Source organism: Stegodyphus dumicola, chromosome 6 (assembly GCF_044657685.1).
Source record: "Stegodyphus dumicola isolate Sdum_Otavi_A_Nest chromosome 6, ASM4465768v1".
Classification (NCBI taxonomy): Eukaryota; Metazoa; Arthropoda; class Arachnida; order Araneae; family Eresidae; genus Stegodyphus; species Stegodyphus dumicola.
The window spans coordinates 142,607,446-142,679,534 of record NC_140773.1 but is presented as its reverse complement, the minus strand read 5'-3'; positions in this window follow the sequence as shown (position 1 = coordinate 142,679,534).

The following is a 72,089-nucleotide window of genomic DNA, read 5'->3' as shown; positions in this document are numbered from 1 at the left end:
TGATTAATAAATGCTAGTTAACTTGTATGAGTACTTTACAATTTCCTTGCCGGATTTTCATTTAGGATCCTGGATCTCCGAGGTTTGCCTCTTTAAACACAGGGGTTCCGCAGAACACATTTTGAAGACCACTATCATGTGTTAATTTACGTATTTTTCCTTAATTTACTAGCGTTGGTTTCTTAAAAACCTAAATATTTTATATCTTTTCACGACGGGAAAGTTTATTTTATTTTCAAAATAAAAATTAGAAAATCGATTTGTTTTAATCGTTATTTATTTGCTATATGCATATTGTAAAAATATATTTTTTATTTCAGCATTACAAAGTAATTTGTCTTGTAGAATAACTAAAGTTGAATATGCCATGCTATAAAGAAATTAAAGCTGAATGTCGTTGTGATAATTAATGCATTTTATTAAATAAATGTAAAATGAGAAACATATATAAATATGCATGAAAAAATTCCTTAATACGTGTAAGATGGAATATTTTTTAAAACCACTTCAAAAATGTTTCAAATTTCTTCTGAAACTACCTCAGGAACCTACGGAGGAAATATCGCTTAAAGTTATGGCTTTCCATTTTTCCTCCCCAAACGAGAAAACATTACAGGAAGAGAACATCTTCACTGCCATTAAATAGATAGCCTTCAAGCCTACGAGTACAGGAAAGCTGCAATATTTCATCTCTTAAGCTAAGTTGTCACTCTAAACTTTCGATTTAGTAAAGGGCCGTAAAAGAAGCATAGCTTCAAGCATTTCACTTTCTGAGTTTCTCCACTTTCTGTGGTCTGTGGTATCTTTTATGCTAATTCTAGTGTCTGCTAACATGGCACGTTAAGGAAGTTAAGTATCACATAATGCAGTCAAATTTTATTTTATAATGAATCAATCTTATTTTTTCATATATAAGAACATGTGATTCCGTTCAAGCGATATTGGCCCGTAGATTTTTATTTTTGTTATTACGATTAAAAAGATTAAATCTTATAAATTAGAATAAATCTCAAATTTTTAAAAGTTACTTAAGCCTTTACTTAATGTGTAGAATCCTTAGGTTATATCTGTGCAGGAACGTGAAAAATGTGCAATGCCGCGCTGGATTCGAACTCCGGACTTTCCGAATACGAGTCAAACGTGCTTCCAATTACACTACGAAGACTTGAGGAAAGGAGGGAGAAACACCTTACAAAAGGCCACGTTTAAAGGGAGAAAGTACCTTATAAAGGGAGACTGGAGATTAGGAGACGCAGTCGTCAAGTACTGGTGGTGTCTAATTATCGTCCACCACTTTTTAGCTTGGGCGCCACTTGTAGAGCCTTATAGAATTTTTCGATGTCAGGAAACTAAAGATATCACAATATCTGTGCCAAGAATTCTGCACCTCCCGATTACGCGTCGGATATTCTTGCATTTACAACACTAAAGCATGCGGAAACGAGGGAGAATAACCTTAGAAATGTGTAAGGTATTTATTTTAAGTAAACCAGTTATTTTATGTTCCGAAACTTTATTCTCACTTATTCGTTTCCTCTTTTCTGTCAGAATGCAAATTTTAGCTCGCGTGTATTTGAGTGAGGGTTTGGGATTGCTTCAGTCAGAACGTGCTCCGACTTTTGAAGGCCACGTTACTGGTTAATATACTAAGATAGCATTCCTATCTACGACGTTGCTTAAATCTGGCAAATAGTGCTCTCGTGACGGTGTAGGTTAGATCCAAACTGCGCATTATCTATTTCTCTGAAGTCTTTGGATAATTTAAGATTTAGTTTAATTTGAATTTCTTACTTTGATTAGTGCCTTCTGGTCAACTTATTTTAGTTCTTAGCAAAAGAGATCTTTTGCACCATCTTACGATTCTTTGTTTATCTAGACATAGCAGTAAGTCACTTAGTTCTACTTAGAGTCATAATTCACAGCACTGACTTAGTGTATTACTTTATTTTTCTGATAGTTATTTTTTATTTTGGAACAAGCCTTTCCTTTACGTTTTCGTTTCCCAACTAGGTTTCCTTGTCACAATGAGGTTTCAGGATTTCGATTTATGTAAATGAGGCAGAAATGAGTTTTTAAGCTGAAGTCTGAGTCGTTTCAGATAAAAGAGCGTAAGAGAGCGTGTTCTGCTTTCCGGGTATGTCGATGCTAAAAATCTAATCTTACTTCTATTCTGTCGTATTGTTACGTACCTGCTAGTATCCACAGGTGATCTTAAATAAGGGCCAACCCTGTTAGTTAATTCTGTGCAGCTTCGGCTGGTTTTACTTAGTATTAGAATATATTCTTATTTTCTATCTGGAGTTAAAGCCTAAGTAGAGGCTAATTGTAGGCCCGGGAAGGAGCTATCTATTCAGTTACCTTGAGTTGGAATAGAGAGTAATTTAACTCTTTCTTTAGACTTATAGGAACTCAGCGATAGTCTCTACACAATTCTTTAATACTCTATCTCTCAAGGAAATCAAGTTTAGATAGGATATTGCAGTATTTTACCAGAAAGAGACTCTACAAAAGTATTAACCTTTTTTTTTTCATAATAACACGTTGCAAATTTCAAAAGTTTTATTTGAAGCATTTAAAATGCTATCGTTTTTCTTTCCTGAAGCTAGAACTTCTGAACCTCCAGTTCTATGAAATTCTTAATCCTTAGTTACCATGCTATTGTAATGAGTTTAATATTAGTTCTCTAAAACTTGTTTCTAAAACATGCAGTTTCACCTGGATTTATAAAAGATGCGCTAAAAGAAATATGAATTTTAAATTGAAATCTCAACACCATGAAATATAACTCAAATATTCAAATATATTTTACAAAATTAGAAGCTACAAAATATTACTATTACAATAGTGCCATTCATCTCTACAAATCTTTTTTCCCTCATCGCACACCTGTAATGACGATTCAACATTTCACAGCAAGATAATTAAGAAATCAATTGAATCCTTCTCGAAATTCCAAACATAGAGCTTTCAACGGTTAACTGAAAATTGCTAATCATTTAATCCACTCACAGCACACATGAGAAAAACGCATTTTCTTTCCATTTTCGTCATTTAAATTATGACCTGGGAGAAGAACAAGAGCCAGTCGACCATTTCCTAAATTTTAGTTCTTGCTGCATTATAGAGATCACGTGAGAAATTACTTGTGCCCTCTCCTGACGTTCGAATCTCGGATTTTCCAATTGCTGGTTTGGCGTGCAGTCATTAATATCACGATCACGCACGGAGCAATGCAAAATTCCATACATTCTTCCTGTTTAAAATGGTGTCTAGGAAGAAGAACAAGAACCAGATTAAGAAGCATCGTTCACCAGGTTATAATTCTGGAACCATTACAGAAATTACGAGATATATCGGAGCTTAAAATATGAAAAAGCAATTATCCTTTCACCAGAATTCAAACCGTGGATTTCTCGTTTGCCACTTAGACTTGTTAATCAATTATACCGAGATAGAAATAGAGGGAAATGCGATAATTCCATATACATCTTATAAATGTTCTCCGGCTTTCAAAAGGCAGTTGCGCTAATAGGCTATGGCGGTTAGCGATGCTGGCCGCCATATCGTGGGCCTTTGGTTAGAATCCCGGAGAAGAGATGAGTGTTTGTGCCACATGGAGGCACTTAAAATACTAGCAAGACGAAAGTTTTCTCTAGTTAGTTTATAGATGGGAGACCCTCGGATACGTCTTCCATTAAACTTAGGACGCTATTGCGCAATTCATGTGGTGGAACTATATTTTTGAGACCATCTGGTAAGTTCTGGTGTCCCGCTCACTTCATTCTTGCTCTGTTCTGTCATTGCGATGGTTCCTTGTGTCACGCTGACTGACACAGCTGCAAATCACCACATGTTACAGTAAAGCCCTGGAAATCATTGCAGGGAAATGACATGGCAGGCATGCATTTTTCAGGTTTTTAAAGTTTAAAAGGCATGTTTTCGGAATGGTTTTGTGCGAAGAAGAAAAAAAGAATATTTTTGTTTTTATATTTCTTATTTTTGAATTAACTAAAAAAATATTTGCTTAAGAAAGCAAGAAGGAAATTTATACATTCAAAAACGTAAAATGAGTAAAAGATTAATGATATTAATAGCAGTTAATAGAATGTTATGCTTACATCCTTAACTAATAAAGGTCATTAATTAATTATGAAGTTTCACTGTTAAATGTTCATGATAAATATAGTCTAAAAATTACATAAAAGAAGATAAGTAACTGCACTAGGTTAACTTTATTAAAATTCTTTGATTCCTTAACAAATTTTTAAATTATTTTCCTTCACCTTAGTTAATATGGTATTATTTTAGTGAAAGTTATACGTTGTTTTGTTACACTTCATCCGTCTTCTTTTTAGCATGAAAACATTAAAGTGTCATTAATGTTTTCATTTACAGCGTGAAGTTAAATTCTATTAGTTAATTCAAAAAGAGGAAATATAAAAATAAAAATTTTAGTCATTTCTTCTTGCGACTCCAAATCATTATTCAAATATGGATTTACAGCTTTTAAGGCCTGAAAAGCGCATGCCTACGATGTTATCGTCATGCAATTATTAGTAGATGCTTTTTTTTACCAACATATTTTCGATGACGATGATTTTATTTTGAATCGCTTTATTTTCAACGATAAAGTTTTTATATCACGATGTTTTAAGAGCTGCGATATTTTCTCCTTTCTATCTTTTGCCTTACAACGTTTTGCACGATGACGTTTTCGCTTTCCGTTGTTTTCTGCGCACACCGTTTCAAGTTTGGTAAGCATGAGAAAACATGACATGCTAAAAAACATGTTTGTGGAGATGAAGCCGTGTCTTCAAAATGTGCTTATGAAAGGTTTAGGACGCTTTCGAGTTGAAAAAGATCCTATTCAAACTGTGTGCAGAAATGATAGCCCTACGGTTTACTGTATTAATACAGAAAAAGTATCAAGTATTACAGTATTACAGGAAAAAAGAACATAATGTTAGGCAGCAAAAACAACAACGAATGTTAACATTTACAAGAATGTGTTGGCAAAGTTGTTGCATAGAATCCTTTACGTACATCTATGATACGAAAAGAATACCTCTTATTTTCTTGTCCGCGATAATTCTCAGCTCTCATTGTGACACACTTTATGGCTTGTACAGGAGTCATAATCACTTTATCATGCTTTAACTGAATTCTTTCTCTTTCAGTGCTCAAAACCAGCTCTAAAAGAAGAAATGTTTGACTCTCCAGTCATTCAAAGCCACATGAAAATTTCTCCAGATAATATCGAAACTGAACTTTCTTGCAATTTTCAGGATCTTGTCAAGTTTCATTGCAAACGACGGACATTATTTCGAAAGAATATAAAACATATTTTTATGATTTGGGTCAGAATATATTTTGTTTACCAAATTGTAGAGACATTAGGTTATTTCGAAGCAGAAGACATGAAAAATGTGCAATGCCCTAGCCGTGACTCGAACCACGGACCTCTCGAATGCGTGTCGAGCATGCTTACCACTACAATACTATACTAATAGGCGTGCTAATAAGGTGGAAGGAGAACCTTATAAACTTCCCCTTTTTAAAGGGCGACTGGGGATTAGGGGACCCAATCGCCAAATCCTGGTGGTGGAGAATCATCGTGGACTACCTTTTTTAATTCGGGCGCCACTGTAGAGACATTAGGTTATTTCGAAGCAGGAGATATGCAATGCCCTCGCCGGGACTCGAACCACGGATCTCTAGAATATGCGCTGACCACTACACACCACGAAAGCATGCTAAGAAGGCGGGGAAAATACCGTATAAACTCATTCATCGAATTCTAACATCATACCATGCATAATGGAAAGATTTCACTAATAAATCATTTTCTGAAAACCATCACAACCATTGTGAGATGTCGGTAATAAAAGACGCTTAAGCTTTTCACAAGCACTATTTCACCAAATGCGACCGGAAAAATAAATTGAGCATCTACCACTGAAGTCGGGGTTCCCACACAATGAAGAATATCTGAAGAATATTCTAGAAAACTCAACCATCAGATACGAAATAGTTCAATTTTTCTTTTTCGCATACAGAATTCATTCGAAAATTTTTATATTACCATGCAAATGTTTCATGTTGTAGACTTATTATTTGATACTAAAAAGTTATTAGAATTTAGATCTTCACCAGAATTTCTTCTTTCCGTTTTCTCACTAGAATGTTAACTGCGATAGAGAGTATTGTTGCGTGCGTACGGGTTCGTTATGAAATGAATGCACAAGTCCGATGAAAAATGAACAAAAATTTATTATTATCACAACAAAAATGCTTAAATTTTCTCAAATTATCATGCAGTATTACAATATCTCACAGTAGTTATCTTTTAACTACTCAAATGTCCAATAGAACGTAATTCAAAACAGCTAAAGAACGCTAATCCGCGAATTCGCTACAATCAACAAGAGCAGTTTTCTAAACAACAACAAACTAAGCAACTACTACAAACTGAGATGTTTTCCTCCTTTTATAAGATTTTAAAATCACGCGCTAGAATTTTCCAGTACTTTCTCGAAATCAAAAAGAGATATTTATTTATTTAACGCACGCGCTCTTGTATTTTTAATTTTTCCGGCTTAGCTTTCTTTTAATATTCGTCACGCGCTGCACTGCGCGAGAAATAAAACCATTTAATTTATAATTGAACTAACATTAGCTTTTTAAATACCAAATTCGTAATAGTATTTAAGTTGAGGTTTTGGGATTTCAAAACAGAGCGTGTTTCTGTCTCTTCAGGCCATCTTACTTTAGCTTTCTCACCTCTGATATGTTTATAATTATTTTGCTTTGCGCTATTTGAGGCCCACTTTTATATTGGTATGTCGGTTAGAGTTTTCTAAACTAGCTTAGATTTAAATATAATTGTGTTTCCTTTGTCTGCTAGTCCACGTTTCAAATTTGAATTTGACTCTTACTTTAGCTACAACAGCACAAGGTGGTGATTGATTTTGTTAGCACATCACATGCTTTTACGTTTAAGTTCGGGTTTAATAAAAAAGTTGTTTGTAAGCTTTTTCAAAGATTTCTTTTTTAAGAGATACGAAAGAGTACACCATAAGTGCTCCACTTTTCAGGCTGAATTGCTAAGCTTAAAACCTTGCTGCAAAATGGATTCAAAATTTTTGTAGTGGTTTGAGATCAATGCGTAGTTTAATGTGCTATGATCCTCTTTCTTTGTTAAAATTATACCTGAAAATTAGTGTTTCAGAGAAACGTCTTAGTAAAGATCCTTTCCTTATTTCAATATAATGAATATTGAATCTTGTAGGAAGAATAAAGCTAATTTTTCAGAATAAACAAAATACTTTTACTTAAATTTTAAAACAGAACCAAAAAAAAATAAATAAATAAATAAATACTGCAGCTCTAAACTATCAAAATTTTAAACTCTTAACTACTGTAGTTAAAACTCTTACAACTATTAAAAAACTCAAAATCCTGAACTCTCTAAAAAAAATAATAAAAATCTTTCGAATCCTCTTCTTGTTGCCACACCGTAAAATGCAAGTTCTTGTCCTATTATTTATATTTCACGTTCTCTTTAAGTCACGATCTTCACAAGTCATGATCTTTACAAGTCACGATCTTTACAAGTCCCCCCACAAGAAGCACATTCGTCACCGTAGAGACAATGTTGCTCAGAGTTCATTGAGAGAGAAAGAGTTAACAGCTAACCTTGACAAAGCATCAGCATTCCCATGTGAACTCCCTTTGCGGTATGTCACAGTCATGTTATACCGTTGTAACGCTAAGGCCCAACGAGACAGTTTAGCACCATGAGGGGCGCTTTGGGTCAAGTAGGTGAGGGGATTATGATCAGACACAATCTGCACTTTGGCACCGAAAATCCATGTGTCAAATTTTTTCAAGGCTTCGATGACACAAAATGCTTCTCGTTCGATGGTTGATCATCATTGTTGACGGGGCGTTAGTTTCTTACTGAAAAATGCTATGGGCATTTCTTTTGTAAATGGCTTATGTTTATTATCATTCTCACCTATGGTAGGCAATCCTAGTAGCTGTTATTCCTTATCATCTTTCCTCTCTTCTATCTTTCCAATGGCTTTGTCAAGTAGCTCATACCATTTATCAATTGTTTCAGCTTTATCAATTTCTTCAAATATGGGATTTCTGTGCTTGGAGAAAGTCCTATAAACTAAAAAAAATCTCAGCAATTTTTTTCTTCTGCTTTTTCTAATAATTCTTCATCAACATGATGTAGATCGTCTACCTCGGACTCGGGCTCTTCTATTAATTCAGCAATTCCTTCCGTTTCTTTCTCGTCTTCCAGTTCTTCGCTGTCATCCAAATAACTTTCTGTTCAATCTTCCATGTTTTCATCCTTGAACTTGAAAGGTTTCTGTGGTTTTCAGTTTCATTGTGGATGACATTTTCCTTTTCAGTTTCAACTTTTGTTGTATAATCCACACTTTCGTTTTCATCTCCCAGTTCAACAGTATCTATGCTGTCCTTATTGTACTTTTTGTTTCTGTTATCATCCAGAATTTCTTTTTCAGTAAATTGTAATAGTTCACTGTTATCTTCAAGTTTATTTTCAGTTTCAAGATCTGCAGCTTCTGTGTGATTTACATTTTCATTTTCAGTTACTAAGTCAGCTTTCACACTTTCCTTATGGATTAAGCCATTCTTTTTATCATCTACTTTTTCCTTCTCGTTTCCAATTTCAGCAATATATTCTTTCTCTTCTATGTTCTCATAATCAAGATTTACTTGAGTTTTATTGTCATCTGCAATTATTTCTTTTTCAGCTGCAGTTTCAGCATCATCTGTATTTTCTGTTTTGGTTACTGGCTTCACTTGAGTTTCACTTTCATTGACAGTTTCTTTTTCAACTGGGATTTCAGTCTCACCCATAAATTCGTTTTTACTTTCAGGTGGAATAATTTCTACATCTGTTATTTCGCTGTCAATTAACTTTTCCTCTTTGAGTTCATCTTCTGTTTCTACCCTCTTAGTTTCTTCAGTTATAATTTCTTCCTTCTGTGCTTCCTGTTCAACAATTTTATCTTCTATCATTTCTGTTTTCTCTATTTCTGTAAAGGGCAGTTCTTTACAACTTTCACAGAATTTTTTAACATCTTGCTTAATAGTAGGCCAAAAGAACGAGTACTTGATTCGTTGAATCGTCTTTTTCTCACCGAGGTGGCCGGCAAGAGGGATTTCATGTGCCATTCTTAGGACTTGCCTTCTTTTTTCTAAAGGTAACACAACTTGCTTAATGTTTTCACCACAGTAATATTCGGAATGAAGTAATATGCCATCATCGAAAGTATATGAATTTTGATTTTTATTTGCCCATTCAAAGCATTTTTTCAGAGTTTCGTCTTGTTCTTGATGTGTCTTGAATTCTAGTCTTACTCTATTCGTTGTTTTCCCAGACTCTATGTTTTCTTGGGAAAGCTGATTAACAACAGCCAAATTTGTAGTATTTTCTTCAACTGGTAACGGTTTATCATCTGTCTCTTTGTACTCTAAGGGGGATGCATCCCAATAACGATCACAGTTAAACAGTTCGATATTCCCACAGAGTGTTTCATAAGCTGAAGAACTCGATAGCAAATCGGTAACTAGCTTTTTTGAAACAGCACACGTAATGGACACTCTACCGTGAAAATCATCGTCAATTTTCATCTGGAAAATCTTTAGTGGAGTAATTTCGTTTTCACCAAAAGCCGAAGATATCTCTATTTTACTTTCTCCTTCGCAAGGTATGTTGTCAACCAATTCCTCACGGACTACTGAGATTTGTGCTCCCGTGTCTACGATTCCATTTAAAATAATATCTCCACATTTAACTTTGACAAGTTTTAATTCATCTATGTTTCTAGACACGTCCACTGATTTTGAGACAGGAATAGAGATCTTGGCAGTTAGCACTTCTGGTTTTTCTTTTTCTGTAAGGGGTGCTTGTGTTTGTATTAAGTTGTTTTGTGCTGTTGCAGAAGCACTTCTTGGTATCCGATTTTTGGTACATAACTTAGATGTATGACCTTATTTTCCACAATTATAGCAAGTTAGTTTGAAACTAGGCTTTTGTGGTTCGTCACTCTTACGGGATGGGTACACTCTTGGCGTGTTTTCAGCGGACAGCGATTTATTTCTGAAAGCTCTTTCTGGAAGTGGAGAATGAGGTTGCCATTTTTTATTAGTTCTGTCTGCTGATGGATTACCACCAGTCCGTTTTGAGATATTACGAACACTGTCATATTCGTCAAGTTTATCAGCTAATTTGGTTGGAGAAACGAACTTCGCCTAGTCGTCAAGAAGATGGTCTCTTACTTCATAGGGTACTCTTTTCTTAATTTGTTCAGTAATAATCAAGTCTTTTAACGCGTCAAAATTTGTGATTTCAATACCATTGATCCATTCTTCAAAATAACTTGTAATTTCGTAGCAAAAATCTCTCCATGATTTTTCAGCGCTCTTTTGGTGCATCACAAATTTTTTTCTAAAGCTTTCAGGATTTAATTTAAATCTCTTCAATAAAATGGCCTTAATGTACTCATAATCTTCAAAATTTTCTTCAGATTCCCTACCAATTAATTGAATGATTTCAGATGGCATTAAAGTCAATAAACATGAAACCCAATCTTTAGGATCAATCTTTGTCCTTTTAGCTTGTCTTTCAAATAAGGATAAATAAATCACAATATCATCGTGTCTTAAATTGAATTTGGGAATAAGCTTAATTAAATCAAAATTATGATGTCCATTTTCATTTGTTGGTGGAGTTTGTGTTAGTCGAACACGAGATTCAATTTCGAGTTTCCTCAATTCAAACTCCATTTGCTCTCTTTTCTGCTGTGCTTCTAATTCTTCTTTCCTTCGTTGTTCCTCAATCTCTTCTTTCCTTCGCCTTTCCTCAAGCTCTTCTTTCTCCTTTCTTCGCTGTTCCTCAATCTCTTCTTTCCTTCGCCTTTCTTCAAGCTCTTCTTTCTCCTTTCTTCGCTGTTCCTCAATCTCTTCTTTCCTTCGCCTTTCCTCAAGCTCTTCTTTCTCCTTTCTTCGCTGTTCCTCTTCTTTTCTTTTCCTCTCTTCAATAATCGTTAAAAACACTTCTTTAGCAAATGCTTCATCATATGTATCACTTTGAATTATTTCATTTTTTATCGCCACGATTTTCATACTTGGATCTACTTGAATTTCTAATTCAGCAGCTAAAGCCAGCAAATCCTCTTTTTTCCCACGTCCCATAAAAGCCATGTCTCGATTTTATTCAGCCAATAGACTCTTAGTTTTTTTAAATAAATAAATAAAAAAAAAAATAAAAATAAATAAATAAATAAATAAATAAAAAATTTCTCTTTTCTTTTTCTATTTAAAATATAATTCACAATGAATTTAATTTTATTCGGCACGAAAATCAATCAGTGGAATCAATACTTAATGTGTTGTTCACTTACTCTGGCGAGTCAAACGAAATTACATTTGAACACTGGCGTATTCATTACTTTGACAAGTAAATAAACTAAGATTCCATGACGGAAACAATAATTAACTTTTCATAATCTTAATTAATTATTTTACGTTTACAAGGTAAATTGAGCTCTCACCTGAGTTATTTTGGTTCGGAATTATATGCGGGTAAATCCCGATCCTGTCGACTGCGCCAGTAAAGATCCTTTCCTTATTTCAATATAATGAATATTGAATCTTGTAGGAAGAATAAAGCTAATTTTTCAGAATAAACAAAATACCTTTATTTAAATTTTAAAACAGAACCAAAAAAATAAATACTGCAGTTCTAAACTATCAAAATTTTAAACTCTTAACTACTGCAGTTAAAACTCTTACAGCTATTAAAAAACTCAAAATCCTGAACTCTCTAAAAAAAAATAATAAAAATCTTTCGAATCCTCTTCTTGTTACCACACCGTAAAATGCAAGTTCTTGTCCTATTATTTATATTTCACGTTCTCTTTAAGTCACGATCTTTACAGTCTTGTTGAAATTCAGGTTAATATGAAGACCTTGCCAGATCTTGTCATGGACACTGCGGAAATATCGGAAACGAGAAGCAGATGCTCTAGCAAAGTAACCCCGAAACTTCAGATTGATTTAAATCTCAGTGTTCCTGTTTTTCACAGGAAGCGCTTTTATGGAAATGATGCTATCTATATTTGGAATAGACAATACCTCTCCTCACCAAAAGCACAATAGACCAAAATTTTTCCCCTACAATTTTACACAGAAAAAAGATTTTTCAATTAAGCAACTCAATTTTTGATTGCGTATGGCAATTTAAAGCGATTTAGATTTGCTTGAAGTGCTTTGTGCAACTGCGGCAGCAGCGATGAAGATGTAAAGGATCTTCGTCTTGTGTGCATTTATAATGTCCAGAGGACGAAGATGTTTCAGGCAACTTTGATATGCCTGTCTGTACCTTGGAAAGCAATATTTTCTGAAAATTTTCCAATTAAGGAAACAGTTTCTGCTTTTCGGTGTTTCATTCTCAATTTAGATTATTGAGATCCCTTTATTTTATTTTTTTTACTTACTTTCGATTAATTTGTTATTATTTTTTTTAAATTATTTTTATTCCTTTTGCATTGATATTGTATTTTTATTTCATTTATTAGTGCTACAATTTACAAACTTGTCAGGGTATGATTTGTGGAACACCAGCAGCTGAAATTAGAGTCAACAATAAGTAAATAAAGATTTTATATTACTCTCAAACGAACGATTTGTTTCATTTACAGACACATACACGTTTCAAGAGCATTTGGGATAACCCCACTTTGGGCTAAAAATATTTGAAAACAGCATACCTTTAAAATTTCCGATATACAGTCTCGCGTGTTGGAGATAAAAATGGTTCATTTTCTACAGAGCTGCCACTGCTCGCTTTGAAACTGTTGAGTTTTTTAGTTAAAAAATCGGGAAAATTTTACAGAATATGAAATAGACAACAAAAAAAAAAAAAAAAAAAAAAAAAATTCGAAACTCCAAATATGGGCTTTCAGGTGCCCATGTTCGTGTAGAGGACTGCGTTATTCAAAATTCGATGGCTCTAGGTGTCATTGTTTTTTCACAGTGCCAGAAATTCTTATATTCCAGAATTCTTATATTCTTATATGCCAGAATACTTATATTCATGCAAATTATTTAATATTTAGTTTCTTTAAATATAACACATGACGATAAAATTCGGTGGCAATAATTTGAAAAGTGATACATTGCATTTAAGTGATTCAAAAGAAAACTCCGTTTCGAGACTAATTGCCCTTCTGGGCTAACGCCACTTCGAGCTAAAAGAAAACCCTTTTTCAATTCTCTATAGTTACTTCGTACACAGCAATAATTCTCTCTATGCAGTTAAGAATTTGGAAATATTTTATATTCCCAAGGGAAGTGAAACTCTATAAGGCATTTGGTCGATAAATGCCCAAAGATATCCTTGTAAAAGGCAAAATGTCAGTAGGTGTAATATGTATTTTTTGAAATCTTAGGTACTAATGCACTTTAAGTTTTCATGCTCACGTTTTCTAACTGCATTTTGAAGAAATTATACTTTATGATTAGTTTAGAAAGGAAAACTTATCATAAATTCAATATTTTCCCAAATGCAAAACGAAAGATTCGTCATTAATATTAAAAAACGCATTTTGAATAATATTGTTCTTATATGTAAGTAAAATAAGTCTTCAGAATCTTTCTACACTGTCACATCTAAGGAAAACGAATATATATTTTTTCGTTTGTTTATGTCCTTGATGTTTGGCAGAAGGAATATATTCCTTTTTAAGTATGGTTTATTTATTCTGCTCATGTTTTCTAATTTCGAAGAATAATTATATGTAGTACATTTGAAAACATTACTTATACAGAATTTCTAAAGTTTTTTTTTTTCCTATATTTCATTACACTTTTCGGGTAAGTTCCACGAGAAAAAGTCATGTTTGCTGCATTTCATCCCAGTCAAAGAGAAAAGTTTTTGTAAATAACGAAAAATACGGGTATTGATTTTAAAAATGAAATTTCTTTGGCACGTGTCGCGCATTTGCGAAATCTGCTGGAATCGGCACAAGTTTGAGTTTCCGAAAATGCAGATTTATTTTGCTGAAGTTCTTTACAATATACTATTAAAAAGAAACTTAGAATAAATTTACTTTAATAAGCAACTTACTGATTTTTTATCCAAAATAATTCGAATTTTAATTTTCAGTAACTGAAAAATGGTGATTTTGAAAGATTTTAACTAGCTCTACCAAAGTATATATTATTTAGTGATAAATGGATATACAATAGACGCCGCTTAATGTAACCGCGGCTAACGGTACCATCCGGATATTACTGTCGAATTTCGAAGCCCCGATATATGGTCAAAATATTACTCTAAAGAATTTTAAGCCTGACATAGAGTCGCTAGATGTTCAAAAGGGACTATAAAAATTGAGCAAAAAAATTAATTTGACTTTATTAAAAATTAAAATTAATAAAAAATTTACTTAATAACTCTATCAATTTTGAGGGTACATAAACACAGGTCTCTCTTCATCAATAAAAATGTTTCTGTCGAACTATTATTATAATTATTATTGACTTCTGAAAAAAGGTTACATGATAACAGTTACTTCAATCTAAAGTTACGTTTTGGTCAATTTAAAATTTTACGCTGGCATGTTCTGTTTTAGAGGGATATTCTCTTACAGTATTAAGATTAGAGGTACACTCTCAGTCAAATAATTTTCAGAAAAGTTAAGAACATGTCATAAATGGATTATTGCATTAAAGATATTATGAAGAGTTCATAAGTGAACTTTTGCATTTTTCTAATTAAAATGCTGTCAAAGTATGGATTTAGAGTCGGTTTATACTGAATTTGTTCTGTCCCATTGCCATTTTAAAGGATATTTTCCCTCATTGTTTAATGTTTTCAAATTTGCCATAGATAAATGTGATCACATAAAGCGGCGTCTACTGTAAAAAAGAATAGTATAATTACAAACACCAATTTTGCGCTCAGACACAATCTTTCTCTTCTTCAGGAGTCAAAAGGTTTCTGCAGATTTTTTTTTCTGGGAAAGGGTTTCCTGGAAAAATTTGCGACAAGCTAAGTTTATTTTTTTGCTTAATTTAAAATTTTACTTTGGAATGTTCCATTCATGGATGCTTTCTTAAATTAAGATTAGGGTTCAAATATTTTCGAGAAGTATTATGAAAGTTCATAAATGAATTTTTGCATTTTTCTAATTAGAATGCTGTGAAAGTACCCACTTATATGTTTCTAGTTATATTAAGTTAGTTAAATTTCATTACTAAGTTGAAGAACATCTTTTTTCATCTTTTGTGTTATCAAAATAGCCATGGATAAATATTATCACATTAGACAGCTCCTATCGTAACAAGAATGGTTCAATTGTAAAAACTAAGAATTGTTCTTGAATGTTTTCCGTCATGTTTTTTTTTAAACACTCATAAAAATGCATAAAAACGTGCGCATTATAGTGTTTTTATGTGTGCTTTCTTAGAAAGCACACATAAAAACCCATAAAATATATATCTTTATAAACATATCTTTCTAAAGCAGATATCAAAATGCATAAACACAAGTAAAAATGCTTACTAACAATATAAATAATATAACTATCACAGTATAAAATAAATACAACAGTATAAATTAACTAAACAGTATAAAATAAATATAACTGTATTTATATATATGCATAAATATAACTAAACATTTATTTTGCATTTAGCTCAAAGTACAGAAATAATAAAACTAACAGAATTAACTTCGAATTCTCCAAATACTGACAAATAATAGTGATTCAAAGTACTTGGAAATAACAGTTAAAATTTGAAGTTTAATCACCTGGATCTGCACTTCCAACAGTCTTAATAAAATTTACGAAGCAATAGTGCTAATTTCAGGCGTAGAGGAGTGTTACTACAACAGGCTGAAGTTTCCAAACGTCTGTCAAATTTAGATTCTTGTTTTTATTTAAAAATTCGCTCATATGCATATTCTGCTGCAGTACATGAAACAGTAGAAATATAGGACAGATTTTTCTCACAAGAAATAACATTTTAAAGGGAATAAGCCTTACTCGATTAAACATAATTGGTTTTCTAATTGCAACTACTTATCTTCGATATTTTAAAGATTTATCGGTTCGCAGCTAAAAATAATTAAAGTAACAGAATAACAATGATTAGAGCATTCAAACAAAAGCAGTCAGCGTTAGTTTTTAGAAATTTGTAATACTGGTTTCATAGGTTTGAGTGCGAAAACGTTTTCTTTAGTTCTAGGAGTGGGAATAGTAAAAGATGAGCTTTTGCTGACACAGCACCAGTGAAAACAATAGACTAGAAAATTCCAATTCCAAGAAATTACATCACAAAATGATGACATGGTTACTAGAGTCATCTAATGATGAGAAAGGGAAACAACTATGAAATAAATTCATTAAAAGCTGATAACAAATTCCGTTTGGGATATGTGTCATTAATTAGGTGTGAAAGGTTTTCATGACTATGAAACTCATCTAGAAAAATCTAGTTGACCAACGGAAGATATTTTTTAAAAACGCTTTTCTGCAGAAAAATCGAAAATGTGATTTTCTGACCAGCAGCGCTGCGAAACAGCGGATTTGTGTGTTTATTTTTTTCCTAACATTAAAATTAGATTATAAAATTATTTAGCCATAGGCTAAATAATTTTATAATCTAATTTATATTATTAAAAATTATTTAGCCATAGGCTAAATAATTTTTATAATCTTTTAAAATGGGAGAATGCTGCTTTTCGATATGTAGCAAAACTTAATTAAAATACCATATAGACTATTCCGTCCCTAGTTTAAAACCTAAACAAACAATAGCCAATTCTACTTCAGGGCTTTCGATAATTCAAATATTTAAATCAATACAACACACAGTGTAACACGTAACTACTAATTTTGCCTAGCAGTGGAGAGTAACATCAGCTAATAGTAAAATTCATTCATCAAACCCCATATTGGCAGTTTGCAAGCTTTTTTTTCTTGGCTAAAAAGTTTTACAAAGTGTTGTCACAGCACTCTTTCCAAATCGCCACTTCGCTTATCATTTAAACTCAAATTAATTTGCCTTCTGGTGAAGGCTGACGGGAGAACTAGGAAAAAACGGGGGGGGGGGGAACAAAACAATTAACACAAAATGTGTTACCGAAAATAAACCTCATAAAATAACTATAAAAGATTTTCTAGCAGATAGCAATGTTTTAAAGTATGTAAAAGTAATCAATTTTTTATTTTTATCTTTTATCACGCGAAATGACTTATTTAAAATATAAGTTCTCAGAAAGCAAAATAAAAGTCTCCTTTTTGTGGTGTCATTGATCTTTTACAATGCTCTTTCTTGCAAATGTTTACGTCAGCAATTTTCAATATACGTGTGTCGTAGCAATGCCATCTAAGGCTTTCAATGAGTTGCCCAATTTGCCCAGGAAAACGTAGATGTTATCATTAAAAATTTTTCAGTTTTTTTTCACTGTAACCATAACCGTAAGAACTCTATTATTTTAAATCCTAACAATCTTGAGTGCATACCTTCAAATAACAATCTGAAATTTCATTTTGATTGGTTGAGCAGATAGGCCGGTAAGGACTCATATATCGGAGAGTTTTTTGTACGTAAATTGTATTGCAAAACAGATATAAAAAACATGGGGTGATATTAAATTGTGGGAAAAATATAGGATAGTAATGATCCCCTCCCCCACTTATGCAAGATTTTGGATGATGTTTCTTTCTGTTTTCCTTTTTGAATGACCGTTCATATTCATTTAACTGGTGATATACAACGGTTACAAAAAAGCGCAAATGTCCCGTTTGCAAAGAAATTTCAAATTTTCTCCAGAAATTATTAGCAATTTTCCCAACAAAATTTTTAATCGCTCTTGTTTGGATTAAATATTAGTACAATATTTTCTTCGCGTATTTTTCCTCCTAGCGTTATTCGCCAGGTTCAGAAAATTTAAAAAGTATTCGTGTAACTTTCTCCTTATACAGTGCATTTAAAAAACAAGCTTCCCTTAATAATATTAAAATGTATTCGCTAACGTAACAATTGTTTTCTTCTTACTGACCCTCGCAAAGTACCTGAAAAGTCACGCCCTACATTACGCTTCTAACTCTTCAACTTTATGCCAGCCTAATGAAAGAACTGACCATCTCAACGAAGCAAACAAGAACTGACATTCAGTATACGATTCCGCTGAGAGAGCTGTTCAATAATATTCTCTAACTATTTATGGCCTATTTGAGGCCTATGGAGTAGTAGAGAAAACAATGAGAACGAGCAAAATTCAAGTGACAGTGAAATAGAAACGAAGATATTGTTGTAATCCACGAATTCCAAATGTCGATGATTCTCCTTTCGGAGAGTTTTCGATTTCGAAATCCAGTTCAAATTCAAATCACAATTTAAAATAAGTCTCAATGGCTATTTATTTACCCACATCTGCTATATTACACTATTTACATGATTCAAGATCAATTTTAAGTCAAAAGATGGAAATAATTCCCCATTCGAATCAAATTCTATCAAGAGAAGCCGAGTAAACGACTGCTCTCTTCCTAGTTTGTTTTTCGGCTCCCCGTTGCCACTGGCAGAAGCGAAACTTTTCTCATTTCTAGACAATAGTAAACAAATAATAATCTCATTTCGAGAACATAGAAAGAATATCCGAGTTGTAACAGGTATCTTAATAGAAAGTGTAACGTAATGTTCTCTGCATTCTTATTGGAATACGGTATCATATTTGCTTATGTACTTTACCTCTTTTTTTCCTAATTTTATCGCAGAAAATCGAGAGGGAAAAATTATGCTAATAATTTAATTTTCAAAGGATGCGGTTACAGTAACAATATCTATAGGTAACTGTCACATATTATTTCTTAAGCAAAGTCGTAGTTAAGTATTAAAAAAATCGAGCCATTTTTGGATGATCTTTTTAAAATAAAACTTATAACACACATACCAGAGTTAAACATTAAAATATATGATTTTAAAACGTCATAAGGAATTACGGTTGGCACACTACATTTCAAATGTAATAACGTCCGCCCTGCAAGAAATTGCGGAGCGGTCGAATTACGAGAAAATGAGCATGGCACTTTCCGAAATATAATTCAATTAAGCATTATACTTCTGCTCTAAAGAAAATGAGAATAAATGTAAACTAAATTAATTATGGAGAAATGAAAAGGGAAAAGGTTTTTAAGATAAATTTCAAAGGATAAATAAAACTTCCGGTTGGAGGTTTTTTTTTCAAAAGAATATTCAACTCGTATTATATGACTTGAAAACAGTTTTTAGTTTAGTTTCATTTTCGAAAAATATAAAATTATCTTACTGATTGCCAGAAAATTTTGAATCGCAATCTTTTTTACCGATTTTTCTTATTCCTTTACTTAAATACAATAGAATAAGAAAAATTTCTTACGAAATGTGTCACATATAATATTATTTTAATTGAAGCTAAGACTTTATTCTTTTCTTCTCATTTTCTTTTAGCGCTAGAGGTGCTATTAATCTTGAAACTCACTTTTAGTACAAATCATTTTTAAAAATGCTGCCACTAAATGACATACCGATGTGTTATTTTTTTTAAAAAATAAATAATGAACAATCTGCATGTATCTTCCTCGCACTGTGAAAAAACGAAACCTCCTAGAGCCACGAATTTACACACATCTTCAATGCACATAATAATTCACATGCAATATACATAATCTTCCACCTGAATATGAACACTTCAAAGTCTGAATTTTTAAATACGAATTTGTTAGCCCAAAGGGGCAATTTTCCCAGATGGTCTAATTTCGTTTGGCATTTTGCGTTGATTCACTATAAACATCGAATCACGGGCAACAGTGTGCGAAGTGGCAACAGTGTGAGAATTAAACTCTTTCTATCTCCAACCGGCTGGACTGAAGCCATTTGGTGAAATGTTAGATATTTGTGTTTCAGTTTTAATTTACAGCTTCGGCTATTTGAAAGCAAGGCATTTCCGCTGCCTGAAATAGAATACTTATTATCTCCACGCACTAGCGAATTGCCATTCAGTAAAGCATATTTTATGCATTTTAATCGGATTAATTTTTTTAAAAATGTATCTAAATCGTGAGATATTTAATTAAAAATATTCAATATTTTTATTAAATGACATTAGCTGGACTCATTAAAATCATTACATATTTTTTCCTTTTTTTATGATAACTGTTTGAGGTGGCTACTGCTGGAGCGGCTAGTTTCAAATACTTAATACAGCGAATATTAAAAATAGTATGGCGTTCCTTAATACCCTATCCAGAATTCTAAAGATATGCAGTTTTTGAATATTTCGTTATTCTATTCTTGAATTTTATGTTCTGTAGTTGCGAAGAAAGCGGTACTTAACAATAAACTTGGCCCACCAGCGGTCGAGCGGTAAAGTGCTTGAACTCTGGTAGTTCGGTCCGAGGTTCGAATTCCGCAATCGGGCTGGTTGCGTCGGCGTTTTCGTGGTTTTCCCCTTGTAAAAAGTGTTAATATGAGCCCGTTTTCCTTAGAACGTCCTCCACTAAGGCATCCCTTCCTTCCGTGTAGTGCCTTTAGGGTGGAACAAGTAAATAATAATAATAACAACACACTTGAATGCAAAAATTAGGTTACTCATAAAAAATGTAACAAATCCTCTGCCTCGACATTAAAATCTGAATCCTTTAAGATTTTCTTTTTTCTAAACCGCAAAAAAATTAATACGAAATAAATATAGAAAGTATTAAATATTGTTGTAGAAAAGTAATAGTGAAAAATTTTTAAAGTCGTATTCAATTGTCAGGATATGTTCAGGATTTAGGCGTTATGTTATTTGAGTGTTTCAATATACTTATGTTAAATAAAAGGTTGTTTTTACGATTTTGATTGTCACATTAGCGTGTTTCTCTTCTAGTCTAGTTATGTTATTTGCTTGTTATGATTCTATAGGCTATATATCTTGCAATATTTGCATAACACTCGAAAATTACAGGAAAGAAAGAGAGTTAAGTTAGTAAAAGTTTTATTGATACTTATGTATTATTCCGTCGACTGTTGGCGGTAACTTCGACAACGCTCAACCACCACCAGTTGTTACTTCGGAATTCTAAAGGACACCTTCATCCATAATTGGCATAATAGTGCTAAATGGCATTACTTGGCTGGTAAACGAAATAATAAGTAAGTACCCTTTTAAACTGCTAGGAAACATTTGTCACTGAGGTACTTGTGCCTCAAGGTAGTTCAACAAGTCGGCAAAGCATTCAGTACTCGCACTGCAAAAACACATCGGTATATTTTTTCTGAAGAGTGACGTACATTTTTGCTTTGCAATTATATATCAATTTCTCCAATTTTACGCCGAGGTAACTTATCAGTTTCGAGGATATCGAGGCAGACGAGGTGCAGCTGCCACCCTCGCTACGAAGTGGCACCGCCAGAGAGAGGGACCGCCGATTCAGTGCTCAGAATACTAAACAGGGTTGGAAAAAAACAATATAGAAGCCATAGATCCATACTAAACCAGATACTAAAGTTCAGATATATAAGTAATCAATTCCACATAATTAATACATACAGATAATCAATAACTTTCACAACTAAACGGAACAACTTAGTTTGTATTATGAGTTTTTCTTGAGACATGGGGGAAATTCTTTTGCTTTATTTTCCGAGGTTGTTTCTTGACAGTAATTCTAATATGAGTAATTCTAAATAAGTCCGTGCAAGGGGGAAAAGTTAAAATACTGAGCAATTCCAAGTGCACAATAGCTAAACATATATAAAGGTAAGCAATATCTTTTTGTAACAAAACAAAAAATTTCATTTAAAAAATTTTTAATATTTTTAACGAAGTCTGAATTTTACTAAACCTTATCAAAGCATAGATCAACAACAATAACAATATCGTAAAGAAATAATAAAATTTATGTTTATTTTCTATCTGAAATCTAAAGTTTGTTACTTGTAAATCATTTTAGTTGATTACATGTTGTAATTCAAATAAAATCACAGATAAATATCAAATTTTAAATTCGACGTTTATTACAAATAATTCTAATATGTTAAATTAATCATTAAATAATTTTCTTTAATTTAAACTAAAAATAAACAAATTATAAACATTTCTAAGGTTTCAGAGAGTTTTCCAAGTGGGACAAAGCTTGAGAATAAATAACGACAGACTAGTCTCTTTCTTTTAAGCATTAAATTTTTCTTCGATGCGTAATTTTACTTTTGTGTCGAAGAAAAATTAATGCAGTAACCCGCAGAATGGTCTGAGGATCTCCAGCCCCTTTCCTCTACCACCAATCCACACGAGAAGACTTTTGCCATATATTTACAGGGCCATATATTTAGAGGGCCTCTGAATACACGCCCAGCGTTCAGACCACTACACTACGAAGACATGCAAGGCGGTGGGAGAAATATCCTATAAGATTATGGTAAAGTATTCGACAGCTATCTGCCAAGCGGTTTCACCTCTCGGCTGCTGATAAGCCTGGTTAGTGTTAGCAAAGTAGTAATAACAGATTTTAATGAAAACTTCGATAAATAATTAATTTAAAATTTTAATTTGGTAAATCTTTCATGGTATTAGGAACATATGAATGTTTCTGATAAAAACCATAATTTATTAATCCTGGTAGGATCTTCTAACTTGTAAATGTAAGTTCACAATTCAAAGAATTAGGTACACAAATTTCTTGTATTCTCTGCTTTTTGCTAATTATTCTTTCTCGTTCAACTTTAAGATACTGTTATCTTGTTGTTTTAATAGGATATTAAAGCAGAAAAAAATCATCAAATAAAATGAGAGAAATAGAAATACGAGACTTTCTCAAATCTTCCAAATGTTACGCAAGTGAGAGCTAACTAATTTAAGCACTTGCGTTCTTTCGTTTAACACTTGTATCATTAATTCTAGAGACATTCTAAAGCAATTAATTCTTGCGATACGTGTTTATGACACTGATATGAATAAGACGACATAAAAGACTAATAAGTGATTTAAGTCAGAGAAACGAGAATTTGTTAAGGGTGAATCTTTAATATTTGTTACAAATATTGATTATTTATGCGTCTTGGATTTGCATACGTGCTTGCATTTCAAATGCTATAGTTCGAAAGGTTATCCAAAGAATTTTAGAAGTGGAAGTACAAAAATTTCTGCGAATTAATTAAGAAAGCTTTAGTTATCGCTATAAGCTTCCGCTTGAGATTAAAGCCTCCCCATGTATACATTTCCTTACTCTGAAAAACTAATTAGGTCTGAACATATACATTATTCATACATATACATATTTAGAAGGTAATGCAATCTTTAAAATACATTGCTTGCTTTGCAGACAACCACATTTAATTGAAATATAATGTAGTTTATCAAATGTATTTGCAAAATAAGAATGTAGGAAAATTCTGAGAAGAAATGAAAGTTCTTATTTATACTTTTATCGATTTCAAATATTAAATGAATCGATACCACAAGTAAATAATGCTCCTAGCCACAAACAGTGATTTATATTTTCTTCAATGGCAGGCACTAGCCACAGGCTTTGACTACTATTAAGGCCAGAAGCGATGGTCATTTCATTATGGAGGCACCTAACAGGTGGCCACCGTTCCCTCTTATGAAATTACAGACAATTTATATCCATACCTTCTTCGGAATTCGAACCCGGGCCCTTTTGTACGGCAAATCAGAATCACTAACCACTTTTCCATCTGAGCAGCTGATTTACAATGGTAAAAACATGAATAGAATTGTCTTGAAAATGCACTCAGCTAGGTTTAACCAGATGCCCAGAGAGAAAAGTGTTAGTGACTCTGACTGCCTTATCAGAAAGCTCGGATTCGAATTCCAGAGACGCCATGGTAGTACTTTGTCCGTGTCTTCATAGAGGCAGCGGTGGCCCTCCTATTAAGTGCATCCGTAAAAAGAAACTACAGCTTCTGGCCGTAGTTAGTGGCCAAAGCCTATAAACGGTTCGCCATTTTGAAAAAAAAAAAAAAAAAAAAAAAAAACATTAACAAGATGGCTTAAGACTAGAACCGCAGTCGGAGTAAACCTGACAAGTTGTGATATATTAGCTTTCAATTAAGAATTCAATTTAGCTTCCAAATAATTTTATCCAGTTTCTTTGAAAATGAAACCAAATCTCATATGATAAAATTTTTGAGGTAATGTCTTAAATGCATTTATTGATGTCCAAAAAAATAGACATTTATTCACATGTTCGTGTATATGAATCTATTTATTCTTATATACATGTGACAGAATTTATATTTATTCAATTATAGCTATATCATCATCTTCTGGAAATTCGTCATAGAATGCCAAGTACTTAATATTTGCCGTTCTTTCTTGCAGAACTGTTGGCTATTGTCGCGTTTGCTTACTAGAACTTTACTTCCACGAACGCCCTCTGGCGAAAGAGACTAAAAGTAGTCAGTTGAACGGCTGACGCGTCTAACAGATGTATAACGATAGACCGTCTCCGTATAAATTATGCTTGTAATCATTATAACTTGTAAATATTTTGTAGATATCTTTTATACGAATTAAAATTTCTTAAAAAGTTTATAGCTGTGTTTCGAAGTGAATCGAAGTTCATCATAGAGACGGATACCTACAAGAAGGAAAAGCAGGCAGTTCAGGGCAGCCCTATTTAGAAGGTAAGTGAACTTTCACTTATCTATTTAATGATCAAAAAATTTTAATAGTGCAAAGTTGATAAAATTTTTTTTAATATGGCGCCCGAACAGGGACTGCCAGTAACTGCTGTTTTCCTAACTATTGAAACTGTCTAAATTGATATCAGTTATATAGATAATACATAAGCATAAATAATTAGTGAATTGCTGATACTTGTTGAATTATTGAATATTAAATAATGACGGAATTCATCGATATATTGAAAAGGAAACGCGGCCACATAAGGGCTGCCGTTACAAAATTAATTGGCTGAATCGAAACTGAATTATCAAAAACAGAAGTGAATGCAGAGGAACTAGAAATTTCCTTAGAACTCTTAAAGGAAAAATCGAACGAGTTAAAACAAATAGATGCCGATATAGAAAAATTAATAGACATAAATTATCTTGACCAGGAATTAAACGGTGTTGACGAATATCGTGAAAGAATAACTACATTTAAATACAAAGCTAACAAAAAATTGAAAGAAATTAATATAGAACAACAAAAATTTAATGTGTTACGAAGCACTGAACAGTTAAGTGAAAGTATTATAGAAAATGTTAAAATCGAAAGTCATAATGTGAAGCTTCCTAAACTTACGATTCCGAAGTTTTATGGCGAGAGCTGCGAATGGCTGACATTTTGGAACATTTTTTCATCAGCCATACACCAAAATAAAACGCTTGACGCTATAAGCAAATTTAATTATTTGAAATCCTTTTTGGGAGGTACTGCTTATAACACCATTGACGGTTTCGATTTAACCGAAGAAAATTACGAAACTTCAGTTAAACTCCTCACAGAAAGATTTGGAAATAAAGATGTACTGATCAACGCCCATATAGATAAATTACTGAAAATAATACCTCTAAAGGATTCTAATGACATTCAAAATTTCCGTAAGTTATTCAATTATATACAGAAACATATTCGATGTCTTGAATCATTAAATATGACCTCAGAAACATATGGAGCTTTATTAACACCTATTTTGCTTAAAACATTGCCCGCAGATTTGGTTTTGGAGTATAATAAAACAGTTCGGAAATCAAATTACGATTTGAATCACCTAGTGGAATTTCTTTCTGAACAGTTAGTTGCGCGGGAACGTACATTCCAGACGGTCCAGCCAAAGGCGGCGCCGCAAAAGCATAACAAAGTGAGTGAAACCAGACCTATTGCGAAACACACAGCTTCGGAGTTGACGAACGCAAGTTTGCGGGGGGGACAAACACCATGTGTTTTCTGCGACTCTTCTGATCACGAGTCTATAACGTGTAAACAAGCATCTTTATGGTCTACTGAGAAAAAAAGGGAGAAATGCAAAGCGAAATTAATATGTTATCGCTGTTTACACCCACGGCATCTTAGTTTTAATTGCACTTCTAGAATAAGGTGTGAATTATGTAAACAACGACATGCCACTATAATGTGTTTTGAAATTAAGGAAGAACAAATTGAAAATAAGGCCTTAACGAATAATTCATCCTATGAAAGTGTAATCTTGCAAACTTTAATTGCCAATGTTTACGGAGATGGTGAAAGCAATTTTATACGAATAATTCTGGATACCGGAAGTAGCAGATCATATATCAGCACATTTCTTGCGGAGAAATTAAAACTAAAATCTTTAGGTCAGGAAAGTGTGACTCATGGGCTTTTTGGAGGAATAGAAAAAAGGGAAAATCACAACAAGTATCTGATTAAGTTAAATAATCCAGAAACAGGATTCACATGCGAAATGGAAGTTTTGAGGCAAAAAACCATATGCTCACATATTCCAAAATTGGAGGATAGGGAATGCTTAAAGAAACTAAGAGGTTACAAAATTTTTCCCAGTGATGTAACTAATGAGAATTCTTGTTTATTTGAAAAACACCCTAACGAAATACACGTGCTTGTAGGAGCAGATTATGTCGGAAAACATTTTACAGGGGAAGTAAAACACGTAACGGAGAGTTTAGTAGCGATGAATACACACCTTGGTTGGACTATATTAGGGAGAACGAAGGTAAAGGGAAAGAATTTTAATGAAATTCTTTTATCACTACACATTAGTGACAGAAAAATTTGTGACTTGTGGTCTCTTGATTCTATCGGAATAACTGAACCAGCTCTTTCGCAAACAAAACAAGAAATAGAAAAGGCTACAGAAAATTATTTTATTCGTACTTTAGAAAGAGATGACGCTGGAAGATATCAGGTGGCTTCAAATTCATCCTGAGTTGCCAGATAATAGAATCCTTGCAGAAAAGCGTCTGAAGTCTTGCGCGAAAACCCTTCAGACTAAGAATTCCTTAGAAGCCTACGAAACTGTTTTAAAGGATTGGGTAGAAGAGGGAATAATTGAACCTATCGATATTTCGGAGGCAGAAAAGATCAAAGGGCATTATCTGCCACATAGAGCAGTGTTTCGGGAAAATTCGACTACCAAAATTCGACCAGTGTTCGACGCATCTGCAAAGGAGAAAAATTCGGTATCTCTGAACGACTGCCTGGAAAAGGGTCCTAATTATCTTGAATTGATCCCCAAAATTTTGACAAAATTTCGAGAGGGGAAGTATGGAGTAATTTCGGATATAAAAAGAGCATTTCTTCAGATAGGTGTGAACCCAGCTGATCGAGATTTTCTCCGGTTCCTATGGTGGGAGAAAGGACAGCCTGAAAAACTGACTATATATCGGCACCGAAGGGTTGTATTCGGCGCAAACGCCAGCGCCTTTTTACTCGCTGCCACGATTAACTACCATTTGGAAAATGTACCAAAACAACATCAGGAAATAGCTTCAAAGCTAAAGAAAGCCATGTATGTGGATAACTGCGTAGCGAGCGTGGAATCAATTGAAGAATTAAACTCATTTATCAAAGGATCTAGAGAGATCTAGTTCATGTCTACTGCAAAATTTGACCTAAGAGGTTGGAAACATAATAGACTTAAAAATGAAACTTCAATTCTAAACCTTTCTGATGAAGATTATGAAGATGTTGTGTCAGTATTGGGATTGAAATGGGACTTGTTTGACGATACTTTGTCTTGTCACGTAAAATATGAAGAAAACCCTGTATTGAGCAAAAGATCTGTTCTTTCCGAATTGAGTAAAATCTTTGACCCAATTGGGTTTACTAGTCCAGTTACTCTCTTGCCTAAACTGATTCTGCAAGAGTGCTGGAAACAGAAAATTAACTGGGATACTAATCTGCCGAATGATCTAGCAAGGAAATTTTTCACATGGTCATCTCAGTTAAAATATTTGAAAGACATGAAAATTCCTAGATTGCTTCCCAAAATAGACGAAAGTACCACTCTGCATGTATTTTCGGACGCAAGCAAGGACGCGTATGCGACCTGCATTTTCCTTAGACACAGCGGTGAGAGTGGAGTCACTTGTCAATTGATACAATCTAAAGCAAGAGTTGCTCCGCTAAAAGCACACACCATACCTCGACTAGAGATACTCGCTTGCACTATTGGAGCCAGGCTCTCTCATACAATAAGAGAAGACTTGAAACTAAAAGAGGTTCCAGTTTTTTACTGGACGGATTCCAAAAATACCCTCTTTTGGATACAACAGAAAGAGAATTGGTCCACTTTTGTAGCCAATCGAGTAAATGAGATTCGAAAATTGAGTAACCCAGATCACTGGCATCACATTCCCGGAAAGTTTAATCCTTCGGATTTGCCATCACGCGGTTGCTCTGCAAAAGAATTGAGGAAATTCGAATGGTGGAAAGGACCAGATTGAATTTATCGACCTCCAGAAGAGTGGCCTATTGCAGATGGAGAACATCCTGACTTCGATATAGTAAATGGAGAGAGAAAACGAACTGTGGTTTCAGCCAGCAATAACACGAATACAGATAAATTTAACCTTTTTGACAATATTTCAAAATTCAAAAAGATCATAAAGGTCGTATCTTGGATCTTTAGATTCATTAAAAATGCTACAACACCACCATCTGAAAGAACTCATGGGAGAATTTCAGTCGAAGAACTAAAAGGAGCTGAAACAGTGGTTTTCCGACTCATCCAACGAGAATTTTCGAAGGATTGAAAGATAAAAGAATACGTGCTCTAGAACCTATCATGGACCCCAATGGCCTTATAAAAGTGAAGACACGTATCTTTCAGAGAGACGATGATGCTGACTTTCGTTACCCAGTTTTACTTCCCTCAGAACATCCATTAGTATTAAAACTGATCAAATCTGAACATGAAACGCTAAGTCACGCTGGAGTACAATTCGTTATGTGCGCTTTGCGTGAAAAATATTGGATCATAAAGAGTAGGAAGACCGTACGCAAGGTTATACAAAACTGTGTACGATGTCGAAGGTTCCACTCTGATTCATATAAGATTCCTCAAGCGCCTCTACCTGAAGACAGAATAAGAGATGCTTTAATTTTTGAGATTATTGGTGTTGATCTGACGGGTCCCTTAATTTTAAAAGGAGGCCAAAAAACATGGATCGTCATTTTTACTTGCGCAATATATAGAGCAGTTCACTTAGAGCTAGTCTCATCTCTATCAACTGAAAGTTTCCTGCACGCGTTCATGCGATTCATCGCTCGAAGGGGTAGACCTGTCACTGTATACTCTGACAATGGAACCAATTTTGTTGGATCAAATAATTTGTTTAAGACCATAGATTGGAACTCTGTCTTAGAAAATGCAACAGTTAAGAAAATTGAATGGAAATTTATTCCCCCTTCCTCGCCATGGTGGGGAGGGTGGTGGGAAAGATTAATTGGAGTACTAAAGAGAATTCTTCGAAAGGTACTAGGAAAATCTTCTCTGAACTACGAAGAATTGTTGACAATCATTTGTGACTGCGAGAGCATTATGAACAACCGTCCTCTCACGTATTTGTCAGAAGACGTAAAGGATTTAAGAGTTCTCACCCCAGCAATGTTTCTAACAGAAATTCCAGAGACTGGAGTTCCCGAATTAGATCTTTTGGATTCTAAATCCATCAATAAAAGATACCTTTACAGAGCCAAATTGAGAAAAGATTTACGAAAAAGATTTCCATCAGAATATTTAGGACAACTAAACCAAAGCTCAAAATTCATCCGCGAACCATCTTCTGTGAAAGTTGGTGATCTTGTAATTGTGTCCATCAACGGAAAAAGGATAAACTGGCCCTTAGCTAGAATCGTGGAAATTTTTCCATCCCGCGACGGACACATTAGATTAGTGAAACTGAAAACTGCACAAGGGGAGATTATAAGACCTACCAAGAACCTCATACCTCTTGAAAACTTTACACCTGAGTCGGATATGCAAGTGAGGTACAGAACTCGGCGTATGACGAAATCTCAAAAGACTTGAACTACAGGTCAGTTGAGGTCCATCCTCTGTTGATACTGGACCTCAAGGTGGGAGTGTCGCGTTTGCTTACTAGAACTTTACTTCCACGAACGCCCTCTGGCGAAAGAGACTAAAAGTAGTCAGTTGAACGGCTGACGCGTCTAACAGATGTATAACGATAGACCGTCTCCGTATAAATTATGCTTGTAATCATTATAACTTGTAAATATTTTGTAGATATCTTTTATACGAATTAAAATTTCTTAAAAAGTTTATAGCTGTGTTTCGAAGTGAATCGAAGTTCATCATAGAGACGGATACCTACAAGAAGGAAAAGCAGGCAGTTCAGGGCAGCCCTATTTAGAAGGTAAGTGAACTTTCACTTATCTATTTAATGATCAAAAAATTTTAATAGTGCAAAGTTGATAAAATTTTTTAACAGGCTATAGTCTGCCATGTACAGCAGTAAAGCTGTCTTGTCTTAGCAAAAAGCGATTCACCTTTTGTTTCTTTGTAAAAATTTGCAAAATTTTTGCCTTAGTATTCTTTCAGGAGTCTTTTACTATACTCGAAGATTGTGCTAATATTATTTGGGGATTACAATTTTACTCTTATCAAATCTATTACATTACAAAGCCCGAAATCCGGACGTCCAGTATCCAAAATCATCTAATACCAAAACCTCTAAATACCAGAAAATAAATAAATAAATTATTTAATAATAAATAAATTATCTCCACCCCCTTTCCCAATATTTTGCAATTTACAGTTATCAGCTTTTGTCTCCAGTGAAGTAAATATTAATTCAACACAAGAGTTAAATAAAAATTTAAGAGAATTAAAATAGTGAAAAATTTTAAAAAATACCAATTAAAATACGTAACAAAGAAGATGAAATATGAGGCAGAACATGGAGTTAGCTTTCATAGACCACTGATAAACATTCAAATAAGTAAATAAAAAATAAAAGGAAAAATATAATTTTTTATTTGAAATACACTTGTTCCGTTATAGTTCTGTTCCAGTCTTAAGCTACTGTAACTGCGTAGGTTTAACGGCGCAATGATTTTCGTAATTTAACAAATATTACATATTGTTTACGTTATAGATTATTACAAGTTACGGATTATAAACATCTTAATACTTAAACTGCAAGAATAGAAGTAAATTGATATTTTATTCAAATGAATTGTAGCTCTGCAAGAAGGGCTAATTAATCTCACACGTCTTGCTTTAATTCCAAATTACAAAATTAAAATTTCATGGATCAAAGGACATTGTTTCCATTTTGGTAATGTTCAGGCAGGTGAATTAGCCAAAGAAGCAGCTCTTAATCAAGATAGTATTAGATCACTCTTCCTGTACTCGCTCAAACTTCAAGAATTAACTAAAACAACTTGCTTCAAAATGTTGACATGATGTTTCACAGGGAAGACGCACTTGATCCTCAGTGTAAGCCTCGTATCTCTGTACTGGAATCCTTTCTTAAATTACTGCATAACAGGACACGGACCGTTCCCCTCATATTTTTAACCAAGAAATATGACGAACTCAGACATCTTTATATGAGGGAAAGAGGGAACGCCTGATCATTACACTCTTTCTTGCCACTTAACTGAGGATTATCACAAAAAATCCCCATGAACTGATCTCTTGGCATTTCAAAGATTTTTAACTAAAGACAATCATAAAATCTCTCTTCCTACTATTAGATATTTTTCAAGCATAAGTTCTCATGCTGAATAAATTTAATGAACTTTTATATCATTTATAAGCTATAATAACACTCTTTATGACTGCAATGATCTCAGGACAATTCTTTAGTATTTATTATCATTATACAGTTTCCAGTACTTACTATACTTATCCCATTATGTTTATCTGTTAATTATTATATTTTGATATTATTACATCAAAAGAGATATTCAGTTTAATGTGTGCATTCCAAGTTGTAATGTTATGTAATATACGAGTGTGCTACAACCCTCCTGGCCGATACTAATTGGCCTCATGGTTAAAGCAGCTCACTCAACACAGGTTAAAACAAAAATACTCTTAAAACATCGAATAAAAATTCCCAATATTGTTTTATTGCCATTTATAATCACAAAATATTGATTTTATTACTTACGGAGGCTTTACCGCATATTTTACATGTTCTTTTGTCTTTAATATTAACTGTATATATTCTGCATTAAGAAAAGCAGTGTAATATCAGATACCAAATGTTTGCATAAGAGAATTGGATATATTTACTGACGGCTCGAGTCACAACAATGGAATTTGTGCAGCATATGCGGTTTATTTGTTTGGTACAGAAATAGAGTATAAAGGAATTAAAGTTGAGTCTTGAAAACCGAATTGACTGCTATCGTATTTGCTCTTAAATGGATTGATGAAAACCTGACTGTATAAACAAATATTAATATTGTAAGGTTCCAACCTTACAATATTACAGTTGAAGTGAGGAACCTTAAGAAATGATAAGCGAATAATCGCTTGAGTTTGTGAGACAGAGAACAAAACGTGAGAAGGGCTAAATTATCCTTTATTATTCCAAATAAAGTTTAGCAGATGACTCCTTTCTTGGAGTTACAATAAAGCCTCTACTCGGGCTTAAACTCAGGAAACTAAGAAATAAACTTAACTAATCTAACTAAAAAGATATAGCCGAAGCTGTCAAGATTATAACAGAGTTGGCCCCTTAGTGCTAAATAACGGCGAAGCTATCAAGGGCCTAAAGCACGGCCGATCGTAATAATAGCTTAAGAGAGAGAGTAGCCTAAAAAGGCGAACTCGCGCTAGTCAGAATCACTGCCTCTCTAACGAAGTCAGTAGAACTTCACAATTAACTACTTCTCATTTGCATTAAAACGCGATTCCCTGAAAATACTTTCTGGCCGGAAGTTGTAAGTTAAAATTCAGGAAGCTAGGAAAGTAACTTTTGACTAAAAAATCTTTTAGAAAATTTAACATAAGCCTTACAATATATATGTAATATTAAAAGCACAAGGAAAAGCCGGAGCAGTGTCGATGCGTGATTAGACCCATATTGAAGAAGAATTTTGGTTGCGTAGTATTTAAAGAACTTGGCAGTCGAGGCAGTTTTAATTCCATTTTTATTTCCAATTGATATTTGTGGCCACAATCACTTGGCACTCTAGTCGTGCCTTTCCACAGAAGATTTATATTTTTGATATTGTTGGGATAGAAAGCAAGCCAGCGAAATTACATTTTAGCACGGTAGAGAGCATAAGCTGAAGTGCGTAGTTATGAAAGATGGAAGCACGCGAAGAGAAAAGTTTTGATTTACAACGGCAGTTTCAGTTCGAAATTATTACGTCATCAGAGCTGCGCCGATCATAGAGTGATCTAGAAATGACGCAATGCAGAGAAGTTATTACGATTTTAGAATAGAGAGGAAGAATTAATGTTTATAGTTATATTATAATTCTAATTCATATAATTTATCTTACATATATACGGAAAAAATACCAATCACTACCTGGTATATAAGTACTAGAAGTTGATGATAACGCTAATGTTTTGGTCTTATCTATAAAAGAGCTCCTTGTAAAAGTGGAGAAACACATGAATGGAAAATGAACTCGGTGGAAACCCATATTGTTGTTATTCAACGAGAGGGCTGACATGCTGGCCAAAGAGGCTGTTATGAGTAATGCCGAGGATGCATTTGATAATCAAGCATCAAAAAGAATTGTTATTCATAAAATCAAAGATTTCGATTATGATTGCTAGAAAGAAAACTGAAACGTTTTGGAAAAAATAAAGAAAATTTGTTAAACTTTAAAGCTTCTAAAAATACGAAGAATTTGATAACAATCAAGTAATTACTGGTCACGGGCGCTTTCCGGTGTACCTGAAGAGATTTAATTTGCAAAATAATAGTCTTTGTAATTTCATTGTATTGAAATTACATTGTAATCTCTTTATATGTCCTAAATCATTATTTTAAATAAATACTGGATGCAGGGAGTACGGTGGGACTGCATGATGTACCATAAAATGTGAAGAAAGCTTCAGTTGTCCATTTCCTCAATCTTTCTTTGCAATTTTTTATAAAACTTGCAATTTGTTTTCAAGAATTAGTTAATATAAGAAGTCATTACCAGTTGACTCATGTTATATTGCTGATGTACTCCGTACTTTTACGTGTACCAGTACCTATCTCCTTAGACTGTTTTCTCCACGAGGTTTTCGTCTGCGATGTTTTGCAGGAATAAACACCAAATGAAAATCCTGACAAACACAAAACGCAGCCGCAAATTCAAATAAATAAAATTAGACACAAAAATGATTGCATTAAAATGTTTTAAATAAGTATATAAAGATAATAACATTATAAAATACATAAAAATCCAAATTTAATCAAATAAATAGAAGTATTTTGAAAAGTGCAAACTTATAATCCGATTTGTATCTACAAGTCTTGTATCTTGTATATATTCTTCTGCTTTATACTGTGTTTTTAGCCCAAAGGGCGTTATCCCAGAAGGTCTTCGTTTTTACATTTTGCGTTGAAAACATAAAATGTCGGATCATTTTTCAAATATTTGCCCCAAAATATTATCGCCCTGTGTTACCTTTAAAGAATGAAGAATCTGCATAAATGTAAGCATGTTTTTCATTGTGATAAAATAACGGTACCTAGAGACATCAAATTTTGAATAACATAATCTTCCACCGAATATACGCATCTGGAAGCCCTAATTTGGAATTTGAAATTTTTTTTATTATAGATTTCATATTTTGTAACTCTTCAACGAATTTCTGATTAACAAACTCAACGATTTCAAAGCAAAGAATGGTAAAACCGTATGAAAAATAAATCTCTAGCGCGCGATACTGTGTATTGGAAATTCTAAAGATATGCTCATTTCCAAATTATTTTGCGATACTTCTGTTGAACTGAATATTATAGTTTAAGTGAAAAGAACATTTAATAAGTAAAGGTAACACAGAAAATTTCAAAAAAGTCCCTTCAGCGTAATGTAAAATCTGAAAGCTTTCAGATTTTTTATTTTTATTTTATTATTTTCGTTTAGTCTAGTACTTTTTTAAATTACATACTTTGTTGAACGAAATACGTAAAAATAGTATTTGATGTCATGGTTAAGTACACATGCATGAAATTTCTTCATTTTCTGCAAATATTTTTTTTCCCAATTGAGGGCACTAATTATTTTCAATATTACTCTAGTGGTTTCATACATTCGTTTAATTTCTGCCTCAAACTCAGCTTAATAATAATGCATTACTGTACTGATAATGTAAAGCATAAGCAAGCATACTTTAGGATAAACGTTATTTCTCACATGAGTCTCAACGTGAGTCTTGGAAGAAAAGGAAACAGGAAATACGGGTTTTGATTTAAAAGGATAAATTCGATTATAAGCAATTGATTCAGATCTCGCCAAAGAAGAAACTTAAATAAAACGAATCTATAAAACAGATGGTTGCTTCTCTGTATTCATCCAGTTTTATTCCTTTATTTGTTCGAATTATTTCCTTTTCAAATGACAATACAGAAGCATAGCTGTTATAAAAATTCACAGCTGTGAACGGTTCTGTGGGAAAAATAAAAGAACGCAAGAGTGGCGTGAAGAAGTTCAACGAAATCTTACCCCCCCCCCCGGAAAAAAAAGGAAATCGAAGTATCAAGCTTAAATCTATGATTGAACTTGAACTGGGATTTTTTAAATCCATATTTGTATGTTAGCATTCTACAATATTTTTTGATTCCTTAATATATGTAAAACTTATAGATATTTAAAAGATAAACATAGTATTTAACATTTGCTAAGGAACAAAGATATTATTTTGTGTAATTAATAATTGACATTTGTCTAAACAATAAATTTTGCCTAATTTAGTAAACGTAATGTTAATTTACTATAATGTGCCCTGGCAGGGGCAGAGGTAACGTTGCTGAACACTAATAGTTCGACCTGGGATCGAATCCTGCGAATGCCCTGGCTGCATAGCCCTGGCTGCAAAGCTTTTTAGCTTTCCCTATGTATAACATGGATGCGAGTGAGTTTTCCTTAAAAAATTCTCTACCAAGGTATCACACTAAAGAAGATAGCCTCATTTGCGTTTCCTTGATCAATTAACTTAACATAACCTAACCTAAATTAGCCGTCCTTTGTAATGTATTCTGCCACACAGAAAAAGTAACGAAAGAGAAGGTGCTAATAGGAGCAACGTGTTTCCCGTCGAAACTGCAACAAATTGTGTTCCTTAGCAGAGTGTGGGATTAACGCATATTTAACATAACGAGCGCACATTCTTATATATGCTTTGAGAAACGTTCAGTAAATAATGTCTTATTTGTCTCTTAAAGCGATTTTGAATATGTGTAAGGCTTAGCGAGGGCAATTTCTTCATGAAACTTCTCTGCGCATTCCACATATACTTTATTATACATATGCATATGTATATGTATACATTTATACATATGCTCGGCAAATATGCAGACTACACTATGTATTCAGTAATGGAAAGATAATGCATGCTTGTTCAGCAGTCCTGTACGAGCGTGCTTGGGAAAAAATTCAGAAACCACTGCATCGCAAAAAAGACAAACATAGTTCTAGGAGACACTCTATATAGTGTTACTGGGATGTAATAGTACCAATAGTATAGTGTAATAGTACCAATAGTGTCAAGGATATGAAGTTTTATTCTAACAGTGTGCACAATACTTCTCACAGAATGACATTTCTGAAGCAACGATTAGTTTCATGCACATATTCTGTTGTTGGTAATGGGTTTTCATCTCACTTTACACTAGCTACTGCGCAGAATCACTCTTCATAGGAAAAGTAATTCGTCTGAAAATAATGATTATTATGAGCGATTTCTGCTGAAGACATCGCGGACAAAAATATCCCGGAGTACACAATGGAAGACGAAAAGGTCGTAGTACAAAATGTCGTGGAAGAAAACATCGCAACTATAAAACATCGTGGTTCAAAATTCGTCATAGAAATTAAAACGGTTCAAAAGCTTCACAATTTAAAAAAAATCATTGTTGGAAATATTGAAATAGCCAGAAATCAATGTATGACGATACCATGACATTGCAGACATGCGTTTTTGAAGGTTTAAATTTTGTACATGCATACTCGATAATTCGTAAGCGGAAGAAGGAACAAGAATACTTTACTTTTATATTTCATATTTTTGAACTAATAAATTTTTGCTGAAGAATTAGGCAGGAAACTTAAACATTAAAAGCTGAAAAGGTTGTAAGTATTAAAATTGTAAACATTATTTTGCTGACGTTCATAACTAACAAATCTAAATGATTAATTGTACGTTGTAGATGAAAATGTTAATGAGACTTTAAGAAGATGAGTAATTTGAAAGAAACAAGATTTAATTTCCACCAAGATGTTTAAGATTAAGAAAAGTGAAAGAAAATAATTTTAGAGTTTAATGATTAATTTTAATAGAGGTGACTTGATTCAGACATTCATCTTCATTTTCCTAATCTTTTTTTTACTATATGTTTCATCAAAAATTATCAGTACAACTTCATATAAGAGAATAATTAATTAATGACTTTTATTAGTTAGATAGATAAGTTTAAAACTCTATTAATTGCTATAGATAGCATTAACTTTCTACTCGTTTTCAGTTTTTGAATGCTTAAATTTCTTGCTTACTTTTTCGGCAAATATTTATTAATTAATTAAAACTATGAAATATAAAAGCAAAAGTATTCCTCATTCCATTTTGAACTCTCATTACGCGAATACGTATTTACAACTTTTAAAGCATTTAAAACGCATGCCGATGAGGCGTGATGATGAAACGCGATATAATCATCATGCAAGGGTTTATAGCAGCTTTATTTTTTACGACGATATTTTCGATGATGTTTTTAAACTGCGAGGTTTTTGAAGCACTTTATTTTCGACGGTGGCATTTTTGTACCACTTGCTTAGAACAGGGATGCTCTTTTCTTGCTTTCTTTTCTCCCCGTGATGTTTTGTATGGCGATGTTTTCGCGTTGTTTTCTTTTTGTGCACGATGTTTTTGCCCTGATATTTCTTCCTGAAACCATGTTGAACCACTGCTGCTGACGCTACTCAATATGCTCAAACATTTCTGAAAGATGTGTAAATGGCAAGACCACTTGTAAAGTATGCAATTAACTGCTCAAAAATAGGACTTCTATTCCGCTTCGATGCTAGGAATACATATCTGATATCTTGAGGTGAAGCTCTCTTTCGTGGCAACCAAAAGTTTCACAGAATATTTCATATGCAGGTACCATTTATAATTCCAAAATAAAACTTTTCGTCTTACCGATCGCAGTGACCCTTTAACTGCTTCGAGCCAAATGAACTGTTCATCTACGATAAGCGAACCAGTGATGCTTTATAAAGATGCAGCGTTCAATATTTCTTGCAAAATTGAACATTTACAGCATTATCTTCTGGAGTCTGCTGGGTGATTATTATCTGAAAGTTTGCTGCTTGACATGAGAAATGAATAAACAAACGTCAAGAATTTTCTTCGTTGTTTGCATGCCCGCATATGCATTTGCGTCGACTTTTGTACGCTACAGAAGCTTACTTTCCATAGGAGGAATCTACAGGTACAGGTAGCAGCTAGGCTGCAGTACCACAAGTGAGTGAGGTATTGCTGAATCTAACTAACTGTTAAGCTTCCTCTTCAATTTTGAAAGAGAACAAGCCAGAGTGCAGTTGGAGGATCTCTCACCTCTTCGAGATTTACCAGCCTTTCGAGAGAACTGTTGGCTCACCAATGTATTTTGAGTGCCTCCTTGCTTCTCATATACTATAGGATTAAAAACACCCATGCCTTCTTTGGGATTCAAAAGCCGACTGATGGCCATGACAGTCCTAATGCACTTTAGGTATCTAACATTGCCATTTCTAAAACATAGTCGTCTCGGTATTGGGCATTGTACCTGACGTATGGCATTAATACTTCTTTATCTGGCACATTCATTAACCTGAAAGAATGATTACTTGCTCTGCAAATCATAGGAGTATGCACTCTATGGCTTTACAAGTATCTAGTGCGTTTTAGGATAACATGTGCATTACTTCAATTCGTTCAATGTAGTCTATTTTTTTATTATTAGCTATTATAGTTAGTATCAGAATACGTAGTATGTAGGTACTATATGTACTGCATAGATGTCACATGTAGTGCACAGTAATAATAAGCATATTAATAGTGACAGTTTGCTCCATGGAAGATTCTAATGTTTTATTTAATGTAAACATTCTTGTTATATTTATGCAATTAAGAGCTCGTCTCGAAAGATGCTTACAGTGTAGTTTTAGCGTAAAGTAATTTTGTGCTTATGCAGAGCTTGGCATTCATACTCAGATGTTGTAGTATATCTGAATGCAGTATTGTTAGAGCCACTGGTATTAATTTGCTAAAAAGGAACTTAACCTACTATTGATCAATTATTTGGGTACCCCCAGTTTAGTTAAGTATATTATTGCTCTTCTTTGTTGGTATCAGCATGTTTAATTTACTAAATTTTATCTAATGCATAGCAGCATTAAAACTAATGTTAATATACCCCATGTGTGTGTGTATGTAAATTTTGTTTGTATGCGTATATTTATGTAGATGTCTATGTATACGCGTGCATTTGTGTTTGTACATCTAAACTTTTGTATTTTTGATGAGTTATGGAGATTTTATAAATATTTCATAGCAGTGAACAACCCTTTTAGTAATAACGGTTTACTTAGGCGGAATTACAGTGTATGCAGTATATATTACTTAGCTTTGTACTTAGGCAGCGCCATGTAGACGTACTCGTTTGCTGCACAGTATTTATTGCAATTACATTTAATGTGTATATAACATTAGCTGGAATGGCATATCTTATGCTCAGTATTATTTGGTATAATGTTTCAAGAATAGACAGAATCTAATGCACATTTCATGAAACATAACTACTGAATTGCTGAGTAGATGTAACTTTATACTTCATGTTTAAGGTAATTATGTACTAGCCACGTGAGCTCTCGTAAATGTATCAGTGTATTTTCCTAGGCACTCTGATTGTACTCTTCCTCTAGTGCCTTGTTTGCACCTGGACATATTTCTTTTTGTATTTAATAAGTACGTCTGGCAGACAGTGGTTGACTCCTGCTGGATTGGTAATCAATTCTGCATGAATATTTCAAGTATACCCGGGTTGCGAGCCAACTTAGCGGTTTTAAAATCTCGAACTAGTATACTGGCTGGGAGGTACAGAGGAGCTACAGGAATGGATTCGCTTAGCTCAAACCTTTGTTTTTAGACAAAGCCTTAATGTAATCCGAAACGAAGGAATCTAGCAATATGGCCATTCCATTAGACTAATCAAATGAATCCATCAGTCTGCAAATTACCCTTATGAAGGAATAATACTATTTTTCTTTCGGTTTTTGTCTCAGTCACTCAGCTCATCAGCAGCCCATTTCACAGTTTGCTTGCGGATACAAAAAAAGCTGCACATATCCTTTCTATCACATGTTACGTAAAGGCAGAAAACCTCAATCAATTGGTTTTGAGAACCGATCGAAATTTCAGCATACAGAAATGATCTCCCATTGTTACTTTTACGAATAGACTCCTGAAACCAATCACACTGATTACTTCGATAGAAATTTCGAGTGTTTCATGCATGGTTAATATGCTTAGTCTAATTATTTTCAGATAATCACCTTTGAAAGTGTTCTTCTTTATTCCATTTTCTGATCGCGAAGCGTTTGTTATTAATGATAATAATCAAATATTCTGAATGACGGTAAAGAAATACATTTCAATTTCGTACGTAAGGAGGCAGATATTGCAGTGGCAGATGTATTTCTTTCATACAACAAATATTTGCTTTCTTTATTTCTTTTCATCGTTATCTCGATAAGCAATGCCATGCTTATTGATATTTTACCGTTATAAATTAGACATGTATGTTCGTAATTACAATGAATAAACAATTTACTGTCCTACAAATAGCAGTGAAATATTTGCTACCTTTCTTTTGTCTTCCAAAGATAAAGTTTTTGATTTTGAAACTGGCCTCAGTTTACGAATGTTTCTTTCCCCTTTCATTACTTACAAGACGCATTTAGAAATTCATGTCAAATCTGCTTAAGTCACCCACTTGTCACATTCGAGGATGCTATATAACATCACTCTGCACAGGAGGGAATATTCTTTTGCATTCCCTAGTCTCCTACGCGATAATTAATAAGGACGATCCCCGTAAAACATGCTTTGACACCAGCAGTAGTTAAAATTGCAATACCAGCTGAAAACGGGTTTGAAGTGCATTCCTAGTTCCACTAATTTAAACGAAAATTTGCTTCGTATACTCCTGATGAAACTCTATTTCGGAGAAAGCGTGAATACTTTAGCTATAAATTTTCTTTTTTACTTTTCGTCGAATTGTAAAGGTTGGAAAAGAAGAATTAACGAGTTTCTCTCGAGGGCAACGATCCAGGCTTCATTTCGCACAGACGAGTGTGTCTCCTCGCTGACGCTTTAAGACGCTTTCCAAATCGACTACTCTTGTCTCGAGAGGAAACGGTGAAGCAGTTATGTTAATTGTTGTTACTCCAAAAATGTCAATATAAAATCTATCCATGAAAGGGGTAAACTAAAATGTTTATGAAATATTTTGGTATATTCATATTGCTACAGCACTTATTGATTAAACTTCATCAGTAAATTGGTCCACGTGTGCCGCAAATCGTTGTTAAATGAGAGGCACTTCTAACCGCTGTTAATTTAGTCCGCCTGTTATCGGAAGAGTTCTGAATAAACCACGTTTTAGCGTTTTCTCGTATTATCTCCTATCAATGCTAAGCCTTCAGAAACGACGAAGACTCCCATGCAGCCAACTCGTTTGGTGGCAATCAAACCCTGGATCGAAAGACCAGTGTTTACTACTCGTCGGCTGTTGGGCACCGTTACACATGGAGAGAACCGAAAAATGTCCCAAGCGCCAGATCCTTCGCCGGGGCTTTGAACCGAAGTCGAACTACCAGTTTGAAAAAATATTACCACTCGACTCTGATGGACACATTTCGAGTGTAACGTAAAAAGTTTAAAATTAATAACAAGTGTCATTCTCGGAACTAGTTTAGTTGTCATTGTAGGTTCTTAACTTTTCTCAACAAAAATTATGCAATAATCTTGAAGCAATTTATATAATTCAAACAGTTTTTAAAAAATACACACAGATATAATTTTTATCTGTAGTATTAATGGAAAAAGTAATCAAAATGTTCATTGTTCCCATCAGTGTCGTTTGATGGTAATGTGCATAAATCAAAGCTATTTGATATTGCCTAAGTCGAGTGCAAATGATAATACACACTGCAACATAAAAAACGACGCACCAGGAAGGAATTATTTGAATGGGACGAACATCGGTAGATGTGATGTACACATGATAATAGTATCATAGGATTTGAATTTTTTATTAATGAAATGCAGCTACAACAGGGCAAAAATCAGTGATGCATTGGTCGACCTCAGGCCCTAATGTAAAATATTAACCGGTAGGCCACTAACTGGCAGAGCTGGCGGATGTTACTTACCATACATGTTTCAACTCGCGAGTTCGATCTACGCGATGGAGGTCGAAGAAACCTGCGCATCAAAGCCCTAACGTGAATTACTCTGGAGATATCTCGCGAATGCCAGGAAAGTATTGGAGAAGCACAAACAGTAGCTGTAAAGAGGTGTGCCTTATCCGACCAGGTATTATCCTGCTTATCTTACTTAAATGTAAGGCCAGGTGTCCGTGAAAGAAAGAGCAACAGTACGGGGCATAAAATCTCCTCGACGTATCAACGTGTTGTACGTGTGTCCCGAATGACGACCACAGATGTCCGATTATCAAATGAAATGGCACTGCATACCATAACTCCGGGTTGTGTGGGGGATGACAGTCAAGGAGAGTTTCTTCCCGAATGACAACTATAGGTGCCCGACAAATGAAATGGCACCGCACACCATAACTCAGGGTTGTGTGGCGGATGACAGTCCGAAGAGTTTCTCACCTCTGTCTTAGACGTCTTCAGTGCTCATCGAAGCTCTGATGGAAGCGAGACTCATCGCTGAAACAGTTCCACACCAGTCCATGAGATCTCAAGTCGAATACTCCCAGCAACACTGCAAACGCATTTGCAGGATGCAACGGTGATGGATAGTCAGCAGAATGGCCTCCAAGACTTCAACCCTGTTCGCTTAGTCGCCTATCAATGGTCATTGCATTCACTGGTGTCCCGGTTACTCTTTGGATCATTGATAACGACTCATCAGACTTTGTAAGAGCCAATCGGAAGATCACGCTGTCCTTACGTTATGTCGTCGCTCTCGGTTGATGGCGACCTTCTTGACGCTCTGTAATACTATGATTCACCCATTTCTACCAACGTCGTCCAATGATCCATCGCTCTGACCCAAATGTCTAGCGATCCTGAATTTTGACCACTCTGCTTTCTATAGTCTAATTGCACGTCCTGTCTCAATTGTTGCTCATATTATTCACGTCTGCTCATATTATTCACGAACACGTTTGCAAAGCACTGGTACAGTTCATGTGGGTAGACGGAAAAAACATTCATATGGAAGTCATACCTTAACTATGAAATATTCTGTTTTATTCATGATCCGTATGTTCTATTACAATGCTCACTCTGGAGCTCCAGCTTGTCATGCATTTGCTGTTCATGTTATTAATTTGCATATTTTGTTGTAAGGTATCGTCATGGTTGTAAGGCATGGGCGTTTCGTCCCTTTCGAATAACTCCTTGGTGCATCGCCTTTTATGTTATAGAATTTATATAAATCAAACACACTAAACAAATTGCCAAAGTTCAGTTTTCAGGAATGATCAAAAACATTTTTAGAGAAATATATAGTATTGAAAAATGCATAGTTTAAAAAAATATATATTATATTTTCACCTATGAACGAATAAATTAAAAAATATTTATAACACACACAGTTTTATTCCGCATTGCAGTTAAAGTTACAGATGTTCTCTTATGCATGAAAACAAATTGAGCGCAGAAATGTGAAACTTCGGACACAACAAGCTACTATAATTATAGAAGAAAAGCTAGTGCTTTTTATGAGGAAATATTGACTCCTATGCATCTTTGGCGGATGAGATTGGAGCATGAAAACATAAAAATAGGAATTACGAAAAGGCAAAACAGTAATTTAATACCATTCCAATAACAATACATCGGAATTGGAAAATGGAATAACATATGACTACATTAAGCATTAAAAAGAATTTAGTCTCTGGATAACAACTGCATCAACTGTCTAGACCGCCAATATCGACTGTATAGGTTTCCTTCCTTCAACGAGGAACATTTTAGCAAGTTTTCTCTGTCCACCTCAAAATACTGGTTGCATAAAGCTACACGGCTGCCATATATATCAATGCGATGAATGTGTTTACCAAGACAACCATTTCCGGTCTCCAAACAAAATGCAGCAACTGCGATGGATCTGGGAAAGTCTAGGATATTACAAATCGAATCTCTTCACTTCTTTTCTTAATTTCTCCAAGTAATTTATCATGAAAATAATTTCCCAGGCCATTGTTTGCTATTATTTTCATTGATGAAAAGGATACTTCTCTAATATTTGATTGCAAAATTTTATTTCCTTCTTTAGATAGTTTATCAGCCCATTCATTACCAGTTATTCCATCGTCAGTCGGGATCCACCGGGATTTTGAGGCTAGAAGATAAAGAGTTGTTCTGCAAGATTTAATATTTTTTTTATTCTGCGGCATTATGTGCAGAAATCGCATGAATAACTGAAAGGGAGTCTGAGAGAAACAGCACTACTTTTCAGTTGTATTATAAGCTAGCTTCAACATTGTCGAGTATTTTCAATCCATCAGAATATATGTGAAACCAATTATCCTTTGGATATTTGGAGTAAATTTTCTCCACAGCAGATGCTTTTAGTTCACCATCAACTGATGATGACGTCGCTCATTGTTTGTGTTTATAAATGTTCTTAAATAGATTTTGAGTTTATCAAACTAAATAATATACATATAAAGGTGTTCCCTTAAAATTATATTCCTATTAGATGTTTCTTAATTTGTTCGTATAAAGTTTCTGCACTTAACTATAGATAAATTGCTGCGTTTGCCCGTTTTGAGAGCATCGCTCATCATTTATTTTTATAAATATATTTAATTAGAGATTAATTTTATCAAACTATAAATGCATATGAATAAATATTTTTCTTAACAATATATTCCTATTATACGATTCTAAACTTGTTCAGTTAAAATAATTGTCTTAAGTGCAGAATTGTTTCTTAGTTTAAAAAAAATTGTTAATGGGTAAAACACAACAAAAAATTTACAAAGAACCTAGTACGCAACGATGAGAAATTTCGGTATAAATATTCTTCACATAGCAGATTTAGAGAATTTGGAATCTACTTTACGCAAATGATTACATTTATGATTAAAATAGTATTTTATGCATAAAACCTTACAACTATGTTTCAGAAATGGTAAGTTTTCTTTCCTGGCATCTATACTATCATATTCTAATAAAAGATAATACACCCAACTTTTACGTTTTCGAGAAGAAGTTGTAAATATGAATAAAAGGACTTATGGATTTTATATGAAAATTGTAATGGAAAGTTTGTTTCATATTCGAGAAGAGAAAAAAAATGACGAAATGATGAAAAGGGTAGAGACCAGTTTGGAGGATAAAAAATATATTTTTAACAACATTCCTTTCGCAAAAAATATTCTATACCTAAAAACCATGCATTCTGATATGTAAGGGATTAAATGTCTTATTTCTCCATTCTTAGGGAATGCTTTCAGTTATGTTCCGAATATTTCAGGCTGAAAGAATTACTACTTTTTGCTTTAAGAATTTTCTAGAATTTGAAGAAGGAATATTTGTAAACAAGGTAGAAAGGACTTCATTATTTTTTGTAGGTAGCTGTGGTACCTGAGATTATAAAAAGAAATATATTTCCTATGGTAAAAGGATTTAGTGTTGTTAGCATTAAAAAATAAATAAAACACAAGTAGAAATGCTTTTATGTAATAAGCTAGGATAAAAACAATTTATTATACAGTTTCAATGAAATAATCGATTAAATAATTTTGTTTACAAAATTTATCTACAATTTTATATCGCGAATAATAAAAGCATGGAATGCCGTGATAACTTTAAAAGGGTATTGTCTTATAAATTTGACTGTGCAAATTAATAGAAAATTTAAAATGATAATTTCTCTCACAATTGACAATACAATTAAATTAAAATGTTTCATTAATTGGATGCTCTACGCTTTTATTATTCGCGATATGAAATTGTAGATGAATCTTGTAAGCAGGATTATTTAACCTATAATTCCAAGTAAACTATATGACACATTATTTTTACCCTTTTATTGCATTAATTATCATAATCATTCTTAATGAAAACTTATTGTATCAAATTCGTTTTAGCCTAAAGGGCTATTAATTTCAAAAGGGCATTTTGGGTCGATACATTTTTCAGACTCTTCCACTATTCCATCTATAAATCCACTATTCTGTTAAATTTCAAATGCTGCTAAGTTTAAATACGGCTGCTATTGGAAAAAAAAAGGCTTAGCACCACTTAAACAACTTTTAAATTGTTAATAATTCTACAACCATAACATGCAGGTTAACTAAAGTCATAAAATCCTTAATCGGAAGATAAGAACAATGTAATTCAATCATTTCTAAAGCCAAAAATGTACAGTTTACAAGCATATAAGGATAGGGAACTGAGGACATTGAGCCGAGTAACAGAGTGGATATATATATATATATATATACTTTTGGTGAGGCCGATTGCAACCAAAATAGGAAGTGCACATCTACGTGTTATAGCACTCCTACAAATACAAATATATTATATACAAAATTTTAACTTTCTGAGGCTACTCGTTTTTCAATTATGCGAGATACATACATAAATACATACGTACCTACGTACATAGGTACATACCCAAAATTTTTCGCGATTACAGTACTTCCTTTTTACTTCTTACAAGGAAGTGGAAACGAATCACCATTTCGTCACTAGGCGCGCGAAGATAGCAAACTCAAGAGCAATTTTTTCGCGAGAAACGCTCCTTTCTCCCATCTGCTACAGACTGCAATATACGTTTTGAGAGAATGCAGAAAATCACTGCATTAATACTTTTCATCATTCTAGATTGAAAAGATTGCGAAAAATTTGTTTTATAATCTGAGAAAATTTCAAAATTTTATATCCGATATGCTTTCAGAATCTGAAATTTTAAAATCATAAACTTCAAATAGTTTGAAATATCGAGCAATTTTCAAAAATACGCTAAAACTCAGAAATTAAGTTACAATTTTCATACATGTTTCACTGAAAATAATGCTCTTTAGTCCACTTCGTTGTCCAAACAGTAAAATTTTCTTATTCTTAGTTAAATTTTTCAGAGCATCAATTGTAAAAAACACTTGTAAGTAGGGATACGTCTTTCAAATAGTTTAGGGCTCAAATATTTTCGAAATGTCCCAATTATCGTTTTAATTTTTCTTCAACAGATGACACTGCTAACAACATTTATTATCTTCCAATACTTCATCTTTAACATTTAAAAAAAAAATTAACAGCTGAAAGATGAAAAGTTACCTGTCATTCTCAAGATGCATTTTGCATTTTTATATTAAAATAAAGGATTTTAAAATAGTTTATTAAACCTAGAGCAATTTTTTTCTTACTGAAGGGCTGAAAGACATAGAAAATGTCTTTCAACATCCCAGAAGAAACATTTTTTGGACCCTACTTGTGTTTAATTTCGCTCATGAAAGTTCTTTGACATTTAAACTGTTATGTAAAAAAATTTTACAGCACCTACAATTTATCCTGGTCACGGCACCATTGTTATGTAAAAAAATTTTTTTGTTTTTAAATACTTTAAACTTTAAACTTTGATACATGGTGCCGGACAAAACTAACTAAAGAAAAATATCAAATATCATATATCAAATAATTCACATTCATTCAAAATCTAATTCATAATATATCAAAAGATGAATCAAATAAACAATCGTATATCATATCAATCAATCAATCAATCAATCGTATAGTGGTATAGTACAATTTAACTTATAGGTTTGCGTTGTGAGTAACCTATGCAAAAGGAAATATCAATAACCCCAAATTCAATTAAACTCCATGTTTCTTAAAAGCCTCGCGGCTCAAGCAAATGGAGGGACATGACAGACAACAGTAAATTATATGCTACATAGATACACAAATGTAATTAAATTTTAAACACACATTTATTAAATTCTTGAATATATTATATAATTAAAGAATGGATAACTGATCAGTATCCTACAACATATTTTTAGTCTGTAAAGTAACACATAATGTCACACGCATTTACAGCTTACAAAAATTAATATACCTTAAGATGGAAAATAACACATATCTCATTCCAAAATTAACATACTTATATTAATTTTATGTCGAGAATTTCAATTTTTAATATGTTTTAAGTTGTTATTATTCTAATATTCTTGTTTGTATTCATGTGTATTTTAATATGGAAAAAAAAGTATTCTTAGGCTCTTAAGGTATTGTTTAACTTGTTGTTCTTGAATAGGAATTGTAACAAAGGCGAGAGACGGTTGCGAGGACACACATCTGGTTTATGGCCTTTCCAACAATGAAGGTAGTAGGGTATGTATTGTCGCCTTTTAGCTAATGCGTGTGAAACGGAAATCGTTTTTCCTGTCGCTTTGGCAGTTTTCTTACTTCTAGACAGTGGGGGTGGCTGGTAATTGCATTCTCGTAAAAGCTTAGTTTCACTTGTTAGTTTGGGGGGTCTATTTTTTTCTCACGTTATATGTGCAGAGGTTTTCGGATTGCATTGTCAGATTTTCTGGTGTTTGATTCGTCATGGGTGTGTCATTTTCTCAATTTAGATCACATAAAATTCCGGGATTGGTAAGATTTAATTTTATGATTTTTTTGAAAGCCTATGAACTCACAGAGGCGGAGAAACCAAGTTTTCCTGGGTGCTTGCACCAGCCTAGAGATCATTCTGATTCTGTTTCCTGATTCTTTCAAGCTAAGAGTAAGAAGAGGAGTGGGGGCTTGACCCCTTGCGGGTCTTGCTCTCGCGAGCGCCGGCTATTGTGTCGGATTTGGAGACATTTGAGTTGCGAAGATGTAAGGCAGTAAAAGAAAAAGTTCGGTGCGGCTTTACCTCCTGTGGGGGTCTTGCGACTCGGTCTGAGGCGAGGCTTCTCGCCGCTTTCCCGCTGATGAGAATTTGTCCGCATGGAGAAAGTGCTCTACGAACAATTTGATTTTACCGTTTCATCGTGTATTTAGTGATCTTTGAATTGTCATGTTAGAGGCTTTCCAGTTAGAATTGTTCGTCATAGACAGGAGAGATTGGTTACAACTAAGAAGTTTGTGCCAAAAGTGCTCTACCCAAAATTTAGTTTCGCCGCTTCTTCGTGTATTTTGGAGAACTTGAATAATCATGTTTGAGACATTCCAGTTGAAGAAATTTGTCATGAGATACAGATTTGTTCCAGAAGGAGGTATCTTGCTTACCTTGTTCCTGAGATCAATGGACGCTTCTGAAAGTGTTTTGACAGAAAAAAGATTGGACACTAAAGATCTTTTCTTTCGGAAATTGTCTCTCACTTAATGGACATATTTTAGGCGATTCCTGAATCAATGGACGCTTCTGAAAGTGTTTTGAAAAAAAAAATTGTTTTAGCTCATTTCCAAGTGGATTCTTCAATCCAGAAAAACTGTCTTCCATCTGTGAGTGATTTTTAAATTTATCTACCTCTCTATCTTTTCAAATTACTTAAACGGAAATTATTTATTTTATATATGTAAACTACTAAATGATTAGAATATTTTGAATAATGACTAATTAATTTAAAGTTTGTAAAGGAAGGTTTAAAGATTTGTTTTACCGGCTTAATTAGTGAGCTATTGAACGTCAAAAATAGTAAACTTACAAAAATTAATATACCTTAAATGGAAAATAACACATATCTCATTCCAAAATTAACATACTCATATTAATTTGTAAGTTTACTATTTGTAAGTTAAGCCGGTAAAACAAATCTTTAAACCTTCCTTTACAAACTTTAAATTAATTAGTCATTATTCAAAATATTCTAATCATTTAGTAGTTTACATATATAAAATAAATAATTTCCGTTTAAGTAATTTGAAAAGATAGAGAGGTAGATAAATTTAAAAATCACTCACAGATGGAAGACAGTTTTTCTGGATTGAAGAATCCACTTGGAAATGAGCTAAAACAATTTTTTTTTTCAAAACACTTTCAGAAGCGTCCATTGATTCAGGAATCGCCTAAAATATGTCCATTAAGTGAGAGACAATTTCCGAAAGAAAAGATCTTTAGTGTCCAATCTTTTTTCTGTCAAAACACTTTCAGAAGCGTCCATTGATCTCAGGAACAAGGTAAGCAAGATACCTCCTTCTGGAACAAATCTGTATCTCATGACAAATTTCTTCAACTGGAATGTCTCAAACATGACTATTCAAGTTCTCCAAAATACACGAAGAAGCGGCGAAACTAAATTTTGGGTAGAGCACTTTTGGCACAAACTTCTTAGTTGTAACCAATCTCTCCTGTCTATGACGAACAATTCTAACTGGAAAGCCTCTAACATGACAATTCAAAGATCACTAAATACACGATGAAACGGTAAAATCAAATTGTTCGTAGAGCACTTTCTCCATGCGGACAAATTCTCATCAGCGGGAAAGCGGCGAGAAGCCTCGCCTCAGACCGAGTCGCAAGACCCCCTGCAGGAGGTAAAGCCGCACCGAACTTTTTCTTTTACTGCCTTACATCTTCGCAACTCAATTGTCTCCAAATCCGACACAATAGCCGGCGCTCGCGAGAGCAAGACCCGCAAGGGGTCAAGCCCCCACTCCTCTTCTTACTCTTAGCTTGAAAGAATCAGGAAACAGAATCAGAATGATCTCTAGGCTGGTGCAAGCACCCAGGAAAACTTGGTTTCTCCGCCTCTGTGAGTTCATAGGCTTTCAAAAAAATCATAAAATTAAATCTTACCAATCCCGGAATTTTATGTGATCTAAATTGAGAAAATGACACACCCATGACGAATCAAACACCAGAAAATCTGACAATGCAATCCGAAAACCTCTGCACATATAACGTGAGAAAAAAATAGACCCCCCAAACTAACAAGTGAAACTAAGCTTTTACGAGAATGCAATTACCAGCCACCCCCACTGTCTAGAAGTAAGAAAACTGCCAAAGCGACAGGAAAAACGATTTCCGTTTCACACGCATTAGCTAAAAGGCGACAATACATACCCTACTACCTTCATTGTTGGAAAGGCCATAAACCAGATGTGTGTCCTCGCAACCGTCTCTCGCCTTTGTTACAATTCCTATTCAAGAACAACAAGTTAAACAATACCTTAAGAGCCTAAGAATACTTTTTTTTCAGATTAAAATACACATGAATACAAACAAGAATATTAGAATAATAATAACTTAAAACACATTAAAAATTGAAATTCTCGACATAACAAAACTACATAGCACAGATGATTTTCTGTGTGCATCTAAGAGAGTTTGTGTAACATTCTAATTAATTAACACTTAGAAACGGAAATATAAATTGCTATTTAGAAGTAAAATGTGATGTAGAAATAAAAAGGAAAGAGACTGAAGAAAATATAGATAAAGAAATTAGAAAGATAATAAAGAAAAGAAAGGCGAACGAAATCTCTTTTTACCCTCTTTAGCATCTTCTGTCAGCAACCCAAATAATAAATATATGACATAGACCTTATTAAGTATGACAAATATCTTAATATGAGTATTATAGTTACTGTTTATTCAAGCTAATTATTTTGAATTAGATTATCTAAAGAATTTAATAATTAGGATACTTTATCATTATTTGTGCTTAAATACGTCAGACGTGTATCTTATTTGTCTATACCCACAAAACGTTTAGATAAAGCTGCTTGTACACCTCGCATACGCAGTCGTACCTCTTCGTATGTCATTAATCCACTTCCAATCCTTGGATTTATACGAAACAAACTTTTCGAATAAAAAATAAAGGAAAAATAATTAACATGTTCTTATAAAAAATCCTATCCCTATTACTATAATGCTGTTTCATAATAAAATACAAATTCTGGGGTGATATATACAGGGCGATCATAAAAACTTTCCTGATACATGGAGCCCTAACTGCTCAAAAATTCGAAATGGAATTTCAGATATTGTTATTTGTAGGCATGCGCTCGAGACTGTGATGATTTAAAAGAGTATAGCTTTTGCGGTTACGGTCGCAGTTAACACATTTCGAAAATTTCAAATAGCAACATTCACATGCGTGAATTGATCAACGCACTAAGCAACCATAAATCGCTTTGGAACGATACACGAATGACGAAAACTACCAGCATAAAACACTTGTAAAAGATATTATTGTAAAGGACCAATAACAATACAAGAAAGTCTCTTCTAAGTCCTAGTTCAATCACATCTCTTGGGTTTCTCTGTCCGGCTCTACATAATAGTTGCTATACATCCAGTCTTTTTCTTCTTTCATCTACTCGGTTCGAATAATGCATTCATTACAATGTTATTTCGTCATGCCCATAAATGGTAAGATCTCACTTGTTGATCACTTTCTCACAGAAAATGAATTTCTTCACCATAAGAGGCAACTTGCTACTGCTTTTCGAAGATTCCATATTCAATTAGCCGGAGTAACACATTCGACATCTCCAGAAAAAGAAAACCAACTGAAAACAGTGGAATATTCTATGCTTGGGTTTTTTTTTTTTTTTTTTTTTTTTTTTGATATTTGCCATAAAATCACACTTTAGATTCGTAATTTCATCGTTTAAACGCCAAACGATTAATATTATTAATATTTTAATATTTGTCATTGAATTTTAAGTAATTCAACAACTCTGCCAGTGATAGAGCTAGCGAAAATAAAGAGCCAAGAGTTTGAAAAAACATTATGTGCAAGTTTTCAAAATTTTTTTAACAGATCATAAATCCTAAATGAAACATATTGCTTTATCTACATGTAATGAATAATTTAATTTCTTGAAATATGGCTATACTAAATGAAAAATATGTCTTGAGAATATGTATAAAATAAAATCGTGATAAGTTTATGTGGTTAATAATTTTGTATCACATTGTTCGGAAAACTCAGTATTTAAGTTTGATTAAGAAGACGGAATACTATATATTAAAATCTTTTTATGAATGATCTATAGTCTGCGCAAGATTTGTATTGCAATTTGAATTTATGTATTGCAAGATTTGTATCAGCTTTGCACACTAGAACAATTGTAAAATTGATTCGTTTTTGTTAAGTTTTTGACAGGTTACAACCGTTCATAGTTGGACTTTCCTCCTTCATTCAACCCCATTTCAGGGTCACAGAAATTTTACTACTATCATTTTGAGAGAAAAGTCTTCAATATCCAAAGCTAAGCTCGCCATTTATTGCAGCTGAAGAGGTTTCATGGGGAGCCATAAATACACGGCGATATTCCTTTTGACCCACTTGCACAAATTTTGCAAAAAACCGTTCCGGTCTTCTTCTTGGGAAGAGTTTGTAGAATATCTAAAATTCTGATGTTCTGAACGGAATTTTGCTTTTTCACAAGACTTATGTTTCAGATGAAAACGAGTAAAATAAAGTACAAATATTTGAGAAATATTTTGCGATATATAAGTTAAACTGCTGGCAATTTTGCATTTGCTCAATTCGGCGAATTCGAAATAAGATTAATAATCGACAAAAATTAATGAATTAAATTAATTCCCAATGATTTATTCAGAAATGTTGAATTTATGTATTGCTTGCATCACTGCAAAATAGGAAACGCTGTAAACAAAAATTATTTGCTAAAATTCACTTTGGTTTTCATTGTTATGATCAAGAGCCAATTACAGAACAGAAAATTATTACTGGCACGTTGTTTAACAGATTTCCTCAGAGCTTTCTAGATGGTAAGAACATTATGGAAACAGTAACTTCGAACTGGCTATTTGATTTTCCAAGTATAGCAAATAGATATATGTTACTTAGCCTGCTTAGTAAGCATGCTATGCTAAAATACATTTTGATCAAAATCTTCCAAAAACTTAGATTTGTGAAAAGGAAAAGGTGTATTACAATAAACAAAAATGGAAATGAATGGAAATTAGATTTCAGTATCGCGAAGTACAATCTTCCTGTCTAGCTAATGAGAACAACGTCTTTCAACAACATCATCGAAAACTATAAAAATTCGAATGCATCCAGCCTTTTCGTCAGGAGATGAATCCATGTTGAATGGTTCAATGGTCTCACCATTGGGTTACTGGCTGGCATCACGAGAAAAATATCTACACTTTTCTCAATGTGGTGTCGTGAAATAGATGTTTCAGGATATCATTTAAATAATACACTCATGTCCATAAATTAAGGATAATTCGGAGTCACGCGGAAATCGAACTCTAAAATAAATATATCACCTGTAAAATCACTACACACATCTTCAAGAATCATATGCAAATTTCATGAAGTAACCAGATGACACCGATGGTACGTCACAATGACGAGAGTGTAAAAGAGTGATATATAAGGAATACAGGTAAAGAAGTAAAATTGTTCGCAGGCGCTTTATAAGCATTTCAGTGCAATAACCGAATAGTTATGACATAAAGGGCGCATTTGGATGATTTTTTTACGTGGTAGAATTATCGGCCGTCTGGAATGTGGGCGTACCCAACTGGAAGTATCAGATGAACTTGGAATTGCACAGAGTGTCATCTTCAGGCTTTGGCAACGATTCCAAGATGATGGTAATGTGAGTAGACGTTACAGCACAGGTCGCCCCAAAGTTACAACGCCGAATGAGGACCGGTATTTGGCAGTTACTGCCAAAAGAAACAGGCGGAGCACAGCCTCAGACCTGTCTCGTCAGCTCTCTTCAGCCACTGGTACGACAATTTCAAGGCAGACCGTGTACAGACGCTTAGGGCAGATTGGTCTATATGCTCGTAGACCTGTCAGATGCGTTCCACTTATTGCAACTCATTGTCGCCTGCGGTTAGCCTGGAGTAGAGAGCATGCATTGTGGACACAGCAACAGTGGGCTTGTGTGATGTTTTCCGACGAGTCCAGGTTTAGCTTGCAGTCTGATTCTCGCCGGACATTCATATGGAGAGCTCCAGGTACCCGTTACCACCAAGAAAACATCATTGAAAGACACCGTTACGGTGGTGCAGGAGTGCTCGTTTGGGGTGGAATTATTTTGGGTTCCAGAACTGACCTGCATGCTCAAATTGGAACCATCTCAAGACTAATCTATCGGGACGTCATTCTGGAACAACATGTACGTTTGTTTTGGGGCGCCATGGGCGCACAAGTTGTGTTTATGGATGACAACGCTCGTCCTCACCGTGTAAACATCGTAAGCGAATGCCTTCAATCGGAGGATATCACCCGTATGGACTGGCCAGCATTCTCACCGGACTTGAATCCAGTAGAGCACGTGTGGGACATGCTTGGCCGACGAGTTGTATCCGGCGGCTCTTTGTTTTTTCCCCTGGATTGTATGAACATTATCCATTCTAAATTTCCCCTCTCTTCTGCGGAATAATTATCGTTTTCAACGTTTACTATCTATTACTCTGATTTGTCGCCTCCTTACACCTCTTACGTCATCGGTATTTTCATTACTACTTTCCTTCTCTCTCGTATATGCGTAGACGCATTTTCGCTCTTAATCAACAAAAAAGCGAAATCATCTTTACTTAAATTGATTCTTTCATCGTGTTCCAGGCTTTCTGGGATCCGAAATTTTAAAAATAATAACTCTGTTGCCACGACTGTTGAGTTTGAACTAAAGTCGAAGACGCATAAGTAACAATAAATCTAAAAAGCGCATTTAAGATTAAAGATTGGCAAATATTTTATACGCACGTATAGTTGAATACATTCGTGCAGCGATATTGCCTAAACCAAACCTAAATAAACATCATTGTCGCTCGACATATCACGTTAAACCTAATGGTGATCGAGATTCACCTTTCGAGTTATCGCATCAAATCAACTGTTGACCTAGAGTCAATTCTCGAGTGCAAAGGGTTAAATATGAGTCTAACTATTAGTGGAAGCAGTCTTGTCCACTAGATTATTGACAGGATTATATGGGTGGATAGACTAATTTTCACAGCTTCAATGAGAAATTTCCAGAATGCTTTTATAGGAATAAAATTTATCTATTATACTTGATACCAGTATGCATTTTCAGTACAAGTGCTATAATGAATATAATGAATGCTATAATGAATCAGCACTGAATCACAGCATTAGTTATCTATATCAAACAAAATATTGTCTCAAAATTCCTTCTTACCTATAATTGTTTAACACCCTTGCAAATTGATCGGCGTCGAAATCTTCGAGCAGAACTTTTAACTTTGCCTGGAAACAAAATACTTAAAGCACTCGAAGAATATTTCATGTGATAAATGTGACAAGCTGGAAACCCGAATAAAGAAGACTGAATAACTTCAAGGAAAAGAAACTTTGCGCTACTAATTAATCTTTCTAACTTTGATACATGGAGAGACTTTGTCATCGCCATGTGTTCTTTTGACTTGTCGGCCTCATCATTTCCACGCTGATACACTGAACATACCGACCACATTCCGTTAATGGATATCATCAGAATGATTATGATGAGCGCGAAACGTATTTGGAGGATAAGTAGCATAAATTAATATAATTTAAAAGTAATTTATCAATTTCTCTAATTAATATATATATATATATATATGTAAGATAAAAATGTATGAATCAGAATTATAATATAACTATAAACATTAATTCTTCCTCTCTATTCTAAAATCGTAATAACTTATCTGCATTGCGTCATTCAAATTAATCATGCGATCTTACGTAACCGTTAATACCAGATGCCTCTTAACAACCAGTCACCGAATTGTAAACCACACTTTTCTCTTCGCGTGCTTCCATCTTTCATAACTAAGCACTTCAGCTTTTGCCCTCTACTCTGCTAAGATGTAATTTCGCTGGCTTGATTTCCTTCTCAATTATATCAAAAATGTAATGTTCTTGAATAGGCATAACTAGAGTGCCAAAGTGATTGTGGCCACAAATATCAATTGGAAATAAAAATGCAATTAAAATCGCTTCTACTGCCAAGTTTTATTTACGAAGTCAACACATTAGCTTACGACGCAATCAGATTACTTCCTCTTCAATATAGGATAACTACGCAACTACAGTGTTCCGTTTTTCCTTTGCTTTTATTATGACATATATATAACACCTTAATGCTTCAGAAAGGTCAAGATAAAGTTAGTATTATGGAAAGTGTAATTTAAGGTTTGAGTGTAGTTCAGTTTCAGGTTGAGCTTACTAAACTTTACGATAGTATTTATTTCTCGAATATTCTTTATTTTCAATTTTAAAAGTTTTTTTAAGGTTTCTCATGGTACGTAACTGTGAGTAGAATTTTGTCATCGATTTTTAACCTTATAAGGTATTTCTCCCGCCTTCTTAGCATGCCCTGGTGATGTAGTGGTCAGCACGCTTGACGCGTATTCGAGAGGTCCGTGGTTCGAGTCACGGCGGCATATTTCACAAGTGCACATCAGCGTAGCCACTGAGGGAGGGGTTTCGAAAATGGACCAATGAACTGCTATTGCTCTTGTGACGCTAAATCTTCGTGCATGTGAGCATATGCTTTTTACGTTTTAATTTGCATTTGTTTTGCAGTTATAAATATATGGCGTAATAGTAGAAATCTTACAGTGCTTTCGTTTTCTGAGTTTAATTAATCTCTGACATTTCACTTTAGCGATTTTTATCACGCATTAGTATTTGGGTTGATGTTCACGGCATATTATGTGGATTAAGAGAATTCAAGTGTATATTTTTTTAATTGAGCTGAGAATGACTGAACGGGTTACAATGAATTTAGTGTTTTCTTATTTCAGTGCTTACATTCTTTTGATTTTTAAAGCGTAAGATTCGGAATACATATGATCTGATTATATCCATTAATAGCATTAAAAATTATATGTAAATAAATTGAATATATTCATCATCAATAAGATAAATTCCCTCTTTGATGAGTATTTCTTGCGTAGACAGTACATTTAAGAGTGAGCAGTTATTAAATGTGAAATTTAATACACTAAATCTATACGAATGCAAATTAGTAAAGTTCACTTTGAATAAAATTCTGCATTTGTTATGATTATATAACATTTTTTTCATGTAGACTGCAATAAAAAGTGCTGACTTCTATTTACATATATAAACTTGTGTAAAGATTTTTCTCATACGCATAATTTTATGTAAAGATTGCATTTAGGCTCAGATGTTTATCACATATTTCTTTCTTCATCTTATTTACCACTTATTAAGTAATATTTGACATCGATAATTTTGCGAAGTATCCAACATGTGTTTGTATTTATTTCAACCAGGTAGTGAAATCTTCATAATTGCCTGTATTTGATCTAACTTCGGAATGAAAAGTTTCAGAAGAGATCGACGATGGTTTAATTATTTTGTACAGAAAATTGCGTGGCAGAATATTTTCACCCATCTTGCTTAAATCATAAAGCACGCGAAAGGTCATGTGACATAACAGAAATATTTCTGGATGCTCATTGGTCCATCCTAGAAGCCACTCCCTCGGTGGCTGCGCACATGTGCACTTGTGAAATATGCGTCCCGGCGGGATATCAGCATTCTGAATCAGCCACGTGCAAAAGGAAGAATCTATCCTCATGACTGGATGCGGCTTCCGATGACATCCTTTCCTCTATGCTTAGGAACGCCTTGACTTTGCTTGGGCTCGAAAGTACACCTCCATACCCTTTTTTTACATTTTGATAGTACCGAAAAGATAATACCTTTAATGACGTGCGTTGCAGTTTTGTTGCCGATTATGCTTATTACGACACTGTAATATGATGAATTTAATATTAAAAATGTAGTACTTTTTTTTTTTTTGTTAATTCTTTGTTTCATGTTCATTAAATATAGATACTTAGAACATGCAATCCCCGAAAGCATGAGACAAGTCGGTTTTCACAAACGGCAAAAACATTGGGAGCTAACATAATACACAGTAAATTCACGATATTTGTAATCAGTCTGAAAATGTAAAATTTATTCTTGAAGTTAGACTACTATAGATATGGAACACAGAAACACGGATACGTATGTATAAATTGAATATTTCCCATTAATATGTACTTCATGAATATTGCACATTTTTAATACGTAAAATCTTTTGTACCTTTGTGTAAAAATAGCATTTATCAGAGAAAGAAAGTTTCTTTGATATAGTATCTCTGATAGAAAGTATACACGTGTATTCAGCGAATATACTGAATGCACTTTTTTCTTTCATTTAAGGCGGCAGAATATTATAGAAGTGAAAAAGAAATGGGCATTAAGATGGAAATAACATATACAGTTGCAAAGGAAATATTTTCTTCAATGGGAAAGGAACGGAATGCAGCAAAATTTCAATAATAATATACTTACTAGCACATATGCCTTTATATTTGTGACGAGATGGTCGTGCAATCCAATGTGTTTTGGTTTTTTGCACTAAATTTATGAACTCAGTTATTCATATATAATCTAAGTATTTAAGATTTAAGATTAACAGCATCTTTGAAGGATTTTATTATTTTATTACTTCAAAAACAGGATGCCATCTGCAGAAGGCTGCATATAATTTTTTTCGTCTGGCATTATTTTCACGCTTCCGTGTCACCCATGCAAGTCACGGAACGGAAATAAAACTGTAAGAATCCGGCTTAAACGTCATTACGTCAAGAGAAAATGATGTCATCAGAAAGTATGTCCAATCGCAAGTACGAGTCCCGGCGAACGGGCTGGCTGCATGGGCGTATTCGTGGTTTTTCCCATGTGCAACGGGTGTCCTATGTTTTTCCTTAAAAAGACCTCCACGGGGCATCCCTTCCTTTCCGTGTAGTGCCTAAGAGCGGAACACGTAATAAACACACACACAAAAAAATCGCAAGTACGGCTTTTCTTTATGCGCGTGGCGCGGTACAGAATGCTTATATGCGTCCCGCCGAGGTCATTGCTTATTTTTCACATCTTCTGGTTTTAAAAAAATCCTAATGACTCTGCAACCTAACTGTTGAGAAGATATCAAATTCAAATTTATGCGCACAGTGTTGATCAATAACAGCCTAATATAATGAAACGATATTTTTGAATTTAGATTTAGATTTTTTATGTAATGTTTAGTTGATTTTTCGTACATATCTTTGTTTAATGAACAATTTTACTGCTTATACTATCGAATACAGCAGGAAAAAAATCCGTTTAGTGAAACTTGTATGAAAATTGTACATTAATAAACTTCATTTCTGAATTTTGGGTGAATTTTTGAAAATTGCTAGATTTTTTTAAAACTATTTGCGTTTATGATTTTAAAATTTTATTATCTAAAAGTGTATCCGATAGAAAGATTTGAAATTTTTAGAAATCATAAAAGAAACTTTTCCTTCTCTTTTTAAGACAAGAATGGTAAAAAATATATATTAATTACGCGATTTTCTATATTTGTTTGAAAAAAGCATTGTAGTCTGAAGCAGACGGAAAGAAAATCGTTTTTTGTGGAAAAAATTGCTTTTGAGCTTGTCATCTTTGCTCCTTAATAATGCAGTTTGCCATATTGGTTCATTTATGACGAATTGGCAATATTCGTTTCTGTAAGCTTTTTTTATTGATAACATGTAACTGAGACTAAAGAAGAGAAAACAAAATACTCCCAAAGCAAGATTTTTACACAATAAACTTTTATTTATAATAGGTATGATAACTAGTAGGTTAAAAGGAGAAAAATAGTTTATTATGCAGCTTATAGGAATAATAGATTAAATAATTCGATTAACAGATGTCATCTACAATTTTATATCGCGAATTATAAAAGCGTATTGTATCCATGGTAAATAAAAAAATGATGCCTTATAATGCCTCTTACCTACTAACTCTGTACTTCCTCTCCAATATTGAGGGAGATTATCCCGCGAGGCGGTACGGGGGTCTCTTACCGCTCTTTCCCTAAAACAATTTCTCGAGAAGAATTTCGGCTCGCCGTGTATTTTGATTGTTTCCTTGCCTCACAGGTAACATACGTTTATAAACAATAATGCCTTCTCGCGGATTCGAACTCGGGCCCATCAGTAAAGGCCCGCTTCCACTACTGCGTACGAACGTGTTGCGTCAATTGAAGACACGCCTACGACATCTGTAGAAGCGTTTCCACTGCCGCGTATTCGTAGATTATTTTCATTTTCCGCCGCTAGGTGTCACTGTAATATTTTGCGCCAAATAAGCAGTTTGTGAGTTACGACGCTAAACATCTGAATTTTTCCCGCTTAAGCGAGTATTGTTTGTTTTGGACTTGTTATGGATCCTGACGTAGAAAGCAGAAAAGTTTTGTTTACTAAATTCCATGTTATTGGAAATTTTTATTTCTGCTTATGAACTGCGAAAGTAAAGTACGCTAGCAATTTTTAGATAAGTATGGTTATAATGCATATTATGAACATCAATGATATACAATACAAAATTTAAACAAATTAAAAAATAGCTGTTACTTTAAAAATACAGAGCAACTGTAAAGAAAGGCTCACAATATTTACACAAAATTTGCAATAATTAATTATTTATTTGTTTGCATTACATTTCATTTAAAGTTAATAACCTTTAAATTTGCTTTTTACAAATAGAGAATGTTTGTTAAATTCAAATATATATGTACAGGGTATGCTTTAAATTCGTACTATATAAATTTCAAAAATTTGTGCGGCGGAAATTTAAATAAGTAAGAGCATAAATAAAACATTATATTCGATGCATATAATAATAGAAATAAATTATAAAACACAAATATAGATGAAATTGGAACAAAAAGCTAACAAAGTTGCTGACAAGCTTGAAAAAGGGTATGGGATTCGAACTCATGACACCAAAAGTTAAACATTGTTACCGTCAGCTTTACCACTAAGCTAGCATCACAGGGCAATGGCATGCATATTTTAGCTTATATACGTTAAGTAAATCAATTCTTAAAACTACACTTTTTTGGTCCTATTTCTGTGTTCTATTGTTTAAAATATTCACCAGAGTTTGTTCTTCAGCTTCTAGTACATTTCTTACAAAAAACATTATCCTTTAAAGTGGCGTTCCGATTGAAGTTAAACGGGTTGCTAAAAATATATTCCATGTGCTTAAAAATATATGTTAGCCAAAACAGAAATGCAAATTTAACATACTCTTTAATGCAACGGATTATTTAAAAGGCTATCAAGGTTGATCTTTGGACTATGGTAACTTGGCGATTTTCTGGCGAAAATTTGGCGACCAACTCTGCTACAGCAACCTTCTATTTTTTTTTTCGCCGCCATTTTGTCTTCACGAAGTAAAGACATGTTTTTTTTCTTTTCATTTACTGAACACTTTTTCCAACAATCTACTAGCCGAATTACACTTATGCTAGAAATTTTATGTAACAAAACTGCTTAATCATGACAAATATTAACTGTAAAATTGGGAAAAAGTGCACAATCGCAAACTCCTTGCGCGTTTTTCAAAATAGTACATACACATAAACCATGTACACGTCGACTTATTTTTACTTAAAAAAACATCCCAGAATTGCACAAAAATGGCATTGCGCACACTCTTCACTATATCCATGTACACAGCTTTTTTCTCATAAATTAGAAAAATTTCACGAAAATGCATGACAATTTTCTGAATCTTTAAATCCGGTAAAAAGAACATATATGAAATTACCTGATCGCGAAAAAGAATATACCCTTTCTAAAGATGAACATTTCCTCGTATAAAATAAATAAAATATCCAAAAACTTTTACCTCTAAATTATCTATTATATTATAAACGTCACCAACGAATTCATACCGCAAACATTACAAATGGTTACAAATACTTAGTGTCAAATATTTAAATTATTTCCATGCACGTTTACTTCCACTCAAACGTATACCAAATTCCTACAAACATATACTAATTCACAAAATAACTATCATTTAATTAAAATATAATTAAATTCAAAAACACTACTTAAAATGCAAATAAGCACATACATTAAATTAATACAAATTAGCTTACAATCCTAATTACTTTAAACTAAATCATTACTAATAACAATTTTCCAATAATACCAAATTCCTTTCCACCTTACATTTAGAAGAATGCATAAAAATAATATCCTCAAATAATTAAAAATACTAACTTATCTAATCTTTTTCAGAATCTTGATTACGTGGCGGATACACTTTTCTTATTTCCTCCGCTAAATAAAAAGCAATCGTATGTGCGCCTATTTCAGGATCTTTAAAATCATACTTATACACAGCAAGATGTTGAAAACCTTCATCCTCCAAACAGACTTAATAAAACATAATAAGCAATCTTTACTTCTATCTCGCACAACCTTAAAAAAACACTTATTACTACCCCTTTCAATCCCACTAAATACCCATTTCGAATTCACTTTAGATACGGCCATGGGATCCAAAAATTAACCAACACTGTTTCACACAACACAGAATAAAGCTAAATACAAAATTTCCAGATTTTTTCCAGATTTCCCCCCTTTTCCGATTAAAGAACTGTAATTCGTCCATTAATGTCACATGACATATCTCATGATCTCTCATTTCCCTCACACAAAATAATGCGTATTCGGAACTGAGTACTTCTCACATTATTACCAAAGTTCTAGGTAGTAACCTTTATCGCCTCCAAAATGTCGACAAACTACCAGTTACCATATTCCAAAGATTAGCCGCTATCAAATTTAATTTATAATTAACGTTTTTAGTTTTTACCTGTTTCAAAAGAAAAAAATAACAAATCTTTTAATGCCATATCTGATTTTCTATAGCAGTTTGATATAGTTAGACATTCATTTTCTTTAAAGGTAAATGTGTATGCAGAACTAGAAAATAGTGGTTAGGACAAATTTTGCTATTTCATGGACTTGGAATTATAATTTTTGCCGCTGATTTTCTTGAACTGAATTACTTGAACGCCTGATTTTATCTGCGAACAAGTACTGTAGTTGCAGTTATCTTATTTTTTCTTATCTTTTTTTTTACAAAATTCAGCGGTTGCTGTCTTCTTCATTACGCAGATTTCTCGCCATAATGTTAATTCAGAAATAAATATTCTTTCGCAAAACTTTCTTTCTCTGAGCGAGCGTTCATCGCTACTTCTGCCGACATTAATTTTTGGTGACACCTGATTGCTCCTTTTTTACCACGTCACCCCAACGCATTCGCAGACATACGGATAGAAGTTGGACATTATTGAACTTCATCCGTATGCCATCCGTCACCGCACATCGACCGAATTGCAAATGTCAATCAGAATGAATTCTTTCCCTGATTGGAGAAACGCATACGCACCGCAACGCAGAAGTGGAAACGGGCTTTAAAGCAGTCAACTTCACTAATTACTATACCGACTGAATGCTGGTTGAGAAAGAGATAGGATACATATAAAGAAGATTTTGAAAGGAAAACATTTCTTATCTGCATCAGATTTGATGAAATTAAGAACTGCAGGCGTTCTTCAAAAAATTCAATGTTTTCTGTGCCTCTGGATGACATTTTGACAGTATATGCATTTCAGAAACACTTTATTCAATAAAACCGAATTTAAAGTAATTGTATTAGGATTTATTTTTTTCGATGACAAAAATTAAATTCCCTTTTGTTTCAGGAAATATCATTATTCTTGTTCAAAAAGACTCATCTGATCTTTCACAATGACGCATTTTATATCCAAAATGCCATTGTTATCCATATAATTCAAAATTTCCTCTAAAATAGAACAGAAAGTAGTATTTAAATTTAGAAGTTCCTTCAAAAATTTCTTTTTGAATTTGCAAAGAATTCTGTAACACGCATTAGGCATTTATTAAAAAACTCCCATTTTTTAAGTGCCTGGATGCAAAAACACGAAGAGAACATTTTAGCCACTACAAATTAAAAACTAAAATTAAAATTGTCACTACCAAAAATAAAAATTCAGTATTATTTCACAGCACATGTAGCAACAGAAATGTTTTCTTTTCCTAATTAAACTAATTGCTTAATTTCTTTCGATTTTATTTCGAAACACTCTTAATTAAGAGAAAAAATCAGGAACTCTAAATCGAAAACGGTTTTGCTTTGAATCTATAATTACATATGTAAATTCCTAATTTCTATAATCACCCCAATAACAGGACCACAGCAACAAGAGAATGCATTTCGAAATAAGAGATATATTTGTAAATTAGAAATCACAAATATATCAAACTTGAGACAGAAGATATAGGTTATGTCACCAAAAAACGATATTTCTACTAGAAAATTTTGGAATTATGGCAACAAATGCATTTCAAATCAAAACTTGTAATTATCTATCCATTTACTTTTTGGCCTTACTATTTTAATACTCGTCAGTGCAATGATATTTTACTATTGTTTCTCACTAACGCATAAAAGTGGAAATTAATTTATTGTTTATTACTAAATCACTAAATTAAATAAATGAATTTTCTTGAAATAGAAGTTTGTGAATAACAAATTAATCTGATTAAAACTTAGGTAATAAAGCATCCCAAATTTCCATTCTGTCTCTGAAGAGCACAGAACTATTTCAAATTTCAATTAATTTTTAAAAAGTCAAATGCGAACAGGTGATACATTTTCTTAAATTTCCGTGAAACATTCTCAAAATGAGACATACTGAAACTCAGACTTATGTAAAACATATGACGCGACATTGCTGTAGGTGCAGAGCTTCTGAGCCGGGGGTTTACTACCCTCCCTTCCGAACGGAATTCGGACCTTCTATACATATATAATTAATTTTATTCAAGGCTTTGTATTTATCAATGTTTTCTATATTTTTTGTAACCCGTTAGAACTTATGTAACCCGAACTTATGTAATTTTAACTTATGTAACCCGTTAGAAAACAAGCTAAATCTAAAGAAGTGTGTGTTGGTATTTTTTGAGTTTCAGAAAGGAGGAAAGGGATTTATCTTCTAGAAACAGTAAAAGGAGTGCATAGGGTAAAATAGGTTAATAACTACGCCTGTAAATAGAAGCAGTGATAATTTAAAGTAAATCTAAGGTTGAAAGGTAGTTGCTGGAATTAGAAAGAATTCAAAGGCATTTTGATTTTCTCTCTCATCAATCGAATTTGTGAGTTTACTGGAAAATAAAAGCATTTGAATTGAGCTTTAAAAGGTGACTGCTGTTATCCTTAAGGGCCGCTCCCACTGGAGTTTATCTGAGCTAACGAAGTTGACGTAGCCGACCTCACTGGACCTCCAAAACCAGTTTTCCCATAGGACAGCAAATTGAAAAATCTGAACTGCAGGCACAGCGGAGCTAGTTGACATCTGGAACTGACTCCGTTAGCTCAGATAAACTCCAGTGTGAATGGACCTTTATAGTTATTTATTTTAAAAAATCGTGTTATTTTTATAATGCTTTCATAGGATCACAGATATCTTGAAAAAGAGCAAATTAGCAAATTAGCCGCATAGTATGAAAAAAAAAATACACTGGTGAAATAAATTAAGAGAATTTGCATATTTTATAGAATTGCATGAAAAGAATTGAACAGAAGGAAAAACCACTGCTTCTAGATAAAAATGCACATCTTGTACGGAAAATATGTAAGCGTACACGTGTGTGTAAGCAGAGCCAGCAAAAAAACGGGCTTTATAAGCGTGTGAAAGGTAAAACATATTGCGTTCGATAGCACACCTCGGTGAATTTCTTGGTGTTATCTTGCAGCAATCGGCTAAATTCACATCGGAACAGTAAAAATGAGTAACCACCAACGTTTAGATGATGGAATGAGGTGGCAAATTGTGAGAAGGCTAGAGGCAGGCCAATCGCAAGTTTAATTTAACGCCCAGCGTCGTGTGTAACCTATGGAAACAGTTCCAGGATACTGGTCCATCGAGACAAAGCCTGGGCAAGGTCGTCCAAGAGCCACGACGGCCAGAGAAGATCACTGTTTGTCTATTTTAGCGAGCCGTAACAGAAGGGGCTACAGCTTCTCAGCTCTCTCTGGACCTGTATGCAGCCACAGAAACTTGTGTGACAAGGGTGACTGTTTCCAAAAGACTGACTGAGAAAGGATTGTTTGCCAGAAGGCCGGCTGTTTGCGTCCCGCTCACGACTACGGACAGGAGAGTCAGATTAGCATGGTGCAGGCAGCCTATTGATTGGAGTACGGAGCAATGGGTGACCATTTTGTTCACCGACGAGTTCTGTTTTAGCCTAAACACCGATTCTCACCGTACTCTCATATGGAGAGATCCAGGGGACCACTACCTACCCTCCAATGTGCGCGAAATCAACAATTATGGCGGTGGCGGTGTAATGGTCTGGGCAGGCATCATGTTGGATGGCCGCACACCTCCCCACATCTTTGACAGAAGCTCTGTGTCTGGTGTGAGGTATAGGGATGAAGTCGTGCAGCCCTATGTTCGCGTATTCCGGGGTGAGGTGGGCCCCGAGTTCATCTTACAGGACGATAACGCGAGGCCACATAGAGCTCTTCTGGTCGACGAATTTCTCAAGAGTGAGGATATTCGCCGGATGGATTGGCCAGCCAAGTCTCCAGGCCTCAATCCTATAGAGCGTGCGTGGGTCGCTATGGGGAGGGCAATTGCAACTTGCAAGCCCCTCCGAAAACCATCCAGGAACTGAAAACTGCGTTGCTGAATTAGTGGGACCAATTGCCACAGGCACTGATAAACTATTTCCAGTATGACATCACGCTGCGAGGCCTGTATGGCTGTAAGAGGGGACCATACCCCCTATTAACCAATTTATTTTATGTCTTCTGCAACCGCTGTTTCAGACCTTCAGACTCTCATGAGTGTTACACACGAACATGTGCGTCTATTATAACTGTTGAATTTTTATTTCGTTTCTATTATATCAACCTATGTTCACACCAAATTTTATTAAAATCTGTCCAGTAGTTCTGGAGATCGTAGATCAAATATGAAAATTATCTTAATTTCTTACACCAGTCTATACTGCTAATAGAGACATTAGGCGAGAATTGCGAGTAAAAGAGTGCAGCAGCACTGAAAATGATGTTATGAATTTCTAAATATCTGTCATATATCTGTTGCGTTCAGATGATATCACTTCAACATTTCTTTCACTCAGTTACTGTAAGTACTATAATTATACTTTGTAAGGATTATGTTAATTTTATTAACAGTTAAATTTTTAGTTAAAGTTCTTTTCCTATCGATTCTTAACTTCAACTTACCACTTCTGTCCAGAACGTAGATTTAGAATTACGTCTGAATACATAATGAGGAAGAGCGGTATTTAACCGCGAAGTTCTTCGGTCTTAGGGAGAGAGATATCAGGTATTCTGGCTGAACGCATCCGCCTTTTTAGGCTACTCTCTCATAAGCTATTATTACTCTCGGCCGTACTTTAGACCCTTGATAGCTTCGCAGTCAATTAGCGTTAAGGGACCAACTCTGTTAGAATCTTGATAGCTCCGGGTATATCTCTTTAGTTTAGTTTAGTATTATTCTTAGTCTCTTAAATTCAAAGCCCAAGTGTCGGCTTTATTGTACACTCCAAGACGGAGTTCTGTCAAATTTTATTTTGAATAATAAAGGGTTAGTTTACCCTTCTATCTTGTTGTTTTCTGTCACACGAACTCAAGCGATTATTCGCTTATCAGTTCTTAAGATTCTTCACTTCCAACAGTAACATAGCATTACAAAGTGAGGATCTCTGCAACTTTCAGGGCAAAAATACTGTTATGAGAAGAATGAGACATGTGATAGCTGTGCTTTTCTATCTGTTGAGATTATATTCATTGGTGTTTGACCTATTCCATAGCGTTTCAACAATGCATTACTGTGAACAGCTGTCCTTTTAACTATCTGTTAAAGCATGTGACATCAAAAAACATTCACACTCTCTGTTATTAATTTTCTTGTTCTTGGATGCTCTAAACTGCATGAGATGTTGATTATCTTTGGAACCTAGCACGTAAAGGTGAAATAAAAACGAAATATATATATATATATATAGTTAGTTAGTTATATGTTGAATGATCTAAAATTCACGTAGTTCGAAAACAAGTTTTTCTAATACTTGCGCAATAACTGCAAAGTAAGATAATAATAATTAATTTACTAAAGAAATATTGATTATATTATCTCCTAATATAAATTTAGTTGACGTATCAAAAAAGGGGGAATCCATATGTAGGAAGTTTAATTCCTAAAATTGTGTTTTAAAATAACTTGAATATAAATTATGAAAAAAACGTTGCAAGGGGACTTGAATTTAAATCATGAATAACAAAATTTCAAAATTTGAAAAAGAAATTAATTCAAAACAAGTAATTATCGCTATTGGTCGGAAATTAGTTGACTTTTCAAGAGGAACAAACAAACTCCCGTTCAATGAACAATAATTAAATGTGAAAGTGTTTCGTCTTTTATTCAAGTAAGATTATAGTTATATATATCAACTAAGATTATAGTTATATATATACATATTGCCTATTTCATTCAGATTTTTTATTATAAAAATATAGAGTGTAAAGGTTACTTTTTAACAGTTTAAGTATTCTTTACTAGAGGAAGATGCTCAGTTAGAACAAATCTGAAGCAGGTAACTTTCCAAAAAACAATAATCTCGAACCGGGAGGAACTCGTATCTGAAGCGTACAAACCAAGATATTCAGAAAGATATTGACGGAATTTCTAAATGCGTGGAGAACGCTCAAATTTATGTCAGAAAGAAAAGTACGGAAAGATTTCTCCATTATTTAAATTCGCCTCTTTACTTTGGAAAGTTATGGCAAGTTTTCCATATCTAATATCAAAGACGAATAAGAATATATTGTGTGTTAAACATTTCTTCTGCTGTATAAATATCTTGAAAAAACGTAATGAAGATTTAAGGCTAAAAATATCTGGAATAATGAGTCCAATGAACACTGTAATTTCTGATAGAATCATGAATAGAGATTTTCTTATCAGAATGCATTGCATCGTTTAAATTTTGATTGCACGAATATTCATACATTTGTTTTGTTTTAATACTCCATTTCCTTTTAATCTCAGTTATTTTCTTATACAACGAAACTACTATAAATTTTAAAATATCATATATGTAGAAATAGATTGGGTAAAATATGCTTTTAGCTAAACAGTATGTGAATTTTAAGAATCAGTGCTCTATTTTATTAAAAAAAGATTTTCAACTCTTTATTTTCCTTTTCTTTTTCTGGTAGCAAACAAGACTTTAAAACTAACTCATCTCTACTATACTCTGTAAAAGCAATTCCATTCAGATCTGAAGTTCGGAGCTTTTCTTCGTTATCAGACAAGCAAGGAGTGCGAGATAAAATTGTGAGCGACGCTTCCGTCCACTTCGATTTCTAGAAGTGGAGAAGTTTTGATACAAGATTTTCGCATTATCGTGAAACGAAAAGATAGACCTCATGAAATGTGAACCTGAATATAAGCCTTAAAATCCTATCTATCATAAAAATAGCCAAATCGGATTTAGAAATGCCAGAATCATATATATTTTTACGCAACATTCAAATTCTAGACTTTTCAAACAGAATTTGTATCAAGGAGAATCTTTTAGCGAGTTATAAAATTTAAAACCGCATTTACTTTTAATAGAGAAATTGAATAGTAACTGATGTGGAAATGCAAACATACATATATAATTATTAAATGAAATAGTTTTATTCACAAAAATTGGATCACTATATAGCTATTTATTTACAACCGATAGTAAAAATATATTTCTGCGAAACATTTGCTGCTTTTCAGTGCCGTTATCAGCATTGCGTACAATCCGTAATCAGCGATGTGAACACAGAATTTTAATGGCAATATCTGTTATGTTAATGGTTCCAATGAAGTAATCTAATGCCTCAATCAAATCTGGAGTACTTTATCCATCTTTTCCGGGATTATAATAGATAATAGAATACTTTCCAGTCCCATACAATGAACTGAAAAGTTACAAGGGAAACACATATCCGAATTTTGTGCAGCAAAACAATGAGATAGTTCTGCAGAAAGTATCGCCGCACTTTTCGCAGCGCTAGTTGTATGTTAAATTCCAAAAACAGTGACACACTTAAAGCCTGTCAATAAAATTCTTTAGGATAATGTCTACATCGGTAGAATTTACTTTAATTTTCGAATAGTTATTTTGATTTTGGAACAAGCCTTTCCTAAACATTCTCATTTCCCTCCTACGTCTACCTGCCAGCATGAGTTTTCAGGACTTTGATTTATGTAAATGATGTAGAAACGAGTATTTAAGCTGAAGTCTGGGTCACATCAGTAGAAGAGCGTAGGACAGCGTGTTCTGAGTTTCGGACACGTTGCTGCTGCTAGTCTAAGATTACTGTTTTATGGCTGTACTGTTACGTGCTTGCTAGTATACACCAGTGATCTGAAATAAGGGGCAACCCTGTTAGTTAATTCTATGCAGCTTCGGCTGGTTTATTTTAGTTAGTGTTAGATTAGTTTTCTATTTTCCTGAATTAAAGAATAAATGGAGGGTTAATGCAAGCCCAAGAAGGAGCCATGTGTTCATTTATTTTAAGCTGGAATAAAAGGTAATTTGACCCTTCTTTGGACTTGTTACTTACTTAGAAATCAGCAAATAGTTGTTACATAGTTGTTTTAGCATTCTAGTTCACAAAGAAATCTAATTTAGCTAGGATATTACAGTTGCACATAAGAATAAGCAAAACTTTCCCATATCTGAGTATCT